The following is a 71,477-nucleotide window of genomic DNA, read 5'->3' on the forward strand; positions in this document are numbered from 1 at the left end:
TGGACGGCCAAATTTTCGTGATCATGCATGATGGACGGTGATCCCGCTGTCGCGCACGGGCGCGTAGGAAGCCGACACGCAGCATAGCAAATATATATATATAAAATCAGTTGTGAAGAACCTACACGCTAGTTTTAATTACTCAAGTAGATGATGAAATCATTCCATTCCATGTCTAACATTTTACATTTTTAAGGAAATGATGATTGATGCAGAGTTTGACTATCTATTATCACCCATAAATTAATCACTACTACTCTCTTTTCTTCGAAACTCAGATACTAATTAATTATGATGTCAATTGACAATATGATTTGACAGTAGGCCGTTTGGATAAGCTCTAAACCTAATTTATTCAATAAAATCATATTAAAATTCCAGTTAATTTGAAGCCTTTGGTCATCTGAAATGGAGAGTACTGAATGGCCCTTTCGAGGTTTTAATCAACTGCTTGAATTAATTAATTATTCCGATGCCACTTTATTTATAAACAATGATATCCTCCAGATTCCTCTTTTTTCCCATACTTGTTCTCAGGTGCTTAAAAAAAGTGAAAAGAAATTAATTATTTCTTCTTTTTTTTTCACTTTGTTTGGTGGAGTTCTTTTAGGATCTTTCTTCCTTTCCTTTTTTTTTTAAAGAAATTAAAAAAATATTGTTCCGGTTGAGAACTGCTTCGGGACACGTCCCCGGACCTAACTCGCCGTGGGGTGGAACCGATGGAGAAGAAGAGCAGCAGGAGGAAGGAGACGAAGAAACTCGAGGGCCACCGGATCTGCAAGCACAGCGAACGTCAGTAGGAAGGCCGGGTGTTGTCCCGGCGCGACCACTCCGACGCTCAAGTTAGGGGCAGTGAAAGGAGGAAGAAGATGAACAGTGGACGGAGAACTTCCGTGTGTCCAAAGAGTCAGAGTTCGAGAGTTACCTGTCGGAAGCGGAGTGGTCTTTTTAAAGAGAAGGTGGGTGTGCATACGGGTTACGTCACCATTAAAAAATGTCTTATCATGATTAATGAGGTGTCAAGAATGGTTGAGGTCTTGTTCCATCGCTGTAGAGAGATCACTTCGCCCATATTTGTGCTCAGACTTCATTAAATGGAATTAAATGGGGGCGTGGCCTTGTCAGAGACCCTGATGAGGTGGGCCCGGGTATTGCCGAGCGATTTGATGAGGGGGTGGCCGAATGGGAATTCGGCCAGGGATGGAGGATTCGGCTGTGACATGGCCAATGGAAGATTCGGCGAGGACTGCGGTCTGCTGAGTATTCGGCCAGGGATATGGCCGAATGGGAGCTGTCGTGGCCGCATGACCGAGGGAGGGGATCCGACTAGACAAAATATTATATTTCTCTACTATTAAATCTTTCCTTTCAATTTGTTTGGTGGAGTTTTCATAAAGCATCTGAAACGTAATGAGATGCTTAAAAAAAGTGAAAAGAAATTAATTATTTCTTTTATTTCAATTTGTTTGGTGGAGTTCTTTAAGGATCTTTCTTCCTTCCTTTTTTTTTAAAGAAATTTAAAAATAAAAATATTATATTTCTACTATTAAATCTTTCCTTTCAATTTGTTTGGTGGGGGTTTTTGGGATCTTTTCGCCCTTCTTATTTAAAATAATTTGCTTAAAAAATATATCATGTACTAAAATACTCTAATTTATGCTCGTCTAAAAATAAAAAAACAACTATACAACTATTATTCGCTGATTATTTAATATTGTTAATTATTTTTACTTCATTTTAACAAACATTTTTTTTTATTATATATTATTATCTAAAAAAATTTATTGGGATACAATAATTAGTAACTGAAATATTCTAATTCTTATGTATTATTAAATTCGGTATTTTACTATATCTTTATTTAATTTTATTATATTTTATTAATTATTATTAATTAATTAAGACTTCTTTGCTATTTAATTTTAAAAAATATATATTTAAGGCATATAAAGTTAAAAATTAAGGGCACTTGTTTGCTAGGAAAATTTTTAAAAAATAATAGATTAAATTTTATAAAATTAATTTTACCAATATATAAAGGATAATTTAGAAAAAACATCTTTTCAATTTTTCGTAAATTTAAATTTAAATTTTTTATGAAAATAAATTTTATGTTATTATAAAGTATTAACAAAATAATACACTTCTATTTAGATAGGGAGAATTAAAAAAAAATAAATATAAAATTTCATTTTGTAATACAAAATTAGATAAAAATCAAGAGGGCACTTTTTTTTATTGAAATTCTTGAAAGGAATAATACCTCATCAAAATAACATCTAATCCTTTATTTTTTATTAAAAAATATTTTTATTTTGATGATATTATAATAATTATAAAATTATAGTTCATATATAATTATAGTAATTATGATTTCATAACTACTATAATTATATAATTATAGTGGTTATGATTCTATAACTATCTACAATATAAAATTGATAAATAATGATAAAAATAAATTATTTATATTATAATAACTATTTATATTGTTACAATATATGATAATTATATTTTGTAATTATTATAATATAATATTGATAAGTATTGATGATGATGAAATATTTATATGATGATTATGAATAATTATTATAATATAATATTATTAATATTGATGGATATTAATCTCGTATAATGTTAAAATAAAAATAAAAATATTTTTAAAAATATAATATACTGAACGGAATGGAATGAGCTGTTATTTTGATAATAAAAAATAAAAATGTTTTTTTAAAAAGATTTTAATAAAAAAAGTCGACTCATTTGTGCCAAACAAAAATGATGATTTTGAATAGTTTTTTCCCCGTTGCTTCGAGTTCTACTGCAAACAGTGCGTCAGATTCTTGTCCCCCATGATTTCCCTAAACAGTTTGCAGTTTATCTCTCGCTGGGAGCTAATCATGGTCGAACAGTGTCCCAACAGACGCAGAGTGGTGAGAAGAGAATCATGAAGTTGGATTGGGGAATGACCACCAAACCACTTTGTGGCTGTGGCAATGGGAAACGAAGTCGAGTCGAGCCAAGTGGGAGTAAAAGCATAAGAAAACCCCAAGGCAAAGAAGCGTATTCAAATCGATCAACCGAAAAGGAAAAAAAAAAGTTGAAGTTTGTGAGCAAAGGAACGAGGAAGGGCGAGGCCGGATAGAACTGAGTAGTGAGGGCAGCCAAAGCCTCCGCTAGAAGTGGCAACTACATCCATCAAGAGATTGGCTGTGTTGGGATTTGAACTGCTGCTTTGCTTGCTGAATACAATAGCATCGATCCTAATTTCGATGCAACCCGTACCAGAAAGGAGTTTGCAGCATCGAAGTATAGGGCGGTATGCTTCTCCCTCGTGTTAGGATTTCGTGGTGTTCCTTCCATCTGTTACGGTATTTCTCATCAAAATCAAGATACTTTTTGGTAGATAATACTTGATTGTTTCAGTCGATGGCTTTGGATGGAGAAACAAAACGTTTCTTTTTCAGAAATATCCTTCAGGCTTCAGCCAAGGCCTGGTAAGGGTACGAAATTTAATTTGATATTTACTTTTCTTCTAAAACAGGGAGAAAAAGCGATTTTTTCTTCATCCGTACTGGTGTTAGTTGGAATTCTGTCTGTTCGGAGCTCAGAAGCAAACTTTTCTTAGATTGTCGGGGAGGAAACGGAAATCCGGAAAATTGGCTTCTCGAAGCTCTTCCAGCAGTTTTGGTCTTTAATTTCGATTGCGAAATTGTTTGGAAAGTACACTGTCAACTTCAATATACAGTTTTGAGGATTCTCACCAAGTTCCGGCTCTTCAATTTGTTCTTGGACTCTTATTGTTTCGACAACTAAACTGCGTTTGGGATGAGAATGGAGGCTGATCATAACTTAAATTTTCACTATGGAGGAGTCTTTCCTCCATCTCTTAGCAATCAAAATGTAGCATCGTTTCAACCAGCGGCAACAGGGTTGACATCAGAGGGAATGTATAATTCAGGTGAAATTAGCAGTATGGCAGGAATGATCTTGCCTGGTAATCCTGGCACCCAAAGTCAGACTTCTTCTGTGATATCACTGCCTGATAATCTTTCAGGAAGCATCGCTCTTGACCCCATGACACCTGCCAAGCATAGTGCAACAGTGGCTACCTGTTGGTCTTTGGAAGAGTTGTATGTGTTGAGGCAAGGCCTTATGGAGTAAGTTAAATCTGTTTGTTGCTTTTAATCTTCCGTCTTGATTCTTTACTATATAATAGCTACTCCTTGTAGCCTACCCAAAATAATTGAGTTGCATGATTTCTTGCCATTGTATAAATTCTCTTGTTATTTTCCTAGATAAATGTATCATGGATTGAGGTCCTTCTTGACTTCCTGCTTTGAAAATTATAAATTTTTTTATAATTTTCAATATGGCGCAAACATATTAGTTTTCTAAGAGACGATGAAGTATGGGGCCATACTATGTAAACACCTTAATCGAACCAGATTGTGGAGATGGATTATTTGTTGATAATGGTGTTTGACTTAGATATCTATAACTCCTCTCTTCTCAAACATAATAGTTGTAATTACTTGTTCATGTCTTAGCTCCTAAGGAAATGTGTTTTCTTTTATAGCATACTAGAAATGTTGTCCTTTGAAATGTTACTCCTATTCCACTACCTGATCCTTGATACTTTTTGGCTTGACATTACTGTTTTATGTCATCTGTCCAGACATGCTACTGAGCCTACAAATATAATGAAATATATCAAGATAGCCGCTAAGCTCCTGAGAAGCAAGTAAGGGATGTCGCAATGAAGTGTCAATTGATGGCTGTGAGTACTCACTTGGATATGTATATGATTTGACATTTTTATATACAACATAATTGCACAGCATTTTTAATGCATGCCTCTCACATACTTAGCCCATCACATACTACAATTCATACCATATTGCTTCAGTCGAATGTAGTCATAGTAAGAATGTGTTTAGTTTCTATATTGAAACACTTACAGATTTTGTTTTTTCTTTTCTGTAGTCCATATCACAAACTCATGATGAATTAGTTACTTGGCTAGTTATAAATGAAACAAAAGTCTTCCAAGAAAGCATCATGAGTGTTGAAATGCCTAACTTTGGTCCTTTCCATTCAAGACACAAGATTAACCCAATAACCAAAAAAAAAAAACCGAATGATGCGAGTTGCCTTCTTGAGAGATTAGTAATGCAGCTCTCACTGGAAGCAGGGAAGCTAAAAAAAAAATAATGTTCATTACAAACAATGTTATTTCTCATCCTCCAAATTCAATCTGACTCAATTATAGAAGGCCAAGCCATTGAACCCTCACTTTGTGGCTTGAAGGGATGTCACCCATAAAGGCCAGATCAGAACGGATGCACACTCTGTGAGTTTGAGAAGTAGGTCCAAACTTGTATTTAAAACAATTATGAAATAAACAAACCTTACCCTCATCACCCTCTTGGTCAAGTCAGGGGATCCTAGATCCACCGAAATTTGAAGGAATCTATCTGTAATCAGAAGCTTTCTAAAGAGTCAGTAGAAGATCTTATTCTTTTTTTTGGTACAGTGTCTGTACCATCCACCATTGTTTTGCAGAGAAATAGCACACCCCTTTCAAGGAGATGAAATACTGTATCGACACCATTTTTTGTACATGCATGCCTTGTGTTCTTAATGAAATTACTTTTGTTTAGAAACTCAGTATCATTTTACCCCTGATAGTGTCATTGCCATTCTCATGAAAGGCCCAAACATGCCATGTTCAAAGCAACTGAAACAATGTGTGGAAAAAGGATAATCTACCTTGGTAATGTGAACTCCTATAAGAGTGTCCAATCTCCATATGCAGATGAACTAGTGAGCTTTTTTCCATGACACGAGATGACTAATATGAGGGATTCTAAGATAAGGAGAAAACTGAGCTGATTGTTTAAGTTCGGAGTATTTAATAAAGGACACAACAATGCAAAGGATATATTTGAAAATCTCAAACTTCCATTTCTTTTGCATCCAAATGCTACTTAAGAAAATATATAACTAGACTGACTCACTTAGAAAGTTTTTCACCATTCATAATTATCTCTTATGTTTATGTAATTGCATATTATTTCTTTTATGCATAGAATTACATAGGTAAAACCCCTAAGGATTTGTCTAGAGGGACATTATGGGTACATTATTAATAAGTTCTTAAAATTGGTTTTGTCTTAGAAAGTGGTTGATGATCCAATAACCAAGAAGGCCGATGTGCCTCGCCACTGCCTGGAAACCAATTTCTTTGAACAAGTTAATATGTATACATAATTAAAATACCTAAGGGTTTTAGTGGGAAATTATGAATGCATAATTTAATGATGTCCTTAATTGGTTTTGTCTTAGAAAGTGGTTGATGCTCCAATAACCAAGAAGGCCGATGTGCCTCGCCACGACCTGGAAACCAATTTTGGAATAATTAAATATGCGTACATAATTAAAATTCCTCAAATCCAAATAACTAAGTGGGAGAGGGATTTTTTAAAAAATCCCGCGGCCTCCATTACTGGTTACTTTCTCCATCTGAAGGCACATAATCATAAATAATTACCTTAGTGTCAAGAAATAGTGAATACTTACAACACATATAATAGTATCCTCCCCATCGGAGTCACTGCTATTATTTTGTGTGGCCAAAGATAAACCAACTATTAATTTTACTTGTCATAAAGTTAAGTTGACAAGATAGTAAAATTAATGGGTAAAACCTCCTCTTACAAATGCTTGAATTAGTAAACGTCCACACGATCGTGGCTTACTAAATTCCCGGTGTTTGAGGTGTTGGTGAACTTAAATTATATTGTTTGAGGAATCAATATAATTTTAAAGTTCTAAAATTTCGAGCAAATCTCACTTATGTGATTCTCAAGACTTTCAAAATGACTTTTAACCCACTAGCCGTTATACTCAAAGAATAAGAACTTACTGGTCCTAACTATATAGATTAGAAATAGAACTTGGACATTGTCTTAACTACTGAAGAATACAAGTTTGTATTTTTTAAAGTCTGTCCTAGCATGTCTAATATAGATTCTAGTGAAGAGGAGATAGAGAGACATAGGAATTGGATTAAGGCAGATGAAATGGTGCGATGTTACATTTTGGCTTCTATGTCAAATGTACTGCAACATCAACAACAGGCCATACCTACTCCCAATGACTCAATCTTGAAGAACTCTTCGGACTCAATCTTGAAGAACTCTTCGGATACCAGAAGAGAGGGATGGTGTTGCCGCCGGCCCTAGGGGGAGAAACCAAGAAAGAATTGTTATGTTTTGCCTCCCCTAAACCTCCTTTTATATTGCAAAGCCATCATAAAAATTTAAGAAAGATTCTAATAAATTTTCTTATCTAGATTTAGTTAGAAAAATCTAATAAAATCTTTTAGAAGAATTTATTAGAAACAATCTAATAAACTTATCTTATCTAGATTTATTTTAGAAATAAATCTTTTATAAGATTTTATTAGAAAGAATCTACCAATCTTATCTTATCTAAATTTATTTAGAAATAAATCTTTTTATAAGATTTTATTAGAACAAAATCCAATAAAATCTAATGGATAAGATTAGTTATCTTTTTAATAAATTTCCATTATATTAATTTTGTTCTTATCTTTAACAAAATCTTTTTAATTATATCTCGCTAATATTTAACAAGATTTCATAATTAATATTTTGTTAATTTAACAAAATTAATTCATAAAATTTTATAATAAAATTTTGTACGAGAAGAGACAAAATTTCTTAGCGGAAATTCTTATAAAAAATTTCTTTCTTATTAGAATTTTTCTCGGAAAAATTCTAAATAAAATTCCAAAAATTTTCTTTTATAAATAAAATTTCCTATCCGAAATTTCTCACAGAATTCTTTTCAGAATTCTTTCAGAATTCATCCGGAGGTCTTCCAAGGTCTTCTGAGGTCTTCAAGAATTCTTCCGAAGGTCTCCAAGAGGTCTTCAAGAATTCTTCTGAAGGTCTCCATGAATTCTTCCTGAGGTGGATTCGAGGATTTCTAGAGGCTATAGTAGGGACCTCGAGGAGGAATTGGTTTTGGTCTCCCGATGGGCTTAAGCTTCCCATGTTCCTCCTGAACACACAGCTTAAGTCCATCAATAATAACTCATTCCACTAAAGAGTTATTATTGCACTACTGCACCAATCCCATATTATATTATGGGCTCCTTCTTAGTATAAGTACATTAATCTCCTTGTGTTTAAGATATTGTATTTCCGTCAATTAAATGAGTTACTGACAACTCGAATTTAATCAACTTTTAATCCAAGAGTAGTACCACTCAACCTTTGTTATCATGCGGAACTAAGTCCACCTGCAGGGTTTACATGATAATTCTTTATGAGCCCCTCAAGGGGACATCATCAACCTAGATTATAGGACACAGTTTCCTTCTATAATCAACAACACACCATGCACATAATACTACTTCCCAACTGATGATTAACATAGTTGATGGTTAAATTGACATCATTAGTAAGGAAATTTAAGGATTTAGTTGTACATTTATGCCTTGGATGACACATATTTGTAATTGGATGTATTTTGATTGTATTTAAATTTTTCTACATTTTTAAACTCATATTTCTTCCAATTTGATTTGTAGGACAATTTGATCATCAAGGCTTGAATGACACATCAAAGGCTAAGTGGAACATCATGATCAAAACTTAATTTCAACACATCATTTGGAGCTAGACTATTAAAGATAAAGAGGATACCTACAACCAATCTAAGCCTTACATCCAAGAAATAGAAGGTGGAGAAAAAGAGTATAAAAAGATTGAGAAGAAGGAGCCCTAATCCACTCATCTCCCATCTCCCTCACCTCACACCACATTCCCCCTTCACACCGCTCCCACTCCATCCATACACGCCTCCATCTCCCTCACGCTCCCCATCTCCACGCCCACTCCACTCTCCACCTCATTCCACCGCCCAAGCTCCCACTCACCTTCCATCACTCTCATTCCCTCTCCCTCCACTCACGTTCTCACACCATTCATTCCACTCACATCCTCCACTCACACAATCTCACAACACCACTCACTCACGCACAACTCCCCACACCTCACCTCCACTCCAATCTCACAATCCCACTCACGAAACTCCCCCCTTCCACTACGGCAGCAATCTCCTTCCCTCACCTCACGTTCCCTTCTCCACTCAGCCACCAACGAGCAGCTCCTCTCCATAGCAGCATCTCACGCCTCATCACTCAACGCCCTCACACACACAGCCCTCATCTGCAGCCAGCCAACGCCCCTTTCCCTCATCCTCTTCTTCAAGCCAGCAGCCCTTCACACCAACAACGCCACAGCTAGCGGAAGCTCCAGCCGGTCGGATAGAGCCAAGCAGCCCCCATTCCTTCCTGCGCAAGTGGACAGCACACATTTCAGCAAAATCCAGCAATTTCCAGCTTTTTCTTTTGTTTAATTGTTCTTTCTTTTGATGTTAATTTAGCTTCCTTTCAATTGTTACTTTGTTACTTGTTAGTTTGTTACTCCCTTACAGTTTACTTTAATTTGTTACAATGGTTGAATTTCTGTTTTGAGTGCAAGTAATTTTTAAATTGCCTAGGAGAGATTTCTATCATGTTTTGTTTCAAATATGTCATGTTTCGTTTCATGCTATCCCTTTTTGTTTAATTCTGTTCGTTCTCATTTCTTGGTCATGTTTGGATTGTAGTTAATTGAAATTTCGATTCCGGATAATTAGTATTGTTAGGAGTAGTCAGTGGTTGATAAAAAATTTTGCAATAAAGTCCTCTTAGTTCACACTGTAGATAACTTGGTGTCTGTGAGACACAGAAGACCATGATTATCAGTCCCCTGTGAATTATAAACTAAGGCTCACAACCAAGATGGTGTTGGACAACCCATCGAGAACGGTTGTAGTGTAATTCGGTTACTGTCTGTCTTGACTGTAGAATTACACTAGTACACTTTGTGTGTATTGAGTAGGACCATTGAGGTTGTTCAATTTACTCTGACTCACAAATTGAACAAGACCTCTGTTATTAGGAATTATGCACTCTTAATCCCGATATAATAAATGGGCACCTATAGGTAGTAATTGTTGCTTTGATTTACCAAAGGGTGAGATCTTTGCGTCAGATCAATTATTCCCGGTAAGTTGGGTGATATTGCTATCTATACGGTGTGCCATTAATTACAGAAGGAATCCGTGTCCCAGTAGGGTTGATGATGTCCCCTTGGATAGCTCGTAAGGATTGTCAAGTCAAAATCTTGCCTGCTAATGGATATTCTCCTGAAAGACATTCTGGAATAAATCTTCACATTATCATAATTTTGATATTCATTATCATTATCTCTTCTTATTTGGAAAAATTATGGAAAGATATTCTTATAATAAAATGGTCTACCGCATTTTTGTACTCAAAAACATTATGGCATGAATGGTCTTCTTATTACACAATAAATGCAGTTCTTATTTCACAAAATCATGTCTCTGTTGGTACTCAGGTTCTTGTGATGCTTCTTAAGCTGTATGATTTGTAGAAAATGTTTTATCTTTTTAGTTTGCACACTTTTTACAAGGTATTTCTACCTGATACAATGATTTTCCTTTTAGAAGGAGGAGAGTGGCAAAAGACGCAAGCTAGAAAAATACCATGCAGAAAATAAGGTAAAGGGGAGCAAATCTCCAACCTAATAAAATTTCCTTCACTTTTGATTATAAAACTGATGTATTCATTTCCATTTTTGTTTAATCATATTAGTAATAATGGGGCATTCCTTTTCTTTCAATAATTTATTCTCCTTTTATTTGTTCACACATTACTCAATGGCGTAAAAGGATCCATATAGCCGACCCCACTTAGTGGGATAAGGCTTGGTTGTTGTTGTTGTTGTTGTATTTGTTCACACATTAATGATAGATGAGAATTGCATCCATTTACTTTGTAGATTTCTTTATTCAATTATGTCTTTCATAGTTATAACTTATAAGACATAGTCTCCTTATTGGCATGAAATATATTAATTGTTTTTTTTTGTAACTTGGCAACAAATTTCTACTGTGAAAGGTTTTTTATCTTTCTATGTTGCACTTGCACATGTTACATAGATGCTGATATGGGAATTTTCTTCAGGAAAAGGTGGTGTATTCTTCCTCATTGAGCACTGTGCATTTTTTCCAACCAGAGAGCATGACCCCCTTTTTATTCAGGGTGCCCCACATGCCAAGCAATAATCATCCTTGTCAAGGTTGTTGAATTAATTTAGATTTTATCATAATTTAATTTTGTCCCATAATTAATCTCTATTTGTGATTCTTAAATAAGGAAAATGAGGATAGAATTATCTGATATAACTTAAATAATCTAAATGCGAAATGCAGTAGTCACCATATAAAGCACTTTAGACGAGCCATTGTAATTTAATGAATACAAATTTTCTCAACTGCCCTTCTATTTTACTGTGTTTGACTATTTCTGTGGAATACTCTCATACATATATTCGCATTTCTTTCATAAAAATTTTGTTTGCGAGGGCTGTAGGAACTGGAATATATTTATTTTTGATTGCTTGATATATTTGATGTATGTGCCATACCTGTTGTAATATGGTGTGGTTGTGCCATAGTAGATCCTATTTTGTTGAGTTTACTAGGGTTTTAAGATTCCTGGAGTCTTAAATACCGTTTCCATTGATGTATGTGTATTTTCTATGGCTTATCTATATATGGATCATTTTATTTTATTTTATTTTCATTCAATTTATGATGCGCTGCATTTTTTTCTTTCCTATACCAATGCTTCTAATTTGGGATATATATCCAAATTGCTATTTTGGAAAACACTATACTGAGAATCACTGTTCTTCATTTTCTTTAAATGCTCAAGGTGGTAGAATCAAGGTTTTATGGAATGCAGCAATAATCCTTATTTTTTGGTGTATTTTCATTTATATTAAAGATCAAAATCTTGAGTCAAGTTAGAGTTTTAATCTTGGACTATATGATATTTCTTTGGTACTTTTGCCAATTATGTACAGTGTTGGTGACGAATTGGAGGTGAACAGAGGAAGGAGACGGAAAAGAAGATAACACAATTATATACTTAAGTTTGGGCTTTGTGTTTCATCCGGAATAATATAGTTTTGATATTATCTTGTATGGACACAAGATAAAAAAAAAAGCCATATCAATTCATCTTGACATGTGTTGTAGTATGTCAAGGGGTGTCGAATATTGATATGACATGATATTCATCAACATGATTGACACACAATGGTATAGGCATTGTCTTTGTCTAATTAATATCGAATTTTGGTAATTTATCACAATTATACATTTTGACAATGCACCAAAGCACGAAGACACATATCAGTTCTCAACTACATTGGAGCAAACAGGACTTACATTAAATCATGTGCATTTATCCTTGTTAATAGGACACATATTTGTTAAGAATGGAATGCTTTTTTCTTAATACTTATTGGACAACATCGCTAAAATAAATGCTACCTTGACTTGTTGCGTTAAGAATTTGGCCTTGTTCTCAGGATTGGAGAGGCAAAGAATCTTGCTTTTTGCCATCTCATGTTTAAAGAATGACCAGGCAAATGCTACACAAGGAAAGGGAGGTTTTTCATATTGGATTTCTTACCTTCATATCTTATAAGTAGAAAAAAAATTATAGACAAGTAAATGAGTTGGAGAAGGATTCTATACAGCATTCACATGTAGAAAGTTGGGAATGCAAAAATGAACGCAGATAATCACGATTGTTGAATGAAACAAGTCATGCCCAGCATCTATCTTCAATTCATCCTTTTGTTGGTATGATTCTGGATGCACACATATGACAAAATTAGCAGTCCACCACAGAATTGAAAAAGGAGTAGCACTCAGCTTTCTGAATTGTGCCTGCTCTTCAACAACTATAAAGGCAAAAATGATTCAGAAAAGTTTAGTTGAGTTGAGAAAAAGGAAGAATTAGTATAGAGGTCCACCTTCAGTTCTTTTTTCAATTTTTTGACTTTTGGTTGAAGATGAAAAACTAATAAGTGGTTTCATAAAAAGCGGTTAATGCTGAATTCAAAACACATGGATAATTACATATCCTTGTGCCAGTGATATCACTTAAAAGGAAGTGTCAGCAATACCAATAATCATGAGAGCATTAGAACCATTCCACAATCTTTCCTCAAATAAGTCATTCTACAATCTATATGAATGATAACCTGAGGTTTGAAGTCTTGTCTTGATGTCACATTTTGGTTGTTGGCTGGAACGAGATAGTTTTGATATGAACCTGCATACCACTTGGACCTGCATACTGTGTTGGGTCCACTTGAGCACCCTTCTTGGCTACCAAGCTTGGATGTTGGAACTTCCTCGAGACTTGCGGAGCATGATCAACACTTTAATTAACCTCCTGCATATTTCGGCCATGCCTTGAACTGGAGCATGTGAGTCTCAGTTAGTCATGGGAAGAACTTTTCTCTTGTTTGTGCAAAAGAACATGGGTTTTAATAAACTGTGGCACCGTGATAAACATTCAATGAGGGCAACTTCTAATCATGCTATTCTTTACATATTGCCTGACCTCTTATAAATAGTTGATCAGTTTGTGACTCATAAGCACATGGTTAGCCTTGTGATGGAATTTGGTTAAACAAATTAAATTTGCATGTTATGTTTGTCTGCTCAGTATAATTGATTCTTTAATCGCCTTTATAGAAAACTCTTCTTTTGTTACTCTTTATTTGGTGATCTAATTATCATCTTCTAAGCTAGAAGCAAGCCCCATGGTCTATATTTCTGTTTTGGTGAATTGTTTATTTGGAAGCATCGGCCTATTGAATGAGAAACATACTTGCAGACCATAATTAATTGGAATTTTATCCTATTCCTTGACTAGATTACAAGCAATTAACCATACCTGCAGACTAGTAATTAACTTCTTTTGAATAATTTAGGTTGAAAATTAATAATAGTTGTTTAAATGTAAGATTTTTAAGATTCAAGCAAGCCCATAATTTCACATTGTTCTCATGTAAAATCCTGTTGTGATTATGGATAGTTCTTTTTCATTTTTTTTTTGTCTTTTACTTTTCATTTCTGAATAATAACCTTTTGTTTTCCAACAGATTCACCAATAAATATTGAGACACAGCGCCTTCTAATGGAGAATTTTAATCTTCTCAGTCAGATAGGATCAAATCTTGAAATGAATAAGGTTGAATTCTTATGCTCTCTACCTTGATTTTTCCTTCTTGCCTTTAAGTTTTATGTTAATGTTATTGTATAAATACTCACAATCAAATTCACCTCTTATGTTTGAGTACAGGAATTAGTTAATTCCTTTCTTTACAGAGAAGGCGGTATACCTTGTCATTTGGGCAAATGTAAGTAAGAAGTAGGAATACAGACCAGGGTGAGGGAATATGCAGGGAAGAGGAAATGTAAGGAGAGAGGGAAATGATATAGAAAATAGCTTGTATAGATAACTAAACCAAAGAGAGTTAGCTAATGATTGTCTTCCTATAGCTATGTTTTTTTTTTTGCTTTTTGCTTTTTGCTTTTTGACTTTTGAGCATATTGTCATTGATATGCCAACTTTAGTACTTGTTCTAGATTCTGCAATTTTGCAATTCATAGAAGGATGATTCTGCAATTATAAAACAATTTCGTACACCATATCGGAATTGGTTATCTGTTTCATTAACTTCCGATGAAATAAGTAATTTTAATAATTAAATATTTAAAAGAAACTAAAACTGCTTGCCAGCTAACTACTTGTTAATGCTTCTCCCAAGATCTGAAGCCCATAAAGGACTGAGTTGATCAATACGTAGCGGTATCTGAAACTAATAAGAGTATAAATGAAATGTAATTCTCGTGTATGAAAATTGCAATTGATCATAAAAGTTGATAATGATTTCAATAGCATTCTCAAATTAATTAGAGATATGGGCATTATCAAAAGAGTAATAATGGGACATTATGCAATTTGATAAGTATTATAATCTATCCTTCTCTTTCATATCTGTATATTGCATCATTGACTTTGTAAAGAATTATATCTCCTATTTTGTTGGACCTTCCTTACAGTTATGCTGTCAAATGTGCCAGTGATACAGGTTCATCTAAATCTTGCCATCCATTGTAAATGTTCTTGGTTGACCAGTTGTGGAAACTGGAATGTTACAAAAGCACCTTCAACCTTCCCATTGTGTGGCTTGTTGATCCATCTGCTATGGTAGTTGTCACAGTTCTAATTATCATAAATTTCTTGCACACTATGGCAACTTCATCACATAATCAAGCCTAAATAGGTTGCAGCAAAACCAAACATAACAGTCTGCGAGTCCTATGTTTTTAAGTGTGAACACATCATAGTTAATTTTATTTCTCATTCAATTTTTGTGTTGTATCATAAGTATACTTCTGTAAGCACTAAACAGTATCTAATAGTTTTATGTATAATCTCTGAATTATAATCTCAAATCATCTATTTAAGGGTGTTTCTCTAATTCTGTTTGACCAATGGTTTTTTTTTCTTTTTATTAACTTTTGCTAAGCATTTTGTGGATGGCACAAATATTTTTAAATGGACAGTGATCAACTTTCTGAAAGTATTTTGTCTAGTAATTTTTAGTGTCATTTCAAGTCTCTCTTAAACATTTCAGGTACAAGATAACATAAACCTATTCTATCATATCAGAGAAAACATAGGCAACATTTTGACAAGGTATGATCTACTTATAAGTTTTCCAAGTACAGTCTATAGTTTTTAAGACAACTTTGTAAGGGAAACTTCCATTTTAAACAGCATGAGTGTCAACCCAGGCATTATTAGTCAGATGCCTTCATTGCCTGTGTCTATTGATGATAATCTTTTCCAGTCTATTCTTCCCCTTGCTAGTCAGGTAAATTACAGTTATCTTATTTTGCTAATCTTTGTAGTTTCTTCTACCAAGTGCAATTGTGATTGCCCATCAAAGCTACATTACTTCTAATTTCACTGTGTTACTGCTCAATGTGGATGAACCATGGTTAGCCAGGTTTAGAATTTCTTTTATTGGAATCGATTTACTATCTTCTTATATTGAATGGTGGTTATTCTAAGTGTCCAAATTTAGTTGTTGATTTGTGTTAAACCATGAAGGTGTGAGCCGATTAGTTAGAAAATTTCCTACTAATTTATGCTTTGGGTTAAACTGTAAAGGTTAGCTTGAGCATTCAGTGAGAGATGTTAGAATCCTTGCTTCTCCTATTTTCATAATTCTAGATTGCATCACTATTTAGTTTCCTATAATGGGCTAGTTAAAAGTCCTTAGGCCTTTCTTTTGCATATTTTATTCAGAGATAAACTTCTTTTTTTGAGAACCTAAGGCAGAAAGTCTTCCTATAATATCTGAATATGTAAGTTGGAACTTCAGGAGTAAAGAATAGCTAGAGTTGGAATATACAAATTGGTACTAGCTTGCTAATAGCTATATAAGAGAGCAAAGTAGAAGACTGAAACAATGCCTTTCCAGGGCATTTTTGTGTCGGTAGGAGGTCCCACTACCGCCTACATAAGAGAACCCAATTGTACTCCTTCAAGCTGAGAATACCAAGCCCTCCCATGTCTGTCAGGGTGCATACCTTAGCCCAAGTGCAAGGAACCTAACTAGAGATGAAGAAGACCCATTTAGCCAAAAGAAGCTCTTTCGGAAAAGACATCTGTCTATACTACATCTTTGATGATAAGGTGTTTTGGTCAAGTCAAAGTCAATTCTGTTCAGTGAGATTATGAAATTAAATTTCACAAAGAATTGATGTTCACTAGAGAGCGTATCACTTTACATGCAAGCCATATCTCAACAAGGTATCTTCAGAAGTTGCTACCCTAGTTTTCAGAGAACTATTTTACTAAATTGCCCATTTTCTTCAGGACCTTGAGAATTTTCCATGACAGGTAACTTTGCTTGCATTTTTTATGATTGAATTCCATCAAGCATAAGTGGAGATTAATGACTATGATTTCATATGATTGTTGTTGGGTGTTTAGCAACTACAGTACTTACGAATCCATTAGATAGGTGTTTTAACCATTTGTACATTATAGTGATGACTGATGAGTAGCAATTTCAAAGAAAAAAGTCGCAAGGTATAGCAATCTTCCTCTGCGAATTTGAGTGACTTGCACAAGCAGTACCTGTTGACTAACATTTGAAAAAGAAAAATTCCTGCTTATTCGATGAAAACGCTTTGAGCATGTAATTTTCCAATTACTGAACAGGGCTGCACCTAGCAGAATAAGCTAATCTGTCTGTAAACCAAACCCAGGCTTGAAAACCATTCTGGCTTTACAATTCAATTATCCGAGAATGTAAAATTTTTGAAACACTGTCCAGGAAATGAAAATTTGATATTGTGACATATTTTTAACCTGATCTGCTAGGCACCTACACACCAATAACTTCTAAGTTTGCAATATTGAGCTTTGATCAATCATGCTACTGCAAATGAAAATATTCTCTTGGTTTTTGTTGTGTTTGACCTCAAACTTATTTGTTTTTCCATTCTCAAGGTGCATGTACCTGGAAATACTTATCCAAAGGAAGAGCCAAGATACTGGTAGATCTTTTTTTTTCACAGGTGGTGATGAGATCTCTGTAACTGAAGGTTTCTTCCACATCATAAAATCCAAGCTTCTGCAGTTCTTAAAGGGAGATCCTAGTCAGAGCTTCTGCTACATCAATTTGCAGACTGATGATAAAGCTTTTGATGCCCGGCATTCAGTATGATATATGAGTGCAACTTGATATGTTTCTAAGTTGCCTATGTATACCCTTCATCTAGTAGTAAGTGTTCTTTCAGGTTTAGTGATTCTTTTGGATTTTATAGTATTCATTTTTTTGGTATTTTAGTTGAATAAAATTATGTAATCTGACTGAACAATCTTTATTTAAACTGTCGCACGGAACTATGTAAGCGAAGAGACCTTTTATCATCTGAGATATAAATCTGTAAATCATCAAGTTTGCAGTCTAGCATTGTTTCTAGCAACTGTTTGTACTGTGAATATGGTGCTCAGATCATGTTTATTTGCCAAGGAAAACTTCTCCAGCTTGCTTGTTCCTTGGTGATCAACTTGTTCTTATGGTGGTTTTGGTTGATAGAGTTGGGTAAAGACGATGATTCAAGGAAGTTAAAAGTTGTTGTTTTTATATAAATTTTATTTATTGGATTATTGATTTAACTAAATTATAAAGATAAATATGTTACTAGTTGAGTTCCATATTGGAATTGAGTTTGATAAATTTTTTTAATAAGTTCGACAATATAAAAAGATAACTAGTCTCAATTTATTTACAATCCTATTCATAATTATTCTTTATGCCCATGTTTATTCCTTGATTTCTTCATTAAAATTTTCAGTCATAGTGATTTTATTAGTGATTTCTTCACAGTCAAATAAAATATTGAAATGAAAAAAACCTATCCCTAAAATAATATTGATAATAATTTTCATTTAATTTAATCTACTTAATTTTCATCTAAATAAATAATTGACCCATTTGGACTAATCAAATTGATTATCAAATTATTTTATTGAGATTCATTTAATTTAATTTACTTAATTTTCATCTAAATAAATAAGATGAGAAAATAATTATTTTAAAAATTTATTTTCATAATGAGATTTCAAAGAAAAATCAAAAATCTAAACTAGTTTTAATCAAATAAATTGATTCAAAATAAAAGATTATTCCCTAACAACATCTAAGTAAATGTTTAAATAGTTTTAAAATCCTACAAAGCAAAAGACTAAAATAATCTTAATTATTATTTGGAAAGTTCAAAAACTTTTAAATAATATTTTTTATCTAAGATTGAGCCTTTTATGTGATATATTTGTAGATCTTTGAACAAAAATTTGAGATTATAGATTGTGATTCAATTTAGTCAAAAGTTATGACATATCAAAGCTCAGGTCCCCTGCATCACAAAAGCCTTCCAGATTTTGAGTGCCAAGACTGTGTTAGCAAGCATGATCAAACTGTGTTAGCTGTTGGATGTTTGTGGTTGACTGACCACAATCGTGTCAGAAAACACAACTAGATCGAGTTCTACTCTGGACTTCTCTTTGTCAAGTTGTTGCAAGAGACACGAAAGTGTCCGGGGACATGACATAATCCGTATTTGATATTAAAAATCTTAATTGCTATTAGATGGATTTGAAAAACCATGTTATAACTTATAAACATATTTGAAATTCTCTTTTAAAAAAAAATGATAATCCCAGTAGCAACTGGGGGTGGTCGTGTGGAAATTTCCCACTGACCACCAGGGTAAATCGGGAAGCGCATGCGACCACTCCAGATGTGTCCAGCATGTATGATGTGTTCCCCATTTGGAGGAAAATTATTGCAAATACGTCGTAGTTGCAATCGAACCGCTTTATTAAAAATTTTGAATACCATTAAAAAACCATTTATAAACATATTTGAAATTCTCTTTTAAACTATTATTGCGGGTGAACCCATTAAAAATTTAGCAGCTAGTCTTCTAGAATTAGGCCAGGCCGTTGTTAGGCCGTTTGATCCATTGCGTGATGGGTAGGCCCGAACACTCGTGAGACTTCGAGTCTTCTTTCCATCAACCCTCCCTCACTTCTTAGCTTCGCGCCGCACTGCAAGGACATCTTCGTCTCGCCGCCGCCTCCATTCGCGATCGTAAGCCCTTCCTTCAGTATCTGTTTTCCTCTCTGTACAGCGTTTCTTCGATGCTTGTGGATTAAATTGATGCCTGGATCCTTCTTTCCCCTTTTTACGATTAATTTGAGATAAGGGCTGCCTCACTTGCCAATTGCTGCTACGTTTAGTGATTTGTTTACAGAATGTGGTCTTTGAGGATTTGTGTCCCCCTCGGGAAGATTGCGTGGTAGTTTTACGTCGCTTGGTGGTGTTAACCGGATTTTGAAAATTGGTGACGGAACCAGATTTGTGAGCTGGGTTTGTCAATCTGTGACCTTCATATGAAGACCATGATATTATATGGTTGATTATTATTTTGAAATGAGGATCAATATTGTCTACGTGAAAGCATTTCCCTTGTGATATTTGGCAGGGTAACTGCTACTACCAAGGGTGTTCAACACATTAAAAGAAATTAACTGAGTGACCCCAAACAGATATTCAAGTACAATAATTTCTAAAAGACTGAAAATGTTGTCGCCTTAATTTACACAAGCATTCTTGAATTTAATTTTTTGGAATAAAATTTAGTATTGATTCTAATAAAAAACAAAAATGATAAAAAATAAAATAAATTGAAATCTAACCTAGCTTGTACATGATTGGATAGTTCTTTTCCTTGAATTATATGATGCAAAAACTTAATATTGGTTATATAAACTATGACATGCCATATTGATCTAGTAAAAAAATGTCATTCGTGCTAAATCAGTTGTTTACGTAGAAATTTAATAATAAAGTAGATAGTAAGTTGACAACGGCCTAGATAGTTTACCTACTACTATCCCAATTGCTCCTGATACTTTGAAAGGGAGTGTTGTCACAGTTCTATTTCTAAAAGCACATTTCTCATCCTAGCACAACGACCTATGAATAAGTTTAGAGGTGATTTCAAAGCTTATTACAAACCTCTTAAACATTATTTGAGGAATACATCTAGAACAATCATTTCTAATCAATTCCTTTCCTCTGAGTATCATTTGTCCATGTGAATTTCCACGATAGTTTCTGTCTACAGTGACATATATTCTCCTGTTATATTATTGATGCTACACAGTTTTTTCTAACCTAATCTATTCTCTTTGTCACTGGCTCCTGGTTTGATTAATCAAAAAATTAGCACAACACTTGATACTGCATTCTAAACTTTATTGTTCTAGCAGATGAATCGTGAGAAGCTTATCAAGATGGCTGGTGCTGTCCGCACCGGTGGGAAAGGCAGTATGCGCAGGTTCTATTAGATATATTAGATATTCTGCAGTATGATTTTCTTTGGGCTGATTGGTGTATCTTGATTCATTGTTTCATTATTTAGGAAGATATTTAGCTTGATTGTGTAGTTTTCTTTTGCATCAATATCGCTAGTAATATTTAGATCAATGAAGCCATTTTTTTTATTACACTGGCTAATATTTTACTTTATCTTACTCTACCTCTTACACCTTTGACTCTGATAGATCTATTTCTTCTCACTATATAATCTATCGATCCCATTTAAACTTGTAAATTCCATCTCAACTTTTTTTTTTCATTTATCATCTATTGGAGGCTTGAAGCTACACCTAATTGTTCTTGGCTGAAAGAAACATTCTTTTGCAATTGCATTGCCTATAGACTTGGTGCTTAGCAATTCGAAGCCAAATTGCAGTGCCCCGTTATGACAAATAAATGTTGGATGAGGTCTGATCTTTAAGGCTGTGTTATACAATGGAGCATTTGGTTTATACATTGAAAGAAAGCATCAGAGACTGAGTTGAACACCTGATCCAACCACCATGGGCAGTTAAACTGAAATATATCAAATACAGTACGATGGTCTTGAGGAAGTAAAATTTGGGAGATGCTTTATTACCATTTTATGTAAGATAATGTGACCATGGATTGAATGCTGTGTTGTTTTTGTGGTGCAGAAGAAACATTTGGTTCCATTTGATCAATCAAAATTGGGATGGTACAGGCATGGCCAAACTGTAATAGTATCACTTTTTCCTCTTATTTGGTGCCAAAACATAAAACAATACCAGTCGAGAGAAATGTGGTTTTGGCAAAGTGATAGGTGGAAGATAGAGCGGTATTCTTGTGAGCATTGAGGTGGAGGCAGAGAGGGTTCTCAGCTTCTAAGATGCAGGTATCGTGGGGAGACTTGATCACTGAAAGCAGTGATAGAGGTTGCTTGGCCTGCTGCTGAGTGTGGTGCTGGTTGTGAGGGGTTGAGGTGCATGGCTTGGGGTTTAGTTAATGGTAAAATTAATTAATAATAGGTGGTGGGTGGATGTTTCCAATGGGCATGATCATTACTAATGAGTGTCTGAGTGGACACACTGCAAGGTTGTAATAAGTAATATGCTGCAGTGTAATAAGTAATATACGATGGGTGGCTAAGTGGTCTTTTAATAATTATTAAGTATAATAGGTAAGGCTTTTTGTAATTATTAAGAAGTTTTATATCAATAATTGAAAGTTAAACTGTCAACACATTTTTATTTTTTATTTAGATTAATAATGTAGGCGAGCAGGATAGAATTTCATTAAATTGTAACAACTATAAGTTTATATTTCAGTTTTAAATTAATAATATGGATGAATGGCAGTGTCATTAGTGTAATAAGATTTAACTTTAATACTATTTCAATATTAATTAACTTTAAAGGATCTCAAACTTAATATCAGTATTTATAATTTTGGAAGTTATTATAATTTATAAACTTAATTAAGTTAATTGATAATTAAATTGAACTTAACTAGAGCATTGATTAAGATATTTGTAGATTGATCTCATTGGAATCTGCTGTTAGTATTAGTAGAGATTCCCACTAATAAGACATCGACAAAGCTACTACTATCAGTAAGGTATATCATCAGTTTAAGTATTGTTATATTTTCAATTCTTGTTTTAAGGTTTAACTCGGTTTTTTTCGGAAGGAAATGAGCCTTGTGAAAGAGGATTAATTGAGTAAAAGTAGTTTGAACTCATCTTGTTCACGGTGCTGAAATTGTATGATTCTGTTGTTTTCTGCTGATGTTGTTTGCTGACCCCTGAGTCAGCATTATTTGTCTAGCTTTCACCAATTATTTTACTTCTAAAATCCAATCTAGGAAGAAGAAGGCAGTCCATAAGAACCCTACTACAGACGACAAAAAACTTCAGAGCGCATTGAGAAGAATTGGGGTAAATACTATACCTTCCATAGAAGAAGTCAACATCTTTAAAGATGATGTTGTCATCCAGTTTTTGAATCCCAAAGGTAAAAAAAGATGCTCATTGATTGTGGCAAGTCAATAATCAGGTACTGACTAATAAAGTTATATTCTGACATTCAATTCCACTCCTTTTGTTTCTTTTTAGTGCAAGCTTCTATTGCAGCCAATACATGGGTGGTTAGCGGTTCTCCTCAGACTAAAAGTACTGTTCATTTCCCTCTCATATTAATTATATTGCAAGAGTAGGAGATTGCATTTCATAAATCAAGGGAAAAAATAGGCAAATGAAAGTTAGTTGTGACATGAAGTAGATTATTAGTAGCTAGTATTTATAGAGGTGTTTCACCTGTGACCTCACAATTTTTTGGTTATAAAGTTCAGGATAAAAAGATAATGTTCAAGCACCATCTGTTTAGCTCAATTTGATGTCTACCCATAATTTGTTTTGAAAATTTTCTATGGCGTGTAACTTTATGAATTTTCTGCTTTCAGAACTTCAGGACTTGCTCCCTACAATCATCAACCAGTTAGGTAAGCCATCTCTTTGATATGCATTCCATGGCTAACTTCTATGTGAAATGCACCAATTGTATTCTTTATTAAGTACCAGTACTTTCTTCTCTTCAGAATAATGTCATTAGTTATAAGCTTCTTCAGCTGGCTCTGTAAATCTTTTATATAAAAAAATAGCCAGCACCTTCAATATCATATTACAGAATCAATTTTGTTTTCTCTCTTTTATTTGATGATTGTTTCTGTCCTTTAGATTTGCCTTAACATTGTAGATAGATATAAAAGATCTATATATGCATGTTATTTTTTAGACATTTACTAGAGAAAAATGGTGTTTAGCTTGAGAGCAAGATGAATTCATTGGCTTACTTGTAGCTGTTACACGATGCCATTTCTGATCCTCACTTGGTGACCCAGGCCCTGATAATTTAGAGAACTTGCGGAGGCTTGCAGAGCAGTTCCAGAAGCAAGCACCTGATGCTGCTGGTGCTGCTGCTAAAGTTGAAGAAGAAGATGATGATGTCCCAGAGCTTGTGCCTGGAGAGACTTTTGAACAGGCTGCAGAGGAGAAACAAGATTCATAGATATCGGTCTTCCGACAAGTTTGCACTCTCTGTTCTCTACATCATAATTGCTGTGCTATTGCAGTTTGTGATAGTAATCAAAACCAACTGCTTAGTGAACAGCATGGCTGAGCCTGAGCATGTTTTTTGACCGTTCATATTGTGGAGAATGCTAATATTTTCATGTTTTGAACTTCTCATGATGAACAAGTTGAAAAACACACACAAGAAAAATAGGAATTGATACTTTAGGAAACGTCGTATCTGGTGCTGGGAGTTGAAATAGATAATCATAGCCATAAGTACTCAGATTTTAGGTGGTAAGTGTTGTTCTAATTCATCATGTCAAGTTTTATGGTCTGTTGATCGAAAACTAGCTTTACCTCTGGAGTTATAGCCTCTGATAATTTGTTTTTTCTTTCCCTTTGATAATTACCTACTCAATCTGAGCAGGGAGATTTGTAGTTCACAAATTTCAATTCTGGAAGTTGCTGGATCCGCATTTACAAAATGACTACAAAAGAAATCTCTTCGATGCTGAAGCATGATACCAAAATCCAGTTACGGCGTATTTGTAAGAATTTTTTTTCCAAATGAGAACACAATCAAAAATGTTATTAATACTGTTTATGGATAAATTTGAGTTCATCAATAAAATTTTTTAAAAAATAAATTTAATAAATAAATAAATAAACTTAAGACAACCCCATGCTGCTTGTTTGGTGTTCCATCACATAACAAACGGTAAACATCTCCCGTTGATTTAGGTGGGACCTACCTAAAGAACGGCTTCGATGCAAACGTTGGGCATCAGCTCGAGTACTCGACCGCGTTTGCTGTGGATCCGCACCCAATGAGAAACCCGAAAGGGTTCGACTCGATCGCGGCGGCTGCTGGCGATAAAGAAACGGGCACTGCGGTCTCCAGGGTGAGAAATTCGATCGATAGAAGGGGGATACAGAGAGAGGCGGAGCGAGAGCGATTGGTCGGGCAATGGCGGAAGAGGTGAAGCTGGGATCTTCGAAGCCGATGATCGCGACGCAGCAGGAGATGGAGGAGAACAGGGTCCCCATCGCCTACCGCGACGAGTGCGCCCATCTCCTTATTCCTCTCAACAAGTGCCGCCTCGCCGAGTTCTTTCTGCCATGGAAGTGCGAGAACGAGCGCCACGTCTACGAGAAGTGCGAGTACGAGCTCGTCATGGAGCGGATGCTCCAGATGCAAAAGATCCGTGAGCTTGAGGAGAGGAAGAAGGCGCAGCAGATTCAGGGCGCGGGCGGTGTTATCCCTTCTCCAGCCAACGCATGAATCGCTTCCCTTACCCTTCGTGATGGTTCGTTTTCGTCTTAAATCTCCTTTTTGGCTTTGATTGATTGAGATGCCTGATTATTTGATTCACAGTTGTACTTTCTCAATTCTAAAACACTCTAGGTTTTGTTACAAAGAACTCTCCTTATCTTGAAGATTCTTCTTGTGCTAAGTGAGATTGAATGTTTTCTGGGTTAAGAATGCTATTCTTTTTCTCCGATGGATCTAATTGAGAAAGAGTTATTAAGAACTATCCCACTGGATCTAAGCGTTCGAATAACATGTTTTGATAAGAGGAAAGCAAATAAAATAAGATTTCTATCAGTTGGACAAGAAAAAAAAATGGATTTGGGATTGTCTTTTATTACAGGATTACAAATTTTGCTAGGTTTTGGTGTGTGCTGGCTCGATGATCTAAATGTGCTTAAATGTCTTACTATTTTCTTTCCTTTTTATATTTATGTAAAATGGTTGATTGCTGTCAAAAATTGATGGTTCTTTGTCTAGTGCAATTATTTTTTTGTTAGGATTTTCAAAATTCAACTTTGTAATCGATGGTTCATTTCTATTTTTGATCTTTTACCATTAATTCATGATAAATTGTTATCATTCATTTCTATAGTATTGCAAATTTTTTGTGACAGTTCAGAAAGTATGCTTCATCAACTTAGATAGTTGTTACATATGATCTGCTATGGATAATTTACGGAGCAACCAGAACTGAACATAGCATTGTTGTGGATTTACAAATTGAAGCTTTTAGGAAAAATCATATGATAATGATATAGGTGATAGATCTATGTTAAGTTCTGTCTGAAATGCTGATCAGAGTTGCTGATGAGCACTTCATTTTATTCTAATAGATATTAACATAACCAATCTATATGTAGTGCATACAATTTGATGTACTAATTCTTAGCTTCTTGCTTGGAGCATCTTTTTTTTGCCATGCTATGTTTGCGAGAAAACATTTTTATAAGTTTATTACTCGTCAGCTAATAGGTTGCTCAAGTCGTTAGAATCTATGCACCTACATAAAATAACTTGCATAAGATGTGCATAGTGGAAATTACTCATGTTTCATGATATTCTTATGCATGCTACTTGTCATGTACTATATCATAATTTGTGGCAACAATGTTTTAGTGGTTCCAAATATTGGCAAGGAAAGCATTGCCTTCTTTTGTGTTTTGACCAATGTATTATAATTGCTTGGATCATTCATTGCAAGTATAATTAGACCACCCCTGATCTTGATGTTATAATGTAGTGTGCAAGTCAAAGATGGACCACAAGACAATCAGAATTATGCAGATTATAATAGACTGTTAACAGTTTTTAGTTATTATTGTTACTAGAAAGTCTTTGACAATGAGATGTGTAGAATGGAGGAAGAGGAGAAAATAGAGATGGAAAATGGTGCCTTGGCAGAAGAAAAACTATTTTTGTCTTTTCCACCTTTTGTATAGAATGAGAGGCATATAAAGGAGGGTGGCGTTCTTATAACTATAGTTTAGTAAAAAGGACTTGAAGAAGACAATCTGATCTTCTAGAACACTTTTTCCCCACATCCTTTCAAGTACTAACCTGAATGAGACATGGCAATCAATGTAAAACTACACCAACAACTTCATGTTATTAACCCTCTTTGTTGTTATTTAATGTGAGCAACAGGACACCACTAATATTGCTCAGGGTTGTGCTAAGTCTCAATAATCAATGCAAAACTATGTCAATCACCAATGCTCTTAACCACATTTTTTTGTTGTTGATGTAAGGTTAGCAAAATGGTGTATTATGGAACAAATATATACTTTATGTCCATTTTCAAATAGTTCAATGAGATTGTAATTGATTTCTAAGTTTCAATGTGTTCCTAGCAAAAAGGTTGATACATGAGAAATAAACAATCCTGAGGGTATCAAAAAGCTTCAGTTAATTTCCGTTAAGCTTAAAGAAATATTTGTACTATAATTGTTATGAGGTCCTTTCAAATCTACATAATCTGGGCAATTAGTTATTCTTGCATTTAGCAAGGGAGAAAAATAAAATGGAGTAGAAGTTGTGGATGTCAAGTGTATTAGTTCTACATTTTCTTTTCTAGCAAATTAGGGCAGTGGCCAGGTTGTTTGGAATAAAGAAATTTTCCATGTTTCTTTGTTTTTCTACAACAGTATTAGTTCATGGCTTGAAGGCCTCAACAAGCTTTCACCAACCTGAAGTTCTCAATAGAATTGCTATTACATGTCACATCCAAGTCACATCATAGATGTGCTTATTGAGAATCTGCCATAGACTTAGTGCTCAAGCAGGTCTATAAATGAAATTGAAAGCTTCTTCATTAGCTGTTCCATAACTTTGTATCCAGATGATAGATACTGGATTCTTCAGCAGAATAATAAGATGCCTTGAAGTTTGAACAGTACCTTTCAAGGATTTTTCTTGGTTGACCTTCGCTTTGCAGTTAACATAGCAGCATTGATGAAATTGTCTTTGTGATTTGAATGACCTTTTCTATTTCATCTATCTGTTTTCCCCTGTTAATTGTGCAATCACAACACTAAGACCTGTCAATGTTATTGGAATCCAAAGCTCTTTAACTAATGCTTTAATTTCTTTGGGCCCTTCTTGCTTGTGCAGTTTAATGCTTGTAACCCTGATTTCTCATTAATCTTAGAGCTGACTGATATGCAAGACGCCAAATAGGACAACGTAATGCAACAACCATATCAATTGTTAAATTCTAGATGTCAAAAATTGTGTAAAATGCCATGATAATAATTTACCAGTTCTAGAATATTAGGTAGGGATGAACCTTGTTTTTAGGAGACTATCAACTATGAGATTATCAACTGAGGCACACAAGTTCCTGTGTTTTGCATCACCATGTCTTTTCTTGTATGGTCATCAATAGACTTCCTAAAAATCATACATTTTGTAATCTTTATTCTTCAGTGTCATATTTAACTGCAAATTTTTTCATAAGGTTTTGGAAACAGAATTGAAAGATGCAAAACCTAATATATGAAATTTAATTTTTTAATGATAAAAGATGCAAAAGAATTTTTAAGATTAGCTGACATGAAATTCCTATAAGATTATTGCCTTTTAGGTTGAAAGGAAAATTGTACAATCTGTAATAGTTTGAGTCAATGCTGGTCTTTTAGATAATGTATATAAAAAGTTAGTATAGCCATGAGAATGCTAAGATGAATATCTTCTATATAAGAAAAAATCAAAAACAAAAATACTGCTATCCAGAAGTAATTACTGGCAACTCTGACAGATAATAAATTGAAAGAAAATAAATTAAGATGATATTAATGTCTTAAGACAATCAATGCATTCTAGTTTTAAGCAAGTTGAATTGATTAGAGTTGAACATGCAAGGGGTAGAAGGAGACCATAAACATGATGTAACCCATTTGATATTAGAGTAATATAACCTTGCAGACAGTTCAATGGTAGAATATGATCCCTTTAGTTGACATTAAATAATCGAGACCGATGTATGAGGTTCAATTTGTGTTCATTAGCTAATGCGCTGTTAAACATCTTCTTTATCATATATCTACATATTGCATATTCCTTCATAATTTAAATTTTACAGTTTTATGATTCTTTTTCTTTTCTTTTTGTTCTTCTGCATCTCTTATCACCATTAAGTCATAGAAACTTGACGTCAAGTCTAATTTCATGAATGCCATTAGACCATCATGGTATTAGTAACTTTGGTACAGATGCTTAGATAATTTCATCCTTTCCCAACAGAGTAATAAAGTGGATTCTCATCCGGGTTCATAATTCAGATATATTATCCTTATTTGCATCTGAGTGCTTCTGATTTACCAGGGTCATGGAAATTGACCTTTTAACTGCATAGTATTTGCTTGTTAATCTCTACCATTTATGAAGACTATTTTATGTTAATTATTCTTTTATTGAGTGTTGACATGATCCTTCCCAGTTGTATTGGCTGCTGAAGCTCTAACAATCTCAGAACTGATCCCGACTCCTTTCCCTTTTAACTTATTGTAAGCTTATAAAACCAATGAATCAAAACTTGGATATTACCAAGTTTGGCTTACTTTAGTCCCTACTTCTTGAATGGCAAGACAAGCTTGTACCATATTGACTTAGTTTGAACTCATTGGTTGTGAGATTTTTGTACACTCCAAGTTTGAACTACTAAATAAGATGACATTTGAACTACTAAAGAAGATGTATTAATAAAGCATTTATGACACACACCAAACAAAGCTCCAGACTTGTTCCAAAGAGTTTTGGGATTGAATAAAGTGGAAAACACAGGTTATTTCTTCAGTTGTCTCAGAAACTCAAGTTGACTTAGGAAGTGCATTTCTAGACAGAAATAAAAATTAGAAATTAATATCGACATATTTGGTTGCAAGCTATGATACAAAGGCTGTGGTTTGCTTTAGGAATCAACAGCCCACTTAAAGCATGTCTTAACACTCTGAACATGTGGCTTAGTCATATTTGTTATAAGGCTGTTATTAGTCATATGACTTTGCATAGAGTTCAATGGAGGGCCAAATTCACGCTCAACAAATAGTTGGTACTAACAGGTTTCTGATGTTGATGATAGCATTGATGTAGAATTGCCATTTCCAATGGATCATGTTTGGAATTGTTATTTAATATAAATTTCACATCTCTCAGCTTAGTCTTTCAAAATTAAGGTTGTATGTGTTGCATTTTTATTGTCCATCCTACTGGTCCTTTTAGCGGAGAGTGGGGCTTCTGAACATACAAGTCATCTTTGTTCAGGATTCCAGGAACCCTTTCTTGTGATTTTATAGCACATGAAGGGAATTCTTTCTTGCGATGTTATGGCACATGAAATCTACGTGCTCTGGAAAGGATTTGATGTGTCCTACATTAATTGAATTGTGAGCTGATAATACTTATAAATTGCATTAGAGTATTTATTTAGACGTTGGAAGAACTGTTAGTCTGTTTTGTTGCTGTTGACCTTCTTTTGCTTCTACAATGATATAAAAGAACATCAATCTCCTTGACATACTAATTTGTAACTTTTTCTTTACACGACTTTACATACTACACTGTTAAGATCTTTGTTCCTTTGTCATAGTATGATGCCTTGGTTTATTATGATCTTCTATTCATTTTGTTTGGTATAAGATATGCTAATGACTTCTTAACAAGGACAACTAACACTGAAATAAAGTTGAAAAGATTTACCTACTTTTGAGGAATCATCTCTTATTACTAGTATCTTTGCCTTACATCATTTCAATCCATGTGGTGATGACATGTTGGTTTAATCCTCATTCTTTTTATGCATGTGATCTATATTGGTTCCTTGAACTGTACTGTTATAATTTCCATGTTTATGTACAACTACTATGATGTTTAATTTTTAAATTTTCAATTACTTAGGAGTCAAAAGGCTTGACAGTTGAGGTGTTTCTATTTTGTATTAAGAAAGTGCTTGGATTAATACGTTTTTCAAAATAACTTCACCTGGTGGTTTTCCGCCCTGTCATGTGAAGTCTCTAAGTATATCACAATCCTTCTACTTGATTATATAACACGTTTCCTTTTATAAAATTAGTGTTTCATGTTCCTTCCTAACTGCCCTTTTTCCATTTCATAGGAATCAGATTTGCACCTGGGTTCAAGGGCCTTGGATGTTCAATAATGTTTACCAAGGACTAAGGTTATTATGTTTGTCTATTTGGACCTTGATTTTTTTTTTCCTTTTTTGGATTAAGCACCAACTTCAATTTCCCTTTCAGTTGTAATAAGGAATTCCTTTGCCAACATGTTGGTGCCTAGATTTATCACTTAAACATACTAAAAAGTGACTCATGAATGCTCAGGTTTACATATTTGGATTAAACATTTTCTTCTATGGATGATGCATTGTGCTCTTTCGTGTATCTTTTGTTGAAGTTTTAGATGCCTTGTGAAAAAGGCTTACCCAACAGCCCAGGGAAAAACAAAGACTAGTAGATATCATATCAGGTTAAGAACTCGATGGAGCAACACTAACATATCAATACGAAGCTAAGCAATAATATGGTCCACCCATGCTTCTGAATTATATTTGCATAGTTAAAAATTAAAGTATTGTTCTAGAGGTTTACCTTTGAGTGTGTGTTTCGAATTTATTCGGTAGATAAATTTCAAATAAAATCTGAATATTTAAATTATATAAAAAAAGAAGTGCATAATTCACCGAGAAAATCTTTCAAATCTATTATAGAGCAAACAGCAATAAAAGAAATTGTTTGCTTCCATTATTCACTGAAATAATTTTATATTTTCATCGAGTAATTTTTTATTTTGGAAAAAAAATTCATCGAGACGGCGGCAGTTCAAGAGGACAAAGAAACAACTCGAGAGAAAGAAATATAAATGTTGCCTCGAAAGAGGCACACGCGGCACGCACAGTGGGGCTAAATGAAAATTTTCCAAAAAAAGTAAATCAGTTTAAAAGTCAACCCAAAATTCGAATATCTGAATTTTTATAACTGTTTGCAGGCGCGGACTGCTTCGGGTCGCCAAAGCTTCAGCCTTTGATGGTAAAGCTCCCATGGCTATGCCCGATGACATCCTCGTCTCCTCTTCCTCTTATTCTTCGCCTTCCTCTCTTCTCCCTCAGATCAAGACCCTACACCTCAGCCGGTGCCTCCGGGAACAAAGCTTACATGGCCCTCACCCAGGACCTCTCCGACGCAATGGCAGCATGCGTCGCCTCCGGTTCCATCTCTCATGGCCGGATGCTCCACGCCCGCCTCATCTCCGCGGGCCTCGAGGCCTCCCTCTTCCTCCAGAATCATCTTCTCAACACCTACATTCACTGCGGCTCCCTCGATGACGCGCTCCGAGTGTACAGCGGCATTTCCTCCCCCAATGTCTTTTCCGGCAATATCATGATCAATGGTTTCACGAAATTTGGACTTTTGCGTGAAGCAGTGGAGCTGTTCGATAAAATGCCGGTGAGGGACTCTACTTCCTGGAACACGGTCATGGTGGGTTACTTCCGTGATGTTCAGCCCTCGGAGGCGCTGAAGACGTTCATATTGATGCTCCGGGATCTTAATTGCAAACCAAATTTGTTTACCATCGCCTTCGTGATGAAATCATGTGGCGCGCTACGGTGTCACCGATTGGGCCTTCAATTGCATGGTTTTGTTGAAAAGTTTGATTTTGGAAGACATCCAGAGGCTGGGGCATCGCTTATTGATATGTATGTGAAGTGTGGAGCCGTTGGCCTAGCCTCGCAGGTGTTTGGTATGCTAACAAGTCCTGATCTTTTCTGTTGGAATTGTATGTTGTCAGGTTACGCAAGTTCCTATGAAGTTGGACGTGCAATTGAGATGTTTGATAAGATGCCTGAGCGAGATGTTGTCTCTTGGAACACCATGATTTCACTACTGTCTCACTGTGGTCAAGAAAGAGAGGCACTTTCTATGATAATAGATATGAGTACCCAAGGATATGAGCCGAATTCTACAACATACACTTATGTTCTTACTGCATGCACTAGTATCCTTGACTTGGGATGGGGAAAGCATCTCCATGCCCACATTATAAGGTCCCAAAAGAGCATTGATGTGTTCTTTGGGAGTGCCCTGGTAGATATGTATGCTAAATGTGGTGATCTAGGATCAGCAAAGAGAACATTTGATGGCTTGCATGACCGTAATTCAGTGTCGTGGACTGCACTTATAGCGGGGTATGCTCACTCAGGGCTCATGGAACAAGCTATCAAACTGTTCAATGAAATGAGAAGTGTCCCTATGTCCTTGGACCCCTTCACGCTGGCAACTGTAATTAGTGCTTGTTGCACTAATTTGGATTTATGTCTTGGAACTCAGATTCATTCTATTTCATTGCGTACTGGATCTTGTTCATCTGTTGCTGTATCCAATGCTCTAGTTACAATGTATGCCAAATGCAGCTCTATAGAAAATGCTGATTCTGTCTTTCAGTGGATGCCTGTTAGAGATATCATATCATGGACCAGTATGATAACTGCATATTCTCAGATGGGAAATGTGAATAAGGCTCGTGAATATTTTGATTCCATGGAAGACAAAAATGTGGTCACATGGAATGCAATGTTAGCTGCATATATACAGCATGGCAGCGAGGAAGAAGGTATTAAAATGTACATTATAATGGAACGAGAAAGTGCTGTAAAACCAGATTGGGTTACGTTCTCTACACTGTTTCGTGCTTGTGCAGAGATGGCAGCAGAGAGAGTTGGTAATCAAATAATTGCACATACTGTAAAAGTAGGGCTCAATTCTGACATATCAGTTGCAAACGGGATCATCACAATGTACTCGAAATGTGGAAAGATTATTGAAGCGCGAAAAACATTTGATTCTATCTTGGAAAAGGATTTGGTATCATGGAATTCCATAATGACTGCGTATGCTCAACATGGTCAAGGGAAGGAAACAATAGAAGTATTTCAGAGAATGATATCCGATGGAATAAAACCTGATTACATAAGTTATGTTGCAGTTTTATCAGGTTGCAGTCATTCAGGACTTGTCGAAGAAGGGAAGTTTTATTTCAATAGCATGAGTAGATCCCATAATATAGCTCCTGGCTTAGAGCATTTTGCTTGCATGGTGGATCTTCTTAGCCGAGCTGGTTTACTAGAAGATGCAAAAATTGTGATAGACAACATGCAGTTAAAGCCAAGTGTTGAAATTTGGGGAGCTCTCCTTGCAGCTTGTAAATTACATGGCAACAAAGCACTTGCAGAGTATGCTACAAAGCATCTATTTGAGTTGGACCTTAAGGATTCTGGAAGTTATGTGCTTTTAGCTAAGATGTATGCCGATGCAGGGAATTCAGATGATTCTGCTCGAGTGAGAAAGCTCATGAAGGAAAAGGGGATAAAGAAGAATCCTGGATGTAGTTGGATTGAGGTTAAAAACACAATACATGTTTTCACTGCTGATGACCCGAGCCATCCACAAATTGGCGTTATTCTGAAGAAATTAGATGAGCTAATTAAAGAGATAGAAGCAGTGGGATATGATCACAAGGCAACCTCTGGTTCTCAACGTCATCACAGTGAGAAGCTGGCAGTGGCATTTGGTCTTATTAGCTTGCCTGAGTGGATGCCTATCCACATTATGAAGAATCTCCGAATTTGCTGTGATTGTCACACTGTGATGAAACTAGTATCATTAGTAACTAAAAGGGAGCTCATAGTGCGTGATGCCAACCGATTTCACCATTTTAAGGAAGGATCTTGTTCTTGTCAGGATTACTGGTGACCTGAAAGCATCATGTATCCTTCCATTTTTTGTTAGCATTTATGTATTATCTGGGTTCACCTGCAACCAGAATGCATGATTCTTTTAATCAGTGAATTCAAGTTTTTTTTATATCTGGTTTAACTAGGATAAATTCTTTTAATTCATCCTAGTTAGGACGTAAATACTCAGAAGCCCAATATACCAATACTAATATAAACCAACGCCAATATTATACATGAATATGAATTATATAACATATGCTTTCTTGTGATATTTGTGTTCTTTAAGTAATATCCTTCATAATATGAAGTCGTCAAATACAATTAACATCAGTAAATCAAAGAACAACATTTTTGGACGATAGAATGAAAGCTTGACTTCCCTCCATCAGAAGATAACATAATCTAAGATCAGATTTGAGTTTTAATAATCACTGTTTTAGTATGATTGTTCATCTTGATTCCTTTTGTCTACTATGCATGTGTGCATTTAAGTTTGGAGAGACAAGAAGAATCTTTACAGCATTTTAATGAAGTTAATATTTGTCTTTAGCTCAATGAAAAACCAAGAATACTTTTTAAAAGATTTGTGAGGTACTTAGTCATCATGCTTTTATCATTGATTATTCTAAACACGATCGAGTTATTCAGTCTTAAATAGGAATTTAAATTATTTCATGGATTTTCTAAAATCTGATTTTTTTCCAAGATTTAATGAATTATAAGGAAACAAATTCAGAAACAATCCAAGGCAAAGAGAGTCCTACAAATGAGTAAGTGGTGCTTGATGTATAAATCTTGTATTTCAAGAACTGTTGCTTTTATACACTTTTTACACTCAAATATAACAAGAAAAATTGGATTACATCAGCACATCCTTTAAAATGCAGATGCCAATGGTGGTGATCAGTTATTAAATGCTGGATGCCCTTCTAGACGCTAAGAATGTTGAGAATTGAAGCTCGATTTCGAATTAATCTCCGAAATAAGCTCTCCAAACCATTCTCAAGCTCTCCAAGACTGTTCTCTATTGTCATCAATTGACCTCGCACTGTTGTGATCTTCTCAATGTCTGCATCTTTGAGGTTGTATGTCAAGACATCCACGTTCCAGGACTGACACAAGTTCTCACAAGCCACTCTCGTGGCCTTTGAGGAAAGTGACCACTGGCTAGCTTTTGTTCTTTGTGTAAAGATTGAACGCATGATTGAGCAAAGGAGAGACCTAGTGATCACGCTTGCTTCGTTCAGAAGCCTCATGATCATTGAGAGCTCCATAGGTTCAGTTTCAGGTTGACATTTGCCATTGACCTGCTTCATGTCTTTATAGCTCTTCTTGATCATCTTCTGCATTGCTTTTCTCAAACGAATATGAGCCTTCACTCCATCTTCCATGGAATTCTTGCCTCTTCTCCTAACCGCAAGCTGGAGATCCTGAATGCTCTCTTTTGTTGAGCTGACTGTATCCTTGATGATGCCAAAGAAGTCCAACAATTTGATTGAGCCATCTAGATGTTGCTGCCATGTTTTCTTCTGTCCAAGGTGGACCAGACCTTGTTGGATGCTCGGGAGGTGAAGAAGATCCTCCATGCCATCATACACTTCACCAAGGTGTCTCAACCCATTGCAGATCATCTCTCTTGTCACTGAAGTTGCTGATGGTTCTACCCAAATTCTAAGCTTGTGTAGCTCTTCTTCAACTCTGAGCGTAGTTGGATGAGCTTGGGAAGGTAAGCTGACTGACCGAACATGGAAAATCTTCTCTGTTGTTGCAGCCGAACAGGCCATTGCTGCTTTCTTTTCAGCCAATCTCTTGATGGATTGGAGCTAGAAGAGGAAGATGATGGGCTTGTTTCTCAGCCTTCTGCTCTACTTTCTTATATATACACCAAATGCACACCCATACAAGGAGACAACTAGAATCTTGGTAAGCTGAGCCATGCATATTGGTATAAGATATGCATGCCAACACACTTTTGTTCTTTATTATACTGATTGCTACTTTTGTCTCAACCATTAAGCATAAATATGTAGGGCTTGTCTCAAGTTTTCTGCTAAATTATGAATATGATGGTAGATCCACGACCATCTTTTAGCTATTCCAATTAATCTTTCTTGTTACTACTACTACTTCAGACAGCAGAATCATGCAACCTGAAGCTCAAGATGTTCTATATGTTGCAAATTGTCTTTCAAATTTATAATATAATTAAAGGATTCATTGTATGTGGAACTCTAGACATGCTCTTAGCTAGTTTTGTTATTGTTTCATGCCAACAGATTTACGATTCACCAATGGAATTTTCAAATGCTAGTTGTCTGTGACTGGTATGCCAAAAATATTTATCTAGTGGACACGATATGATGTGTTATAGTAGAAGTTAACCCCTGATCTTAATGATATCTATATTTAGGTTTGATGCTCCCTTTACAAAAATATTAGCTAGCAGTCCCTTAAAAATTTAGTTAGCAAGCATGCTAGTTAATCATTAGGGCTGTCACAAGTGCATGATATCATATTAAACACTGGATTTGAGGTCATGTGTATAACCATTTCGTTGTCACAGTAGAACTTCATTAATTAGATAAACTCTCATATTGTTAGGACCATGACCTAATACTTTTCCTCTACACTTAACTTAATTACAACAATCCACTTCTTGCTAATCTAGGAAATCAGATTAAACACTCTACCCTATCAAAAAAAAAAACACACAATGCTCTAATGTGAATGTGAATTCTCTATTTGTAAGAAAATTAACTTGGCCAATTTACATAAGCGTACCCAATGATCAAAAGATGACTATAGGAGTTTTTTTATCAGATTATTCTTGAGGTATCATAGAATCATTTGTTTAAGATCATTATAGAATGGAAAACCGACGGCTAATGGCAGTCATTTTAAGATGTATTCTTGAGTTACTAGCATTTTTGAAGTATCACAAAATTATCTTAAGATGTATTTTTAAAAAAACTACAAAAGCTTAGAAGCGACTATGAGTGATCATCTTGGTGTCACTTAAGGATGTTGCCAATATACAAGTTACTAACTAGAGTCAAGTTTCATATCAGGAGAATACACATTGAAAAAATACCCATCAGGCTAGCGTTGTATCATTTTGCAACCGTGCTTGGCATGGTCCAAACTATATATGCCAACCAATGTGATCTACACTATTTGATGTACTTCTACTCTTTTTTCCCCTTGTTCTACCGTGCATATGTGCATTAGTTTTGGTTTAGAGAGGCAACAAGCATCTTTGCACAGTATAACAATTCACATGAAACTCATCTTTGTCTGGCTTTCAAGTTTCCAATCAATCATGTCTAAGATCCCAGGCCCTTTACAGTATTTTGTTTTCATTTGTCCATGTTTAGATGCTGTGTTGGAGTTGAGATACAAATTTAAGTCAGGTTGATTGTTACCTAATGTTCTTAAATTTACTATATGAGAAGGAAATAAACTAATCAAAAGGCAGTATTTCAGTACTCTAATTCAAAGTGAAAAGATAAACGAAATAGAGGACCATGATGGATGAATAAATTCACTTCAAAACGGTATATTCTTGTTTATACAACTTTACAGCTCTCATGTTACAAGCAAAATTGGAATTCATTAGCTTCTCCATTAAAATATGGGTGCCAATTATATCGTTGTGTGATCAGTTGCCAGGTGATTGATTGATCGTCTAGAAGCTGAGAATGTTCAGAAGTGATACTCTATTCTGGATCAGCCTCCGAAATAAGCATTCCATACCATTCTCAAGATCACCGAGACTCTTCTCAATGCTCTGCAACTGATCCTGCACAATCACCGTCTTCTCAGCACCAGTTTCTTTGAGACCTGTAAACAGTGAGACATCCATGTTCCAGCAGGTCTCATAAGAGGTCTGACTTATAGCTCTCATGGCCTTGAAGGAAAAAGACCACAAGCTAGATTTTGCCTTCGGGGCAAATGTCGAATGCATGATTGAGCAAAGAAGAGATACAGTGATCGAGCACGCTTCATTCAGCATCCTCAAGATCACTGAGAGCTCAGATTGTTCAGGCACCGGTTGACATTTGCCATTCACTTGCTTCAACTCTTTATAACTCTTTTTGATCATCTTCAACAACGCCTTTCTCGAACGAATATAAGCCTTTACTTTATCTTCCGTGGGATTCTCGCCTCTTCTCCGGACTGCCAGTTGAAGATCCTGAACGCCCTCTTTCATTGAAATGACCGCATCCTTGATGGTGCCAAAGAAGTCCAACAATTTGATTGATCCATCTGCATGTTGCTGCAACAGTTTCTTCTGCTCAAAGTGGAGCAGACCTTGACGAATGCCTGGCAGATGAAAAGTATCCTCCATGCCATCGTATAGATCCCCAAGACGTCGCATTCCATTGCAAATCTTCTCTTTTGTCATTGAAGATGCTGATGATTCCATCCAGGTTCTAAGTTTCTGCAGCTCATCTTCTACTCTACGAGTGGCAGGATGAGTTTGCGATGGCAAACTGATCGAACGAACGTGAAATTTATTGACTGTCACGTCATTGCAGGTAGCCATTGCCGTCTTCTTCTCTGCTAAGCTCTTTAATTACTTTCTATCTGTGAAAAGTTTGAGTAGGAGAGTGAAGTGTTTCTGATCCTGCTGCTCTACTTATACACTGAAAAACTCCACTAACAGCTTATCTAAACAAATGGAAAGGAGACACAGAGAATCCTAAATCAGCGAGCCACCCATGCATGTGATGAAAATTTGAGCCCTACTATGCAATGTAGGAGATCTGCAAACAGTCCCCTTTTGTTTAAAACCCACAACACATGATTGCCATTATTCCACTGACAATTATGATGTTTAGGTTAATTGCTTGTCTCCTGTATATTTCTTTAAGATGCCTTGCCATTGTGTCCTGCTTGTCTCCTACCTCTCTTCCAAACTAATCCAACACCATAGCTTGCTTCTCATCTTACGTATAGGTTTCTAGTTCATCGAACTTGAGCACTGAACTTATTTGTCAGAAAACCAATTTATATGTGCTACACTTCTTGCTCATTTCAGTGGTTGCCTAAAAGTTGTCTGCTCAAGTTAAAATAATAGGTGATGCTGGTCGAGCAGCAAGCATGCTGTGTGGGTGTCTTAGAAAATGAAGCCGGAGCTTTTCCCCTCTGTTGTGAAGAAATAATTGTTGCCGTACTTGGATGGTACTGCTACTGTAAAAAATTGCGAATGCAAAATGCTAAGGCTAAAGGATCTCTTCATCTTAAAGCATACATTAAAAGTTTCACTTTAGCAGTGTCTGAATATAAGGTAAAATTGCTATGTCCGTGAACATGGATCTTTTGAGACCATTTTGATCATAATTTTTGATTCAGATTAAATTATAGAGTGTATAATATATCAAATCGAAGATCGTTTAGAGATCTATATTTGTTATCGAGTGTAATCTGTAACGGCTCAATCTTAAATTCAAAAAAAATATCATTTAAATTTTTTTTAAAGTCTTTGAAGAATTTTGATCCTTTTTATTAAGATTATTTTAGTCTTTTGTATAGTTATAATTTTTAGATTGTTTAAACATTTATTTAGTTAATGTTAGGGCATTATCTTTGTTTTGAGTTCATATTATCCAATTAAACCATGAAAAGAATTTTATGCGTTTTGTGATTTTCTGTGTCTTCCTTGAAACTCTCTGTTAGATCTAGTCTACAGAATAATTGATATTCTATCCTACGTCAAATTTTACCTCCCACTTTATGTCTTTGAAATATCTTCTTTTAACTTAGCTTCCTCGACTTCAAATAGCTAGAGGTGAGGGATTATTTATGTATCTTAAAATGTAAGATATATAATGGTAAGTGGTCGACGGTGTGACATTGACCCAATCATAATAGTTAATGGATTATGTATATTTCATTATGGATCTATAATATATCAAATTGAAAATTATTTATAGATTTACATTTATTATCAATGTAATCCATAATGACTCTTAAGTTCAAAAAATATCATTTAAAATTTTTTTGAAGTCTTTGAAGAATTTTAGTCATTTTTATTAAGATTATTTTTGTCTTTTATATTGTTAAATTTTTTAGACTATTTAAATATTTATTTAGTTGATGTTAAAACATTATTTTTATTTTGAGTTAATATTATCCAGTTCAATCATAAGAAACATTTTGTATATTTTATATATATTTTTTAATGTATTTTTTGAAATTCTTTATTAGAATTAGTCTATAGAATAATCATTATTCTATTTACGTCAAATTTTACCTCCCCTTTGAAATGTCTTCGTTTTAGTTTCCTCAACTTCAAATAGCTAGAGGAGAGGGATTAAAATGTAAGATATAAAATGGCAATTGGACGACGTTGTGACACTGATCCAACCATAATAGTTAATCAATCATGTATATTTCATTAAATCAAGTATTTTGATTGAAGGTGTTTAGTCAAATATGACTTCAATCAATATTCAACTAATACAATAAAACCTGCTTTATCCTTTCAATCACAAAATCAAGTATCAAATCTCTTTATCTACTTAAAAACTAAATAAGATTAGGTCAAGTTCATCCTTGCATAACAAGGTTGCCGACAACTAGCCATAAACTATAATTCAAGAGCCAATCAAACAACGATAAGTTAATAACAGATCGAGTTGATGATCCAACAAAAGATAAGTCATTTTATATCATTTCAAGTAGTCAGCTTACTAGTAGGTTATATAATATCACATTTTTGATCAATTACAATATTGCCATCTAAAAAGTACTAATTAACAGGCTTTTGACTTACTAGATGCGTGGTTAAACACATGATAAATTGCAAAATGAAATAGAAGAAAAGATAAATTTAATTAGTCAAAGAAAGCTATATATGTATATAATGTATATTTGAAAATATTTTAATTTAGTCATTATAACTTTAATTTAAAGGAATAATAGGTAACTATAATATAATCAAATCATATAGTATTTTTAAGATTTTAGGTTCATTCTATCAATTAATACAACAAGGTAAAGTCATTGGAATTATTGTTGCTATTGTATTATTTACTGAAATTCTTTTTCACATGCGTTTGATGACTTTAAAGAAATTAAATTCATACCAAATTACATTATAAAAAGAGCTTGAATTATTAGCAAATTGACACCATTGAATCATATTGGTCCATTGAGTTTGTTTGTATATTTTTTTCTTCTAATTTTGCGTCTTTTAAAACCATCAAACATTTGAGTCAAAATATTTGACAATCCTAAGGGACTCATATTTGTGCCATATGGCACCATTGCACCCACACCAATCTCTTAATTTTGTCTACTCTTTTTTTTTTTCAAATTTTGAGTTATTTAAAGTCATCAAACACTTTTGTCTAAAAGTGCTTAATGACCCCTCAATTTATATTAGATGAACACCATTGCACTCAGTAGTTTTCTAAGTTTGTGTATATATATTTTTTGATATTAGGTAAACGATATTTTTTTGATTCACCTATCAAATAAATTTGAAATATAACTTATGCACATCTAGAAATTAACTTTTAAAATATTCGATATCAGTAAGATTCAAAATCTAATTTTCTTAATTATTCCTTTGGTAAAGTATTTTACCATGTACCTAATGGATGTGATTTTTTTTTCTTTTTTACTTAATTTCAAGCAGATTGCATGATTCACTCCAAATGAGACTCGATCGGGTTCACTTCTTATATTATATGTATGCTCCAAAGTTGTTCCCGGGCACAATTGAATTGATTACCATAGAGTAAATTTGTTAAAGTGGACAAAGGTTGAATTTCAGTCAAGGCAAGACAATGTTTTTTCCCGTAGTGATCAATTGTAGTTTTTCGATTTATTTCCTTACAGATAGTCGTAGAACAGACCGTATGAGACCGTTGGAATGACGAATTTCATCTTTTACTAAAATATACTCCAAAGTTATCGTCTTGAATGCACTAACACGCCTTTAATTAATTGAAGTTATCTTTTTAACAAGTGACGTAAATTTAATAAGATGCTGCTGGGAAGTGTGTGTGTGTATATATAGTCCGATCGAGAGAGAAAGTGCCAACTACTGATTCAACCAGGTCAAATCTTGAAAAAGTCGACGTTAAGATTTTAAATTTAAAATCAGTATGAACAATTGAGGGGCTCTGATAACTATATTTTCACACACACACACACAACAAAACAGTCGCAATCTGAAATATAAAGTATGTATATACACAATATTGTCTGCCGTCCAATGTACGTAAGAACGTAACCCATCGTGATTTTTATGTCTATACAGTTCTAATTAAACAACGTAACTAATTTATTTGCTTAAGAACGTTCCCTTTGTTCTTTATTCCATGCACAAATTGTTTGGGTCAAACTTGAAATTTTCAATAGAAAAAAAAAGAAATATGAAAAAGTTGCATGCATAGTTACGTGTTTAGGAGTATGTCATAATCCTATATATCCTACTTAGTTGACTTTTTTTTTAAATTCTAAGTATCAAAATTTTATTTTCTGATTAATTTTAAAAATAATTGATTCGATTCTATAAAAATTTATCATTGACTATCAAAATAAATAAAAAATATAGATGGATGTTAATGGACAATCCAATATTATAAAATTTTAAAACTCTCTATATGTAATATATTTGAATCTCTGTTATCTAGAAAGTCTATACCATTTTTACGATTGCATCGTAATCTCGGGAGTACTTAGTTGATTTTTGCCATGCATTCCAAAGGCACAAACATCATTGATTTGGACCAATTATGATGTTACTGATTCAGTTTTTCTTATAAAATAATTAAATAATTCAAAAATAATTATATAGTAGACCAAAATTATTATATTGCTGTTTTTTATTTAAATTTTAAAATTAAACATACAGATGCATGCATCCTAGAAATTTATTGGTCTATGTTTTCAAAGCACTCAAAAAAAAGTCATAACATTTTAACTAAAAACTACTGCATTATTTTGTATTAGATGTAGTCTTTTATTTATTCACAAAGCCTTTTTATTTAAATTATCTAAATTCATAGAGCTTTTTTTAAATTATCATATGATTTAAAATTTTAATATATATGGGCAAAAAAAATCTCACGTTTAACGAATTGTCAAATGGACGTCCCTTTTGAAAAAAAAAATCATCAAATGGGCGACTCACCATACATTTTATTCCAAAAATACTTTTATTTTAGCATGGTTGTAAATAACTACTTTGTATCTATTATAACATTGTAACAACTCTTACTTTCCGTGTTCTTGTAGCAGCTACGACTAATTATTACATGTTATAATAGCTACTATAGTTACTACAATATGTAACAATTAATATAATATTATTATAGTATTGTAACAATTATTTATTAGTTGCTATAACTATGCAGTAGCTAGCTAAGTAGTTGATATTAGAGTTTTAAAATGATTTTGACCCATTTAAATAATTTTAATAAAGGTTAAATAATTTTGATCAAGTTAGTGAAAAGTATGTTAATTTAATAGTGTTCAAGATTTAAGGTGCAAAGATTTAAAATTTAAAGTTCAACTACAATTTATAACAACTACCTAATTAACTATTACAAACATTTTAAAATGATTAATTTAAAATAATTTTGATAAAGTTTAAATAATTTTGATCAAATTAATAAAAAATATTGTGATATAATAATATTTTTTATATACTAATTTTGATTAAAATAAAATAGTCTATTTTCACAATGTAGTAGCCATGAGTATTATTATACATTATATAGCAGTTACTTAGTTACTTGATAGTTGTTATAAAGTCTTAGAATAAGAGATGTTTTTTAGTATAAAATATATGGTGGGATGTATTTTTTTATTTTTTTTAATGTCAATTTGAATATATATATATATAGTAATTAAAAAATAATCATCCGGAAGAACAATTTAATTGGTCAATGATGACCACTTGACAAGTTTCTCTATAAATCTGACACGGTCACACAAATTTGAAATCATTCCCAGAACAGCATCAATGGAGAAGCAGCCGGTCGCCACCATTTCCCTCTTCCTCCTCGGTCTGACGATTGTCTTAGCAACTCTCACAACACGGGCGGCTGCGAGGTCGCCGGCAGTCTTCGTCTTCGGCGACTCCACCGTCGACGTCGGAAACAACGACTTCTTGCCCGATGATGCACCCAAAGCCAACTTCTACCCTTATGGCGTCGATTACCCTGGCATGATTCCCACCGGCCGCTTCAGCAACGGCTTCCTCGGCGTCGACTTCATCGGTAATATATACCAGCAATTCTATAGATCCGTTTAGAAATTAAAAGATAATTCAAACTCTGATATCGATTAATTTGCGAGTCATAATTTTATCATTTTGTGTGATGATTAAAGCCAAGGCAGCTGGGTCAGCGATGAGCCCGCCATCTTTTCTCTCTCTTTCCAACGCCGTCCAGGCGAGGCGAGGTGTAAACTTCGCCTCCGCCGGCTCTGGAGTTCTCGACGACATAGTAAGTAATTCATGAAATTAAAACAAAAATACTGTGATGATTTAGTTGATGATCGATCGCTTCTGTTACAGGGAATAGATATTGTGACAATGACCCAACAAATTAAAGATTTCGCGACAGTCGCCGGGGACCTCACGGCGAACACTGATCCTCGATTCGCCTCCGCCTACTTGAAGAAATCACTCTTCTACGTCAGCGTCGGGAGCAACGACCTCTTAGCCTTTGCGGACGTCCTCATCCCCAGAAACACTACCCAAAAGGACGAAATCGTGGCTTATATTCTCTGGCAATTTAAGGTTCAGCTGCAGAGTCTTTACGACCTCGGAGCACGAAAGTTCGCGGTGTTCGGGACTGGACTAATCGGGTGCGTTCCGGACTTGAGGAGGATGACTCCGGCCGGCGAGTGCAACTCCGAGCTGAACGATCTGTCTCTGAGGTACAAGACTGCGACGAGGGCTCTGCTGGAGCAGCTTGCCGTGGAATTGGAGGGGTTCAGATATTCCTTCTCTGATTTCTACGAAATGGGTAGCCTAATGTTAGTCTAATCCCCATAGATACGGTGAGTAGTGTTTCGTGCAGTTCCTCATCAAGCTAATTGATTAAATCAACAGATGTGCTGACGATCGATTACTGAACAGGTTTTACGGAGGTGAGAGCTGCGTGCTGTGGATCGGGAACGCTGAACGCGGAGGGGCCGTGCGCGCCCAACGCCACCTACTGCGGCGACCGGAATCATTACGCCTTCTGGGACTCATACCATCCGACGCAGGCCGTGTATCGGGTGGCAGCTTGGCTGTCGCTTTACGGGCCACCGCAGCTTGCTTACCCTGTCAACATCCAGAGCTTGCTGAAGAATTAATTAACAAGATATCTTTCTTGTTTGTCTTTAAACAATAAGAAAAATGAATTGCTTAGAATCACTGGGATCTGTATGGTTCAATTGTGTTTACGATCCAATTGAAATAGGGGTTCAACCTGATCCAATTCAGTAGCAAGAACAGAGCAGAGCAGTGTGGCCTTTGTTTTATTTGATTTAGTAGCAATACTTGAACATCAAAAACGAACTCCAACGGCGACAAGGGCAGTGGAGTCGAGCACACTTACAAATTGACGACGACAATTAAGCAAAACAATGCATGGAAGCAAACACACATGATCAAATTCAAATAGGCACGCACTCCGATCTGCTGCTTTAACGGATTAGATGATGTGGGGAGGCTCCTGTTGCATCTCGACGACCCTCTTCCATGAGGGGCGGCTGGATATGGCCTTCCACCACCGAGCCACCCTCTTCCTGGAGGTGAACAGCGAGCCGCAGTCAGTGTGGTGGACGAGGCGATGCGCGTTGGGGAGGTGGGAGAGGTCGGCCAACGTGAACTTGTCGCCGGCCAGGTACTCAGTCTCGTCGAGGCGACGGTCGTAGATTTCGAGCACGGCGTCGAGCTTCTTCTTGCTGCGCTCCACGGCATCCTTGTCCTGCTCCAGCGACAGCAGCGGCGCGAAGGCGAGGTTGAAGACGAGGGCGGAGCTGGGCGGATCGAAGTTCTGCGCCTCCGTCTGCAGCCACTGCTCGATGGAGGCGCGCTCCAGCGTGCCGGAGCCGAGCAGGTCCTTGTTCCCCTGCCCCGCGTACTTCTCCGCCAAGTGCCGGCAGATTTCACGCGAATCTGTAATTTAATTCATAGATAATTAATTTGTTTATCAAACAACAATTCAACAACAACAAACAAACAAACAAACAAAATGAATTGAAGCCCGATTTTCAAGTAGTTCTCTTACCGACGAGGGTCTGTTTTCCGTCTTCGAAAGTGAGAGCTTGTCCGAAGGGCTACAACGAAGAGTGTGACTTCAATTCTCAAGCATAATATTTGTTCTACAAAATGTTAATAAGACATATTATACAACCTGCAGCTTGAGATACTCAGGGAGTCTCCTTTGGCCCTTGTAGTTGTCGACGCGAATGAGTTGGAACTCAATTTCCTTCTCGAAGAGGCATGTCAGCACCCTCGCCACCTCGGCGGACGTCGGCGACCCGAAAACCTTCACACTCGCCATTGCTCGCGTATTGATCAGCTGCAGTGGCGCCTATTGCATGCAGATGGCTGTTGATGAACTGACCGCCGCTAGCTGCGTGGGTTTAAATAGGGAGAAGGGCGGGCAGAATAATGCTTTGCTTCATGGGAGGAAAAAGAAAAAGAGAAAGTGAAAGGACAAAGCTCCGCATTAAGTTCTGTTCAGGGAAGATTTGGTTCATGGAGTATAAAAGAGAATAAGCGTAAGCCTCGGACTTGCTTTGTTTCCCCCTTTTGTTTTAGCCAAGTGTCCTGCCAAAATATAAATAAATATATAAATAATTATTTATTTTAAAATTTAAATCTGAATTTAAAATATAATGTAACACGCTGTTGAAATCGAATCATATTTTCAAAAAATTAAATGACTCAAAAATAAATATATAACTATATAAAAATTTTGGCTAGTCAAAACTGATATATTTATGTGGTAACTTTGACCGGTTAAAATGGATAGATAATAGTTTTGATTAAAAGTATTATATTTATGTAATAGTTTTGATTGGTTAAAACTATTTGGATTTTGCTCGAGAAATAAAGTTAATACTGATCCCTCGCATAAAATTGTAGAGAGGCAGCTTAAAAGAGGATGCCAAAATCATCCCAATCACTGAAAAAAAAACAGCATACAATATGCTGATGATACGTTAATAATCATAAAAAAATTGAAGATCAGAATTTGCAGAACATTAAAATTGTTTTCTACAGTCTCTGCTAGCCTGCTTCAGTCTCTAAGGGTTCAAGGATAGATTACCAGAAAACCTACCCAAGTTTTACAGGTCACACTAGATACAAGAGGGAAGAGTTGGCAAGCAATTCAGATGTCATTAGAGAAGACATACAAATTACCTATAGCATACCTTGGCTTTCAACTCGATCGCAAGAGGGCCATCTAATTCATCGGCTTGGTTTCCAACTCGATCGCATGACGAGCATATAATTTAAAATTTTAAAATTTATAATATATATTATATTATTAATATTATAATGAATAATTTAATTTTAAAAATAATTAAAAATCAAATTAATTGAATTAAGGGTAATATAGTAAATGTAAAAGTAAGTAATGTATTAAAACCTTCAAACAAACAAGGTTTTGTCTCATTACCTAAGATTAAACCAAACAGCATTAGGTTATGTTTTATTCCCTATAACCTTGGTTATGTGATTACCAAGTAATCACATAACCAAGGTAATCACGAATGACCCCGGTTCAAGGATAGATTACCAGAAAACCTACCCAAGTTTTACAGGTCACACTAGATACAAGAGGGAAGAGTTGGCAAGCAATTCAGATGTCAGACATACAAATTACCTATAGCATACCTTGGCTTTCAACTTAGCACAAAGAAGCCAAATAATCAATATTAGCAGTCAAAAATTTCCAAGATACTAAAATATTTAGACACAACAAAGATATTTGTCAATAGGAAGAAGATTAACTCTCATAAACAGTGTCTTGAGCCAACAAATTGTTAAGAAGATTGTTAAGGATAGAAGCAAATTCATATGCATAAGTGGAGACACAAATGTATGCAACCACTCAGACCAGGGGAACTTGGCATACTTGATTAACAAATCCATAATTTCCCTTTTCCTTTGCTGGTGGAATATTCTATCAAAAGGAAATGATCAAACTTGGTCAATACTTGTTCGACAAGCAGTTACCAGACAGAAGCACATCTCAATTTTGAGAACAAAGTTCTGGTCATACTCATGGTGCGATATTTTGAACACGAGACTTCATATTTCTGGTATGACAAATGGTTAAATGATAAACAAATAATGAATGAATACTGTGGGTGTTTTAGCAGGACATGAATTCTGAAAAGCCAGATATGGGACAGGCTGGAGAAGGATGGCTGCAGAATGTATAGCACCACTAATGAAGATCAGGGAGATAATTTGGATCTGCTATCTCGACAATTTGACAAGATTTGGATATGGAAAAAGGTGTTCAGTGCATAATGCTATTTCTGAAATGGTAACTACAACCTTTGAATTGCATAAAATATGGATAGAACACAAAGAAGAGGCTAGCTATCAAATGTTTGAATATTTGCACAACATGTGTTTACTGCAAATACAATAAAGAAACAATCGAAGAACTCTTCTACAATTATACCAGATTTAGATGCTTCTGCATCACAAAACCATTGCCTGAAATTTAAATGATAGCATATATGGGTTCGACTCTTTAATACTGTCCATCAGTCATGGTTATGGTGCATTTTTTGAGACACTGTTACAAACTAATATTTGAAGCCATGCAAGGAAAGCCAACTAATACAAAACTGGTACCATGATTGTTAGTTAGGGATGTGCCACTAGAATTAAGTTTTAGTTTGAAGCCGCGATTGCTATTTGAAGACATTGTTACAAATTGCATCATCTATGTAGTAAGTTTTAGTTCCTTGCTTTCAATCAACTCTATATCATCTCGGAACGATGTACTAGTGTATTAGTAGTCCTCTACATCTATATATACTATATATTTAGATGTAGGAGACTCTTATTATACTATCTTTTTTTCTTAAAAAAAAACTTATAGCAAACCTCATTAAATTGCTTTTATCTATTTTTTTATATTATTTTTATGTTTGTGTATTATCTACCTAGAAAGAAAAACTTGGCCTTGTGGTGAAGATGATTTTGCATTCCAAAGGTAGTAGATTGGAATATACAAATTTTTAGTTTAGGACAATGAATTCTAATGGATGATGCTTAATGTGTAATTTAAAACAACAGATTCTAACAAATGATGCTAGAGTAGTTTTCAACCTCATCAAATAAAATCAAAGATTGTAATCACAATATTGCCCCAAAGCAAACCAGTTCAATCAAATATTAAAATCCTTTGCAAAGGCAACATGAACAGTATAATGTCTATCCTTCCTAATCCCCATTTAATACAGCTACATCAGGAGCTACAATGCCAGGTATCACTCAACAAGATGCCTGTGTGCAACTGAAACCTGGCATCAATGAGTGGTTACCAATATAAACTACACTTTATAGTCATCCTTTCTAATGTAACAAACCCACTAAGAGAAAAAAGGTTTGAACCTCCATAACTTATTGGCCATCAAAGTTTCAAGTCTTGATGAAACATTACAACATCATTGGCAAACAAAATCAAGTGATCTGGAATGGAAGAGAAACTGAAGGTGATGCACTTTTTTTTTTCATTTAAAATGTGCCAAAAAGTTAATTTTGAGACGGATGAGTTGTTTTAGCATTAAAGATAGATGAATATGCACGCATTGCAACTTAGAGGTTGTAACAAAAGGATACAAATGTGTCATGTGTTGAAACGCAGCTACAAGTAAGCTGAGTATCTAAACACATCACACAGAGAACGCATTACCTACGCGGAGGTCAAATCATCAAGCGGGTGGCGCGCTCTGCATCTCGACGGTCTTCTTCCATGCCGGCCGCGCTGATATCTCCTCCCACCACCTGGCCACGTTCTTCCTCGACTCGAACATCTCTCCTTTCCCACCCGCGTTGATGAAATGGGCATTAGGGAGATGGGAGAGATCGGCGAGCGAGAACTCGTCCCCTGCCAGGAACCGGCTCTCCCCAAGTCGGCGGTCGTACACGTCGAGCACCTTCCCAAGCTTATCCTCGTTCCGCTCGATCGCGGCGGGGTCCTGCGGCATCCCCATTCGGGGGGCGTAGGCGATATAGAAAGCCAGGACCGAGCTCGGTTGGTTGAAGCTCTGGCTCTCGGCCTCCAGCCACTGCTCCACCTGCGCCCGCGCCGCCGGCCCGCCGCCCTCGCGACCGAGGAGGGCGGGGCCCCTGTCGGCGTACTTGTCGCAGATGTAACGGCAGATAGCCCTCGACTCTGCGCAGATCGAAATGCATCGACAAATTAAGGACGATAAAGCATGAAATCGAGAAAGGGGGCAAGAAGAGACTAACCAAATAGAGACGTGTGCTCGTCCTGGAATGCCGGCACCTGACCGAACGGCTGCAAAGAACGGAGTGCATTAGGGTTAGCGGCGAAGGAGTGAGATGATGGAAGGGGAAAGGGAAGCGCAAACCTGGATCTTGAGGAAGTCAGGGGACTTGTGCTGGCCTTTGGACAGATCGAGGTTGACGAGGTTGAAATCGACGCCCTTCTCGAAGAGGCAGGCGAGGACTCTGCAGACGGCGGTGGACAAGGGAGGACCGAACACGGACACGCCCGCCATCTCTTCTCTCTCCCTTTGCAGCGCACTGGAGAAGGGAGCGAGGAGTGGCTCGACTCAAATTTGTTATCTATATTGTCATCCGAATACTGCAAAATCTGACTTCGAATTTAAATTAAGTCAATGGATTGTTAAATAACTAATTAATAAATAATTTTTATTATATATATCATCGTTTAAACGAGTCAATTAAATAAGTTGAGTTAAATATTAAAATAATCCATTGTAAAATTTGAAGGGTTATCCACAGTGGAGTAACATCAAGAGTGTCCTTGTATCGCATCCTATGCTAATGCATTACATGACAAATTATGTTTCAGGATAAGATTTCAGTATAAGGTGCTAGAGGAAGGATAAGGATTGACTACAAAAAAAATGATAAATTCCAGTCAGTCTCATGGACTCAATCCCTGGGGGAGGCCGGTCTCCACCTCACCGACGTTTCCCACCGACCACCAGGGTAAATCGGGAAGCGCATACGACGGTCAATCCAGATGTCCAGCATCCTTTGATTGTGTTCCCCATTTGAAGAAAAATTCCTATAAATACGTCGTAGCTGGGATCGAACCGGGGTTTCCCTGGGTTACAACCCAACCCTTAATTGACTACAAGGTTCTTAGGAAGGTTGATAAATTCAATTAGTTATTCATTTCTCCTTAGCAAAAGAAAGTGTCTTATGGGCACTCGAGAGTATGCTACAAAATATAATTTTACCTTTGTTAAAGAAAAAACACCATGAGAATTAATGGGGGAAAAATGAAACATATATGGGTTATTTGCTTAAGAAATCATGGATGCCATGGCTACCTAGGAAATCAATCCATTTCAAGTCAGCACATCTTTTTGGTTTGGCTTCCTTATTCTCCGACCTCCTGAACTGTTGGATAATATTTCAGTCTTATTAGAGATATTTGCTAGAGTTATCGGGAATCTACTTAATTTGAAAATGATTAAAATTTAAATTTAAACTTATATATCTTTATTAAAATAGTCTGAGTTGATAATCTCAAATTGTCAGGGGTTATGTTATCTGTTGCTAGTTGAATGCCAAGTGCTCCAAGTGATCCCTGAGTGCCGCTAGGTCCGAGTGACCTGAGTGCTTCTCTAGTCCGAGCGGGAGCCTAGTGCCAAGTCTAGACACCGAATCGCCAACTCAGCCAAGTTGTTGAGTTGGCCGAGTATCGAGTCAGCCAAGCTACCAATTCGACTGAGTCATCGAGTTGGCTGAGTCACCGAGAAGACGCCGAGTTGGGAAAGAGATAAACTGAGGCATGTATTCAATATAGTTTTCTTAAAATAGATTCATCCCTGTCAATTGTATTTTGAGTCATGTTAGACGTCTATTTTTCAGAATACAATGAGAAAGTCATGTAGACAATCAAGTATATACTGGTTGTACGTTCATTGCAAATAGATTATGTAGATTAACGCTGTCGCGGAAAGACTGCCAAGCGAAATGCACGAAGGAGAGAAAGAACTTTTGGAGGATGAAAATAAATAAATTCTGGGTCTTTGCCTCTACTCTTTTCACTACTCTCTAACTAAACACAACCTCCTTACATAGGAGCTTAAATCCTTGGTGGCAGTAAATAACGTTAAATAGCAAAATAAAGGTTATTTACTTTCTTTATCCATCCGACTCAAAACGTTAATAGTTGATCATCAATGGTTGCCGGTTTCCCTCAGTCGATTATGAATTCTCTATTAATTATTGATCGAATCAGATCTGCATATTAATGCATCCATTACACACTTAAACATATAACAAAATAAAGATTCGGACTATTAAATATTGGTTCATTTGCTTAGGTAAATTTTATCTCGATCGGTTCGATATTCAACGCATAAAAGTCGTGTTCGTACAAGAGTCAATTTGGTTCAGTGCAATTCAAGCACTAATTTGTACCCCTATGGATTCATATGTGAGAAAGAGTCTCTCCACATACATATTCATAATATTTATTGATTATAATTTAATATAAATCAATCAAAAAAATCATAAAACTTCCAATATAAAACTAAATTCCAATCATAATATAATCTACTTGCTTTCTATTTTTTTTCCATTCACATTTATCCAACATTAACTTGGCCTCCCAAACTCTATCTAACTCAGCCTCCTTTCTATATTCCTAATAGTCTAGAGCTAACAGTTCTCCAAAATTCAACTATTCTCTGATAGTTTCTATGTTTGGAAGATATGTTGGCTCTCTAGCTAGGGGCATGGTATGATAGTAAATATATAATAACGTCGTGACCAACTACAGTTTCTCGATTTACCTCTTCATAAATGGTCGTGGGGCCGATCGTGTGGGACCGCTAAAGTGATGGATTCCACCTTTAGCAGAAGATAATAAATAATAAAATATTTTTCTCAAACAATCAAGATTTAAAAGTCAGATAGTGCATACATACATTATTTGAACAACTAACAGCCTTAGGCTGCGTTTGGAAACGGGGACAGGACAGAAATACAGAGACAGTTTTGATTTTTTGTCTCTGTCCCCGTTTGGAAATGAGAGACAGATACAAAAAATTAATTTGTGTCTCTGTCTCCGTCGCCAACTGAGCTCTTTTTTTTGTCCATTCGAAAATCGGAGACAGCGGATTTTACACGGAGACAGAAGAAATTAAATTACCATTTTACCCACAAAACCCTCAGCTAAACCCATCTTCATTCCCCGTTCGCACCCCTTCCTCACGCGCCGCCGTTCGCACCTTCGCAGCCTCCACAAGAGCAAGCAAGATGATTCTTCGCAGCGTGCGAGATCCAAAAATGGCGGTGAGCGCCAGGCGCTCCTCGACGTCACCAACGAATCCCCCGTCGTCGGGCTAGCCTCCGGATGCTTCCTCCAGAAAGAGAAGACGCCATCGGAGGCGGAGGCTGGAAGTACCGCGTCCTAGCCGGAAGGGGGACTCCTGGATCGGGCGAGGAGGTGCTCCGTGGCCAGGTGCGGACGCTGCTGCAGAGGGTGGAGGAAGAAACAGAGCATCCGCCCTTCGCATTCGGGCAACCCCATCATCCTCCGCCGCCTTTGTTCCCTGCTCTCTTGGGCATCGATAAGTCTCCGCTCCAGTTACTTGCTCCGACGCCGGCCAACACTCCGCAGATTCCCGGGGAAGGAGATTTCGCGCCGATGGAGATAGTGATCGCGTTGCCTTGCATTCCTTCACAAACTGTCCAGGCAGAGGAGATACTCGTTGCTGAAGAATGCCAGCTCAACCGTGCGTTGACATTTGACTCGCCGGAAAAGTCCGACGCCTCAGACGACCCGTCAACGATCTCGTCGTGCGACAGCATCAGCCCCGAGAACTCCCAAGAGTATGATAGCTCCTCCGTCTGGTCCAATCCGGTAAACGTCAGCACCAACTTGGTCAGCGACGAAGATGTCGAGGAAGGAGAAGAAGAAAATGAATTGGCTGGATGACCTGTGTGAAGGCCTGAAAAAGATGTGGATGGAGGAGGAAAATTAAAGCCAAAACTGCCGGAATTCACCGGGAAGCATACGAGATTCGTGTACAACAGCGACGACGAGATCGAAGCAGAAGAGGCAGTGGGTGAATCAAAGCTTGTTTCGCCAAGCGTGCTAGTGTTGAAGGGGTTGCCTGTGCCGGAAGGGAAACATCTCCGCTTCCAGGAGGAAGACGAATCAGAGGAATAAATGCATGCAATCGACAAGTTTGCAATTTCATTACAATCGCTGTCTTTCTGTGGCAGCGTTTTCCAGTTTCTGCTCTTCTTCTTCTGGTTATTTCAATTTTCGTCATTGCGTTTGGTCAATGGATTGACAACAGATTTTATAAAAAATTATGCTACTTTTTGTTCTTAAATTTGACTCCCTTGATGTGTTTGTCAATGAATTGACTTAATTTCGTTCATCTCATCTGAACTCAAGCTCCTTCTCCAACGATGTGGATGGTGCGGTGCGGTGCGGAGGACGAAGAGAGCAACAGGAAGGTAAAGTTAAGTTAGGTTACAAAGGGTAATTTAGTCTTTTAAGTTAGAGATTCTGTTTCTGTATTTTGTATTACCAAACATAAGACAGATACAATTTATATTTTGTCACTGTCTCCACTGTCTTCTGTATTTTTGTATTTCTGTCACTGTCCCTCGTGTCCCTCGTTTCCAAACGCAGCCTTAGAGTGCTACATTATAAATCATCTTATTTTTAAAATTTATTTCATATACGAAATATATGATCAATCGTACATCTAAAGATTAATTGACTCGTCCTCCCTGATTGTCCTATCCAAGCAATCGGCTCAACATCTAAAATAATTAAAACACTAAAAATATCTCCACTGACCCCTTATTTCTATTGCACCTATAAATACTTAAATATAGGCGTCACCTAGCTGTTCAAAATCTCACCCTCATATATGTTTTATTTTGCTTTTGTTCTTATTGTATTCTAGTGATTTAAATATTAATTAATGAAGAGGCTACGTAGAATAACTCCAACGTCCTTTAACGAACGTTTTATTTAGTGTCTGCAGATCGAACTACATACTTCTTTGGACGTACTAGGAGGTGAAATTTAGACATCATTATCGCTTCAGCATTCACCTGATCGATAATCAATTTTCATTTCATCGCATGTACAACTCATCGAAGTTTTTGTCCGAGCAGGATTGATCTGGCTTGGGGCTCCAATTAAGAGATAAAGCAGTGGAAAATTGTTGAAGATGATATTCCAGATAATAATGTCCCTTCACCACACCATCCGTAACCCTAATTAAGATCCAATAATCCATTAGGATTCATGATAATAATCCCTTATAAATATTAAGTTCATAGTATAAGAAAGAATATCTGATAATTTATCTAACTTCAATTCTAAAATGCTTATGATAACTTGAATATAGGAGGAGGCCTTCGGCGTCTTTTGATGTGCTAGAGGTCTAACCATTGCACCGTAGCCCTGAGGCTGAGAAAGATTTATCATTAATATATGATGTGATGGTATGTTTCTATTACATCAAAATTTGATCACATGTAAGGTTATTTGATTAGATAAACACACACATTTTAAAGATCATTAAGTATGAATTTTTTTAGTCCGGTCTTCAAAATAATTTTAAGGATCTTAAATTTGAGACTCAACTACGGCACACTATAGAGGTAATTTCTCTCTAGTAGATAACTAGTTAGAAAAAATAAACTATCTTCATAGGTTACTCTAAGTATTTTTTGATTTATCTTAATGATTAATAAAAAAATTTTATAAAATCAAATCGATTATCCTGAAGATTACTCATTACATGCAATGCATGTTTCTATTAACTATTTTTTAATCAGTTGGTCTAGCTATTATGATTCAGTGTTGTGGACCTGTGGTCTCAATCAATCATGATTACTTTCGACATTAGAGGATACGATATGATTGGCCAACCACCAGTACTGACTTCAATTTAACTAAAAGTAAAGATAGAATTTAGTGTCCCACGGATGTATTTCAAAATTTGAATTTCAATGGGACGATTTTGATTATCGACATCGATTATATTTTAAATTTATCGATAAACGAATCAAAAAGTGTCTGCTTTCAGGATTAATTAATAGGATGAAGTTAAGAAACCCTGCAAATTATCACAAAAAAAGAAGAAGAATTTAGTGGATCAGTTAGAACTTGCACAGGTAACATGCATTATTCTCCCTGCAGAGAATTAATATTACAGTGAGCATATCAGCGCCTGGCAGAGAAAGATCTGCAAGCACGTTGAATGCGACTGGTTAACAATCAAAATAGTCACTTGTAATTGATAGTGACCAAATAGTCTCTTGCAATGAACTCAGATAACATTCCATTTTTTTCAGCATGAGGCTAAATGGCACTGCTTGTAGAACGAATCTTCCTCTGTGAAAATGAAGCATGATTGTGATGCTAGCTAGCTTGCTACGAGAACTAGCCACCTCTTTTCCACTAGCTAGCAGAGCAGATCTAATTAATTCAGTCAAATCAACGGAGAAGGTTTTATAATTTGTGGACAAACGACGTTCAATCTTCGCGTGCGTTTAGCTTCTGCAATCTGCCTTCCAATCATTGTACTGTTTTGCTATTTGACTACATCATCCACCTCGATCGAGCATATATTTTCCAGAAGAAGGTGCCACAATAAGTCACAGTTGAGATCCCCACCATCTCCCAGTACTGGCTAGCTAACTAGCTACATCATTCAGTTTTTTATTTATTTATTTTTAGTTTTTCTAAAAAGTAGAAGGAAAAAAAACTTTGTAGTACTGTGATAAATATCAGAACATCAAAGGTGATTTATCATAAAGTCTCTAGTTTTAGTTTATGCTCCGCTCAAGTCTTCTTCACAATATTAATGAAAATTATGATTATTTACAAAAAAAAGGTACTATAATCTCTTTTGATTCCAATTATATTTTGGCTAAAACAATAATGATATTCAAATTCCTAATTAAATGATCATAGTACACATTAAATTTAGTTGCCAAAAAAATGTGTGTAAAAATAAGGATAAAAAATAAAAAATGTCTTGTGACTTTAAGACTCATGATGTAATTTACAAGAACTGTATAATATATTTTAACACTTAATTATGTATCTGTTTATAAATTATCAATATGTTTTGACAGTTAATCAAATTTTTGTATTCATATTTTGAGCATGAATGAATAGTTATAGGGTATATTTATCTATTTAATTTTAAATTTTAAGAAAAATAATTATGCAATAATTTTAACTAAAATAGTTATATTATTTTTTATAAAAAATATTATATAATATTTTATTTTAAAAATATTATTATAATATTTAATACTCCTTATTTTTATTTTTTTATATTTATGATATTTTTAGGTTTATACCTTTTAAGAAATTCTACATCTTTTAATATTCAAACAAAAATTTTAAAAAAAATCTCTTTTTATTAAAATGGTTAAAAAGGGTACTTCTTTTTTATTATTATTAATGACAACACTTTATCCCATTTTTATTACTTGAATTATCCATTTATACTCTAATCAAAATCAATTTGAATATTAATATTATAGCACCTATGAATCATAATTATTATATATGCACAACGAGATCCTATTCAACTCAAGTCAAAATTAATCAATGCTATATTATAACAGTTATAAATCATAAGTGTTATAACATATGCATGACATCATATTCAAATTAAATTTATATTGATCAATAATATATTTTTGCAATTATGAAAGATATATAGTCACTATAATATATACATGTGTTGATCCATAATATATTATAACAGTTATATATTGTAGTTATTAATTATACCATATGCACAAGTGATTCAATTTTATGTATTCAGATTGTAAAATAAGAAGGGATATTAATTTGGATAAGAAAAATAAAACTAGATAATATTTTAAAAATTAACAAAAAAATTCTTTTAATAATTCTAATTTATTCACCCTTACTCTTAATTCCTTATGTATCCTAATCCTCTAACATGAGCAATGGTCCACTTTGGCTCCCCCACCAATTGTCTTCACCAATTGTCTTCATGGATAACGCTTAGCCCTGTCGATGACTCACGGCCAGCATCACTGTTGACGCCTGCTCCCCAACTTCATGAACAGTCCACGCCAACCACCTCGATCCTAATCCTAATTAATACTTCAGGTTCCGTATATAGACACGATCAGCATTTTATTAAATCCAATGAGAAAATATTTTTAATATTATCCATATATTTATTACTCATTTTTACGTATCTAATTGGTATAATTATAAAAATACACATCAGATTCTCATTATATTACTTACATGGGTACGTTGTTTGCCTTTTTTTTTTTTAATCCATTAAAAAATTTATTACTTCCAATTTATACTTCGTATATCTATTGGATCACTCCAACAACGCCCCATCAAATTCAAATAAATTTATGATCACGATATTCTACTGGTTCTTTCATTTCATTTATCTATCTTTATTCTTTTATATTAAAAAGTGAAATTCATCATCTCAGCAGTTCCATATGATCGGTCTTACCCATTGATGGGAAAGTCTTGAAAAACCGTTCCGGTAGATTCTTGCAGAACAAAAATTTTTCCGGAAACGATCTCAAGTTGCCCTCATAGTCGATCAAACGAAGTTTGATCGACTCGTTTAGATCATTGGGCTCTTGTGTTTGGTTTACAGGATCCAATATGAAAAGCATAATTTAATTAACGCGGAAACATTAAATTATACCTTTCTTCGGACGGTTGATGAAGTTTGTACCCGAAGACCTCTTGATCTTCTGCTGTATTCCTCTCCTCTTCTCGAACGTTGTGTGGGCAACGATCCTTCGAGAATTTCTCCACCAGAATTCTCCTCTCCGATGGCTTGCTAAACTTCCTTCTCTTTGCTTGGAGAAAAGAGAAGAAGAAGAAAGGGTTGGCTGCCGAGAGGGTCTCGGCCACCAAGAGCTATTAACTTCGTATGTCTTCAACCCTTGGCAAACCCCTTCTTTTATAGCCTAGCCATCTCCCAAATATGGTATAATTTGAGCCATAAATATGGTATGATTGAATCCTAAACATGGTATGATTTAGATCAATCAATTCGGAGATTTTGGCAAGATTTTGGAAGTTTCCAATTCGAACCCGAGGTGTTTAATCGATCAAACAATCGATTAAACATCGCTACTTTTTCCTCATTAACACTGGTAATCGATCAGGTGATCGATTACCAGGCTGGTAATCGATCAACTGATCGATTACCAGTCGATCTCCCATGAGGCTTGGTAATCGATCAGCTGATCGATTACCAAGGTGTGTAATCGATCAGCTGATCGATTACACAGCCTTGTATGGGTTCGAATGCCTGGTTTCTTCACGAATTCTTCCAAGGTGGACTTGAGGATTTCCAGAGGCTACAACAGGGACCTAGAGGAGGAATTGGTTTTGGTCTCCTGATGGGCTTAAGCTTCCCATGTTCTTCACCGAACACACAGCTTAAGTCCATCAATAATAACTCATTCCACTAGAGAGTTATTATTGCACTACCGCACCAATCCCATATTATAATATGGGCTCCTTCTTACTATCAGTACATTAGTCTCCCTGTGTTTAAGATATCGTATGTCCGTCAATTAAATGAGTTACTGACAACTCGAATTTAATCAACTTCTAATCCAAGAGTAGTACCACTCAACCTTATTATCATGCGGACAAGGTCCACCTGCAGGGTTTACATGATAATCCTTATGAGCTCCTCAAGGGGACATCATCAACCTAGATTATAGGACACAGTTTCCTTCTATAATCAACAACACACCATGTACATAATACTACTTCCCAACTCATCGGGCCTATTGATCTATCGATCTAAATCTCACCCTTTGATGAATTAAAGAAGTACATACTAAGCACATGTGTTTGTTATTATATCGGGATTAAGAGCATGTACATCTATAGTAACAGAGGTTTAGTTCGATTATATAGTCAGTATAAATCGAACAATCCTCAGATGGTCCTGCTCAATACACACTTAGTGTACTAGTGTAATTCTATAGTCAAGACAGACTAAGACCGAATTACACTACAACCACTCCAATGGTTTGTCCAATCCATCTTGGTTGTGAACACTGTTTATAATCTATAAGGAACTGATAACATGGTCTTCTATGTATGACTCCGCACACCATGTTTATCTACAATATAGATTAAATGGACACTTGCAAAATATTGACCAAATGTGATTCTTATTTCAGAATGTTTATTTACATAGCTAGGATTCTGGTATACATCCCAACGATTAGGTATAAGTGTAAGAGATCCTAAGACCAGGCCTAGTCTCAATTCATTCAAGAAATGCTAGCTCACTTCCTACTTATGAAGATAAGAAAAGATTTATCCTTAAAGAATCAAACTACAAGCATCAAATTCATCATCTTAACAAATGCTAGCATTTCTACACAAGGACAAACATTTGAGGTGTCTTGGTGATTTTGACATGTAAACTACCATGCATTTTCAAAATAAATTTCAAAGCAAATTGCATAAGCAAAGTTCAAAGCAAATTTCAAAGCAAAGTAAAACAAATTTCAAAGTAAATTTCAAACTAAAGTATGAAAGCAAAGTTCAAAACAAAATGCAAACTATTTACACTATTTACATAAAAGTTTTTTAATTTTTTTTTTTTCCCCCAGACTTGTTTCTTTTCATCTCCCTCCGTAGTCTGGAGGAGGAGGAGGAGGATACCTAGGAGGAAATCTAGGAAGTCGAGGGAGGTTGCCTAAACTCTCATGATACTGATAAAGTGCAGCAACCTGTTGGCGAGTCAAATCCATGGACTTCCTAAATTCCTCCTCCTTGTTCCACTCCTGGTATTGATGACCCATGAAATCGTTCACCGAAGAATAGAACTCATCGGCCCTGGTAAAATGATCTTGTACCACCCGACTCTGCTCCTGGGTCATTGCACTAAAAGTCTCCAACTGACGTTGGTATGCAGAGTGCTCTTCATGGAGCGTGTCTAAGGTGGTACGCAATTCAGAAAAATTATAAGCTGAGCCTGTCTCACCGTATGCAAAAGAATGTCGTGCAGGCTCAGTCTCAAGGTGGAGATGGTTCATGGTAAGATGGCTCTTGGTGATACGAAGATTCATGAGCTTGCTCTAATTCTGGTTCATGATAGGAGGGGGAACGACTAGGTACTGGGGTATGTAAAATCCAGTTCTCGGCCTTTCTGATTGTAGTTCTTGGATGAGGTAATGGAAAAGGAAATCCATCAGACAAATTAAATCCAAACCCACCTTCAGTCCTACATATCATCCTCATCGCTAGGCAAGTATCAATGTCAATCCTAGTGTTGCCTAAAACAGCCTCTAACTGATTCAATTCACAACCTAGGGCTGAAGCGATGACAGTGATAAGGCCTCCTATAACTATTACCCCAGTAGAGGACTTAGAAATTTTGACCAAGTTTTGTAGAAAATAGAACCCAGTATCAAACTCGACTTGATGCAACATTGCCCAAATGCAATATAGTTCCAACTTCCTCACTACACCGTCACTCTCCGCTCGACCAAATATGGTCTTAGTCATGACACGGTGAAGATACCTAAATACTGGGTTTTGTAGCAAAGAAGCCTTAGTCTTTGAAGGATCGTAGGGTTCTTCAGAATGAGAAAGCATTTTCCAAAACTTGGTACTATTAAATCTTCTATCAAAGTTTCTAGTCGCTCCATTTGGCATCCCAAAATAATTGTTGAAATCTTCTAGGGTCCATGAATACTCAACGTTTAACATTCTAAAAGTTATTGTCCCTTCTTCTTTTTCATCATTGGTGTAATGGACCTCTAGGGAACTAAGGAACTCTAGGGTGATTTTTGGGTATGTTGGGAGACAAAAATTCATGAAATCTATCCATCCTATATTTCCCAACATCCATTCTATGTCGTCCTTAATCCCTAACAATTCCATAGTATGATTATCGACATAACGAGAGCAAATTATTCTGCGGGAAACTAAACAATTATACCTGTCTCGTTGGTCGTCATTCCGGAAGATAATGCCATATTTGTTCTCGGAGACTTCTTCAGAGGCTTTTCGTTTTCCCTTTTCAGTAGCTTGACCTTTTCGTCGGAGCCTTTTCTTTGGCAGGCTCTTTCCCTTTCCTCCTTTCTGGTTCATCTCCTTTGCTAGATCCTCCAGATCTGCGAATTTTCTTCAAGATATTGCTCATGTTAATAAATTGGGAGAAAAGATGATAATGAAACAAATCTGAAAATTTTTGGGGTAGGTCTAAGAAGTAAGAAGGTGGAATAGAGAAGGAATGGTGAAGGAGATGTAGAGATGGGGTTTGGAAAAGGTTTGGAAGGCGAAAGAGGTGAAAGAAAGGAAAAGGAGGCTGATTTTTGAGGCGCACGGCCGTGTTCTAGGGCGAACACGGTCGTGTGCCCTTTATATAGGGGAGAAGGCACGGCCGTGTCTAATAGACACGACCTTGGACTGTCGCTGTTCTGGTCTGGAGGCACGCCCGTGTCTAATAAGCACGGTCTCAAGCAGTCGCCTCTCTGTTGAGAGGCACGGGCGTGTCTCTGAGACACGGTCCCAAATCCTCGCAGCTCTGTTATTCCACACGGCCGTGCCTATGAGGCACGACCTGGTGTAGGCGTGCTTCTGTTGCCAGGCACGCCCGTGCCTAATGACAGACGTGTCTGATCACATGTTAGTCCGCTTTTTATTAGACACGACGTGTTCCGACACGGCAGCTTTTATTGCTTCCCGAACTTCAAAATTTCCTGCAAAAATAGGAAAACTTATTAGCAACTCACAAAACAAATCGCCTCACAAACACGGTCGTGTCCAGCAAAAGGAGAAGAGACAGGCTGTGGCCGTGCCTTACAGGCACGGCCGTGCCTTCAAACAGAGCCACAACTCTTCTGGACCGTGCCCCAGAGGCACGGCCGTGCCCCAAAATAGAACCTCAACTGCTTTAGGTCGTGCTTCTCAAGCACGGTCGTGCCTTCTTCCAACAACTAGGCCCACAATGGGTCGTGCCTCCCAGACACGGCCGTGTGAGCGGGGGCGTGTTGACCATGGGACCTGCATATAAAAAGGTTCTCTTAGTGATCTAAAAAAGGGGGGAGACCTTGGAGAGCCACCGGAGCTGTTCTAGAGCCATCGACGCCTGTTTCGGAGCGAGATTCGACGATCCATCCACCGATCCGACTGCTCCATTCCATCCTCATCCCATCTACGCAGAGTTTGCAGTCCAAGGAAGAAGATAAGTCTTATTTCCTGCATTTCATTGTTGTATCTACGGATTAAGATGTATTCCTTCCTGAATCCTTCTAAGTTCTCCTTTTAATGCCTTGACCCTAGATTTCGATTTTTCTAATGCATGCTTAAGATAATTCATGGTACGAAAAAGCAATTTTTGTTTATGACTATCTAATACCTCATCCTCGCCATGTGTCTTGTGATGTGGCACGCTTCTTCATCATCGGATGATGATTCACTACTTGAATCGTCCCATTTGGCTTGAGCCACCATCACCTCCTTCTTCTTACTTTTGTCCTTTTTCCTCTTGTCTTTTGACTCATTGTCCTTTTTCAGGTTTGGACAGTTTGGCCTGATGTGTCCCTTTCTGTTGCATTCATAACAAATGACGTCAGTACCAAAACCTGAACTTTGACCATTACCTTGGTATGGTGTGAATGTCTTCTTGAAGTTTCTCTTAGTGAATCTTTTAGTTTTCCCCATCATCTTCTTCACGTAATGCGCCATTTCTTTTGAAGTTAGTTCTTCATCACTGTCTGAAGACTCTTCCTCAGATTCTGATGGTTCCTCCTTTTCCTTCTTCTTCTTCTTCTTCTCTTTATCTACAATCAAAGCAATACCTTTCTCCTGCGTGCCCATATTAGCTTGTTCGTGTAGTTGAAATTCACAAAATAATTCATCAAGCTTAACCACAGATAGATCCCTTGATACTTTATATGCATCCACCATAGATGCCCATAAAGTAGTTCGGGGAAAGGCTTGTAGCACATACCTTACAAGATCGCGGTTATCGATCTTTTCTCCGATTACATGGAGTCCATTTACAATTTCCTTGAATCTCCCATGCATTTGACTTACATTTTCATTTGATCTCATCGTGAAGGATTGTAGTTGACTCACAAGAAGATCCTTCTTGGCTCGTCTCGATTCAGTAGATCCTTCATTTAGTTCTATCAATTTCTCCCATAATTCTTTTGCCGAATTAAAAGGTCCGACTTTGCTCAACTGCTCTTTTGATAGGCCGCATTGCAAGGTCGTTGTAGCTTTGGCGTTGGCTTGTGCCTTCTTGCACATGTCTTTTGTCCAATCTTTTGTAAGGATGACTTTTCCTTCGATGTCTTTGGGTATCTCGAACCCATCTACAATACTAAACCAGTTTTCAATATCATTCATTAAATAGTATTCCATTCTACCTTTCCAGTAGGCGAAATCATTCCCATCGAAGTATGGTGGTCGTGCGGTGCTGTAACCCTCTTGAAATGCCATTAGTTGCTCCGGTTGATTGTTAGATCCTCCGAAACGGAACCGGCTCTGATACCACTTGTTAGGATCGGTTGAATAGCTAGAGGGGGGGTGAATAGCGTTTCTCGATTTTTCTTGTTCTTTCTCTGCACAGAGATTAGCGGAAGCAAAAATATAAAAGAGAAAGAAAGAGATCAACGCTAACCCGGTTTGTTTACTTGGTATCCACCTCCGCAGAGGTGACTAATCCAAGGATCCACACGCACGCACACACCCGATGCACTATGAATCTTCTCCTTCTCGAAAACCTCGAAGGCGGAGAAACCTTTACAACTCTTTAGATCTCCTCAAATATGATATGAAATATTGTTTAGGAGGAGAGGAAGAAAGCAGAGAATGGAGAACAAACAAGTTCTCAGAAGAAGCACAAAAGAATGAAAGAATAGCAAAAAGATTGAGTTGTTCTCGTGCAGGCTTCTTTTATAATCTCTGCAACATCAGTCGACTGCTGGCAGGGCCAGTCGACTGATGCCTTCAATCGGCAACAAAATCTCGCATTAAAGCGCATTAAATGCTTGCCAATTTTCTGCAACGTTCAAATAGCAGTCGACTGTCCAAGACCAGTCGACTGGAAACAGTCGACTCACCATAACACCAGTCGACTGACCAGTCGACTCCTGTCTTCCTCTGGCTCGACTGATCTTTCTGTGTGCGTCTGATTTATGAGCAGTCGACTGCTGGCAGGGCCAGTCGACTGGTGAAGCTGAAAAATCCCATTTCAGCTTCTCTTGACCTAGACCTCGGCCTTCAAACACCTCCCACAGCCTCATGCCTCCCTGCACTAGCCTGAGATGCTTCCATCAGCTTTGTCATGTGTCAAGACCATCTCCTTGCCAAGTCTCCTTGCCAAGACCACCCTTGGACTTTTCCTTGCCAAGACCACCCTTGGACTTTTCCTTGCCAAGACCACCCTTGGACTTTTCCTTGCCAAGACCACCCTTGGACTTTTCCTTTGCCAAGACCACCCTTGGACTTTTCCTTTGCCAAGACCACCCTTGGACTTTTCCTTTGCCAAGACCACCCTTGGACTTTTCCTTTGCCAAGACTACGCTTGGACTTTCCTTTGCCAAGACTACGCTTGGACTTTCCTGCAAACTTGCATCACACATGTTAGATCAACAAGAATTGCCTAACTTCAAACATAGTTTAGCCAAACATTGAAACTCAATGCACTTGGGGCAACTATTGCACCAACAGGAGACACGGCCGTGTCTGAGGGACACGGCCATGTCTTTGGCTGCAACAGGAGGAAGGCACGGGCGTGCCTATGGGGCACGACTCAAGCTTGTTTGTTCCCTGGTTAGAGACACGCCCGTGTGATGTAAACACGGCCTCTGGAGGTGATAGACACGGCCGTGCCTAGGAGGCACGGCCCTGTCTTGCCATGTCTTCAATGGATGCTCCGTTCGCCTATTTTGCTCCATTTTCCGTCCTGAAACACACAAACACACAAGCAGTCCTCTGAAATAGAAAATAAAGAATACGATGCCAAATGCACAGATGAAGGATGTAACATACATAAGATAACGCATGAAAAGCATGAAGATGTGCAAATAAAATATAAGAAATGACTATGTATCCTACGCACATCAATGGATATGCGCGTCGGCCTTCGTCCTGTTGCTTTATCGGGCGGTTAGTCCTTCAAAAGTGAACCTGGCTCTGATACCACTTGTTGGATCGGGTTGGACCGGCTGATGGGGGGGGTGAATAGACGGTTTAAACAAAGTCGCAGAATAGACACTCCTTTTAAAAAAAACTTGGTTGCAACTTGGTCGTTGCTTCCAAGACAATTGGCGCTCAAACAAAACTCCTTTAGGCGGAGAAGCCTTTACAATTATAGCAGAGAGACTTAGAGAGAATGACAAAAATAATTGATATTCTCAACTCTAAAACTCTAAGTCTATTTATAGGTTAAGAAAACAAATCCTAACCGTAGATCGTTGATAAGTTTTCTTTTAGCCGTTGATCTTCAGATGCGATCCTAATCGTTGATCAGAGATAACCTTAAATCTCAAACGTTAAAAGACTTTCAAATTTCCAATTTGATAAACTTCCAACGTTATAGAGTCTTCAACGTTAATCTCCAATTAGCCTCCAACGTTCTCCAACGTTAACAAGCCATGCATGAACCAATTAAAAGCCTCCAACGTAATTGGTTCTAACGTTAATAAGTCATGGACCAATAAAAAGCTTCCAACGTCATGCACCAATTAAAAGTAGCCATGCACCTCCAACGTTAATAAGCCATGCACCTCCAATGTTAATAAGCCATGCACCAATTAAAAGTCTTCAACGTGGCCAAGCTTGATCTAAGTCAAATGTTGACTTGGTCAAAGTCAACTTAGTTGACTTTTTGTAGGTAGATCGGTTGGGTGATTTCTGGCCAACCAGAGTTAGGCTCACCCGAACCCGATTCCGGTCTTTCGCCCCTCGAGCGTGCTTCATCTCGGCTTCTCGTCCCTCGGACATCGCGCATGTCCTTCTCGCTCCACCGGCGTACTCTTCCGTAGCTTCGACGTCCCTCGGATTGCACCGAGCCCGTCGGCTCACTTCCCCGCGCATCCCTTCTCGTCTGCTACGTCTTACACTCGACTTTCTCCGTACCTAAATTCCTGCATACTTAGCAAAGGGATTAGAATAACATAGGACCTAACTTAACTTGGTTGATCACATCAAAACTAATCGGGGCACCAACAGATCTGAGGTTGATTACACCAATACTTTTTCTTTTTTATTTTCTTCCATGTACGTAGCCTCGCTCCCACCACCTTGCAATAGCTACTTTTTTTCTCCTTTCTTCTCCTATTTTTTTTCTTCCCAACTGTTCCAGCTAAATACCATGGATGATCAAGCCACCAATCAAGAATATGTCACCTCAACCGTTGCAGGTCCTGCCGATGAAGGAACTTGAAAAGGAAGAGCTGAGCGAAGGGGTCAGCGAGGCGTCGGGGATTCCCGATAGGCCACTTCGATGCTTAAGTCAGCAGAGAATAAGAATAAAGAAAAAGGAGAAGTATATATGTAGAGAATTCGAGAGAGAGAGAGCCTTTCCTTCATACCTGTAGGGGTTTATATAGAAGATGAGGGAGCATGATCTTCAGAGAGCAATGTGTGTGATTAGCTGTCAATGCGCCATTAAAGGCACTAATTTTGACGGTTTTCAATTATCCAACGGCTTTGCAGATCTAACTATCTTCATCTGATGGTGGTAAGTACAAGTATGTGAGAATTTAGGGGATCAAGTTTGGAAACCCCAGTAATTGTCCTTATCCTCTTGGCGACATTCTCACGCTTGGCTATTTTCTAGTACCAAGGGCGGTCGGAAGAGAGTTTGAGCGGTCGAGCCGTTGGTATTACTGGCCGAGCTGAACTGAGCATGTGGGCGAGCTGACCTGTATGGGTGACCGAGCTAACCTGAATCTCTGGCCGAGCTAACCTGTATGTATGATCTAGCTGACCTGTATGTGTGGCTGAGCTGACCTGAATGTGTGGCCGAGTTGACCTAAATGTCTAACCGAGCTGTGTCGATGTTTGCATATATAGGTCTTCGGATAAGTCTTATTTTCTCTTGACTTTTGACTCAACGGATCAACTTGATTTTTGACTATATGTGCCACGCAGGAGTAGTAGAATTCTGCCACATCACAAGTCTCCCCTTCAAGTCTAGTCGAAGGAGCGGATAAGTCAACTGACTAGACCGAGTTTAGGCCAGACTTGATATGATTACCCTTGTGAATATGAATCAGAGATGGAGAGATGGGCCAATACCCAACAACTAACCCTAATCTCTTTTTGGCAGTGGTGGTCTAAGCAATTTGAAGTTCCACAATCGATTGCCCCTCCTGTATAAAGAATTCCAAGTCATGTAGAAGCATATAAAAAGCACAATCGATGCCAGAGGTCGAGACCTTGAAGGTCGACCTAGCAAAGAGCCAACAGGAAGTCAAGGAGCAATGGGTTAGCTTGGCCCAGGAAGAACGAGGCTAAGTAAAGGAACAGAATATGACTCTAAAGTAGACATTGCAAGAAGCCCGAGCTCACGAGAAAGATCTATGATAGAGCTGTTGCAACAAGAGGTAACCTGCCTAGTTGCCCTGACTGGCAACAAGAGGTAACTTGCCTAGTTGCCTGACTGATCCACAAGAGGCTTGCGGCTCGAGATCAACTGCTCGATCGGGAGGCTCAGCTGCACTAGGCTATCGAGGACTTAAAGGTTCTTCAAAAATAGGCGGCGGATGTTATCGAGGATCAGCGAGTACTAAAGTCCGCACTAGAAGGAGTCAGAGTTGAATTAAAGAAAAGGCGAGAACAGGCAACTGCCTATATGGCCGAGGAAGAGATACACTGGTCGAAACGTCAAGCGTTGTGATTGCATTCCAAGGAATACTTAGACAATTGCAATGCTAAGACAGCGAGAATGCTTTAATATAATTTTAAGAGCACGCTGAAGCAAGTTCACTGAATTGAGCAATTCCCTTCTAGAACTTTACTGGATTTCTGGACATAGAGAAAGTCTGGGTCGAGCTACCCGAGTTTGAGAGGAAGAGAGAATAAGGCTAGACAGGTAGATAGCACTCGCGATCGCCGACCGATCAACAGCGGTCGGACTGCTTTGAGTAGGGTCTCGTGTGGCGGGAGAAGAGCCCTCGCCGCGTGTCGAGTTGCCGAGCTCGGTTGCGAGCACGGCCGCCCCATACGGGGGGGTTGCCAAGCATGCACGGAGCTCGACCTCCCCTCATGATGGCCGCACACGCGCGCATAAAGTGCACAGGGGAGCTATGTGTAGATAACAAAGGCTACTGCCTTACGTGGCGGGTTGCCGAGCTCGCACGGAGCTCGACCGCGTGCCTTCCGTGTGTCATGCACCGACCAGGAAAGCGACGTGGAGGAAAGGTCGGCAGCAAGCGATTGACAGGGGTAGTAATCGAGCTCAGTGAGTTCATCTACATGTCGCGAGCAGGCAGGAGATCGGTGTCGAGCTCGACAGGGCTCGAGGAGGCGGCGCGCGTGAGGTCGGCAACAGATGGTGAGGTCGGTAGCAAGCGAGGTCGAGTGTGCGTCGGAGCTCGGGGGCGCACGGGGGCGCACGGGGGAGATCGGCAATTGGAGGTCGCGATCGTGAGTCAGAGCTCGGAGGCGCACGGGGGAGACGGTGGGTGACTCCTCTTGCAAAGATCGAACTCCTGCGCCCAGATAATGAGCACTCGTACATCATCAAGTGGATCCTATATGAAAAGAATTTCTCGAGAGACCATGGAGGAGTTATCTCATTCTAAACCTTCTAGTGAATTAAATAAATTAAATAGGTCAAAAGGCTATGGTATGGAGTCGTTTCAAGGTGATGGAAACCACAGGGAGAACTTGACCTACTTGATTATAATCATGATTAGACTCTTTTGGCAGACCTTGGGGTAGCTAAGCTTGCTTTTTTAAAAAAAGGTTTGACATGTGCGATTTCTTGTCAAAAATGTGTGATTCGTGTGGATTGTATTGAGTTATATACAATCTTATAATTTCAACGGAAGGGACTTTAGGGATGAGATTTTGGCTGAGATGTTGAGATATCAGGATGAGGTGTCGAGTGGTCGGGTGGCTAAGTGATAAGAGGTAGAGCCGCCGAGAGCCCGATAAGTCGAGGGGTTGGGTGGTCGAGAGGAAGAGCGGCCGAGAGGTCATGTGACTGAGAGGCTGAGATACTGAATTGTCAAGTTGCTGAAATGCTAAATTACTGAGATGTTAAGCTACTGAGATACTGAACTGTCGAGTGAGTAATTTCAAGCTTGTCGTAAGGCGGAATCCTCAGTGACAAAGCTGAGAGGGCCGAGAAGGTCTGAGCTATTAGGAATCCATGCCTGTCGTAAGGTTGAACCATCAGCGATAGGGCTGAGACAGCCGAGAAGGTCTGAGCTATTAGGAATTTATGCTTGTCGTAAGGCTGAGTCATCAGCTACAGGGTTGAGAGGGCCGAGAAGGTCTAAGTCATTAGGAATCCATTCCTGTCGTAAGATTGAGCCATCAGCGACAAGGCTGAGTGGGCTGAGAAGTTCTGAACCATGAGTGATCAGTGCCTGTCGTAAGGTGAGCCTGTTGGTGCAGTCTTGCCCCAAGTTGTTGGGATCGTCCCGAT

General features: G+C 37.0%; 7 protein-coding genes and 3 pseudogenes across 7 annotated transcripts; 6 read left to right on the forward strand and 4 right to left on the reverse strand.

The window, feature by feature from the left end:
• The first annotated feature begins 3,029 nt into the window (after positions 1 to 3,029).
• LOC141821338 (uncharacterized) lies at positions 3,030 to 18,029 on the forward strand (annotated as a pseudogene).
• A 1,580-nt stretch (positions 18,030 to 19,609) lies between these two features.
• LOC141821339 (basic transcription factor 3-like) lies at positions 19,610 to 24,197 on the forward strand. The gene is made up of 6 exons (XM_074708754.1): positions 19,610 to 19,715; positions 20,900 to 20,967; positions 22,833 to 22,981; positions 23,083 to 23,139; positions 23,430 to 23,468; positions 23,868 to 24,197. The coding sequence occupies exons 2-6, from the start codon at positions 20,900 to 20,902 to the stop codon at positions 24,032 to 24,034; spliced, it is 480 nt and encodes a 159-aa protein (XP_074564855.1). The 5' UTR covers positions 19,610 to 19,715; the 3' UTR covers positions 24,035 to 24,197.
• Positions 24,198 to 24,894: 697 nt separating this feature from the next.
• LOC141822062 (NADH dehydrogenase [ubiquinone] 1 beta subcomplex subunit 7) lies at positions 24,895 to 25,376 on the forward strand. The gene has a single exon (XM_074709481.1). The coding sequence runs from the start codon at positions 25,007 to 25,009 to the stop codon at positions 25,319 to 25,321; it is 315 nt and encodes a 104-aa protein (XP_074565582.1). The 5' UTR covers positions 24,895 to 25,006; the 3' UTR covers positions 25,322 to 25,376.
• A 6,514-nt stretch (positions 25,377 to 31,890) lies between these two features.
• Positions 31,891 to 34,637, forward strand: LOC141822420 (pentatricopeptide repeat-containing protein At3g26782, mitochondrial-like). Its single transcript, XM_074709867.1, has one exon. It carries the CDS (start codon positions 31,891 to 31,893, stop codon positions 34,612 to 34,614), a length of 2,724 nt encoding a protein of 907 aa, XP_074565968.1. The 3' UTR covers positions 34,615 to 34,637.
• An 890-nt stretch (positions 34,638 to 35,527) lies between these two features.
• Positions 35,528 to 36,382, reverse strand: LOC141822466 (uncharacterized). Its single transcript, XM_074709917.1, has one exon. The coding sequence runs from the start codon at positions 36,380 to 36,382 to the stop codon at positions 35,528 to 35,530; it is 855 nt and encodes a 284-aa protein (XP_074566018.1).
• Positions 36,383 to 38,283: 1,901 nt separating this feature from the next.
• LOC141819992 (uncharacterized) lies at positions 38,284 to 39,144 on the reverse strand. The gene has a single exon (XM_074707267.1). The coding sequence runs from the start codon at positions 39,142 to 39,144 to the stop codon at positions 38,284 to 38,286; it is 861 nt and encodes a 286-aa protein (XP_074563368.1).
• A 5,436-nt stretch (positions 39,145 to 44,580) lies between these two features.
• On the forward strand, positions 44,581 to 45,923 carry LOC141822456 (GDSL esterase/lipase At5g55050-like; annotated as a pseudogene).
• Positions 45,924 to 46,264: 341 nt separating this feature from the next.
• LOC141822432 (glutathione S-transferase F11-like) lies at positions 46,265 to 47,119 on the reverse strand. The gene is made up of 3 exons (XM_074709884.1): positions 46,970 to 47,119; positions 46,844 to 46,892; positions 46,265 to 46,731 (listed from the first exon to the last, which is right to left on the reverse strand). Exons 1-3 carry the CDS (start codon positions 47,117 to 47,119, stop codon positions 46,265 to 46,267), a joined length of 666 nt encoding a protein of 221 aa, XP_074565985.1.
• Positions 47,120 to 50,288: 3,169 nt separating this feature from the next.
• Positions 50,289 to 51,403, reverse strand: LOC141821875 (glutathione S-transferase-like). Its single transcript, XM_074709252.1, has 3 exons — positions 51,186 to 51,403; positions 51,064 to 51,112; positions 50,289 to 50,986 (listed from the first exon to the last, which is right to left on the reverse strand). The coding sequence occupies exons 1-3, from the start codon at positions 51,333 to 51,335 to the stop codon at positions 50,523 to 50,525; spliced, it is 663 nt and encodes a 220-aa protein (XP_074565353.1). The 5' UTR covers positions 51,336 to 51,403; the 3' UTR covers positions 50,289 to 50,522.
• A 1,594-nt stretch (positions 51,404 to 52,997) lies between these two features.
• On the forward strand, positions 52,998 to 55,140 carry LOC141821437 (uncharacterized; annotated as a pseudogene).
• The last annotated feature ends 16,337 nt before the right edge of the window (positions 55,141 to 71,477 follow it).

Source organism: Curcuma longa, chromosome 2, assembly GCF_044706935.1.
Source record: "Curcuma longa cultivar G26 ecotype Majalengka, Jawa Barat chromosome 2, ITB_CL_G26_1.1, whole genome shotgun sequence".
In the NCBI taxonomy this organism is placed as follows: Eukaryota; Viridiplantae; Streptophyta; class Magnoliopsida; order Zingiberales; family Zingiberaceae; genus Curcuma; species Curcuma longa.

What these genes read in the sequence shown, in the direction of transcription:
- LOC141821339 (XM_074708754.1), top strand. Translation starts at nt 20,900, where the DNA reads ATGAATCGTGAGAAGCTTATCAAGATGGCTGGTGCTGTCCGCACCGGT. An exon ending in GGGAAAGGCAGTATGCGCAG is followed by an intron (nt 20,968 to 22,832) that starts GTTCTATTAGAT and finishes AATCCAATCTAG; the next exon opens with GAAGAAGAAGGCAGTCCATA. An exon ending in TACAATCATCAACCAGTTAG is followed by an intron (nt 23,469 to 23,867) that starts GTAAGCCATCTC and finishes TTGGTGACCCAG; the next exon opens with GCCCTGATAATTTAGAGAAC.
- LOC141822062 (XM_074709481.1), top strand. Translation starts at nt 25,007, where the DNA reads ATGGCGGAAGAGGTGAAGCTGGGATCTTCGAAGCCGATGATCGCGACG.
- LOC141822420 (XM_074709867.1), top strand. Translation starts at nt 31,891, where the DNA reads ATGGTAAAGCTCCCATGGCTATGCCCGATGACATCCTCGTCTCCTCTT.
- LOC141822466 (XM_074709917.1), bottom strand. Translation starts at nt 36,382, where the DNA reads ATGGCCTGTTCGGCTGCAACAACAGAGAAGATTTTCCATGTTCGGTCA.
- LOC141819992 (XM_074707267.1), bottom strand. Translation starts at nt 39,144, where the DNA reads ATGGCTACCTGCAATGACGTGACAGTCAATAAATTTCACGTTCGTTCG.
- LOC141822432 (XM_074709884.1), bottom strand. Translation starts at nt 47,119, where the DNA reads ATGGCGAGTGTGAAGGTTTTCGGGTCGCCGACGTCCGCCGAGGTGGCG. An exon ending in CTGAGTATCTCAAGCTGCAG is followed by an intron (nt 46,893 to 46,969) that starts GTTGTATAATAT and finishes TCTTCGTTGTAG; the next exon opens with CCCTTCGGACAAGCTCTCAC. An exon ending in CGGAAAACAGACCCTCGTCG is followed by an intron (nt 46,732 to 46,843) that starts GTAAGAGAACTA and finishes ATTAAATTACAG; the next exon opens with ATTCGCGTGAAATCTGCCGG.
- LOC141821875 (XM_074709252.1), bottom strand. Translation starts at nt 51,335, where the DNA reads ATGGCGGGCGTGTCCGTGTTCGGTCCTCCCTTGTCCACCGCCGTCTGC. An exon ending in CTGACTTCCTCAAGATCCAG is followed by an intron (nt 51,113 to 51,185) that starts GTTTGCGCTTCC and finishes CGTTCTTTGCAG; the next exon opens with CCGTTCGGTCAGGTGCCGGC. An exon ending in CGAGCACACGTCTCTATTTG is followed by an intron (nt 50,987 to 51,063) that starts GTTAGTCTCTTC and finishes CGATCTGCGCAG; the next exon opens with AGTCGAGGGCTATCTGCCGT.